A 72,089-nucleotide genomic window follows, 5' to 3' on the forward strand; every position below is an offset into this window, starting at 1 on the left:
TCAATTGCAAAACACACAAAGCTCTTCATGCCAACTTTAAATTGCAATAAACAAATCATAGTGTTTGTTCAATACTATATAATATCTAATTAACTACCATATATTTTGTGAACTAGAAGGAAGAAGTTATAATTCGATTCACACTAACTTTTTCATAAAAGTGTATGATATATAAAACAATTGTCACAATTTTATTTAAAACAAAAATATAAAATTGATAATTAGATGAACTTTGTGAAAACAAAATACATGATATTGAACATATCATATGTCCGTCAAAAGAAAGATCTCATATGACCTTCAAATCTAATACACATGTGATCTAGCTCTTGAATTTTACATCAGTGTATGTTTGGTTATGTGTTAAAAATAATTTATTTTGTAAAATTTATTCCGACTAAAGGTAATTTGTGATTGAATACATTCATTTAAAAGTGAGTTAAATTATAAATTTGTGCGTAAAATCAATTATAAATCTAAGGCTATAAATTATATCCTAAAGAAGAATCAATTTTGAAGTCAAAATCAATTCTATTTAAAAGCAACTGAACATGTTATAATCAATTCCACAGCTTCATAATCTCTAAAAATAAAACTAAACATACACAAAGTTACAATCATGTCAAGGAATTCCTAAGCTAAAGTATACATTCAATTGTTAAATTTTTCATATTAGAATTAAGCAGCTCAATATGTGATTTAACCATATAATAATTGAACTCATTGGTTCATTTCCAATTTCAAATGATTTATTACTTTCATTCTTTCACTTAATTTTTCATTTTTGTTTCCTTATCTCATGAAATAAAAATGCATTTGTCTTGTAGATACTTCGCATATACAACAGTTAAAAAAATATAACATTAAAAAGAAAATTTACTGACTAATTATGTTTATTCAACAAAATGAAGACAAAGTGTACACACTTCAACTCTCCTTTCCCATACTAAACCTCACCCACTTCTCTATCTATTACAATCAAAACTGTTTGAATATTGGGAACGCCAAATCCACTTGCATTCAAAAAGATAAGTTCACGATTTCGTTATCATTTGCTAACATACTCCTTATAAAAAACGAATGGATGCATCGTTACAAACGCCTATAGAAGCTTCAAATATACACCCATTTTTTTTAAAGAAGTATGTTAACAAACTACACCTTCAAGTATATCTGACCATTTTTTTTAGCTATAACTTCCTAAAATAATCATTCTAAAAAATAAATGAGTGTATGTTAGCAAGTCTCAAATACTAATATTGACAAGAATATATTTATTTATATATTATATATTAAATGTCATTGAAGCATTAGTAGTGAGAAGATGGGCACCTTCATTGTTTGTCATTGTCATAAATACTTGTTTAAATATTAAGAGCTCAAACATCAACTTGCATTGGAAGCCAAAAAATGAGCTCATAAAAACCACCATGCAGTGGTACTAAAAACTATACACACATTTTGGCAGTTTGTCAGCAGCAATATTCTTTGTATTTTTTTTATAAAAATTGAAAAATATTATCCGATTTAACGGTCATTTTGGTCATTAAATGTATCAAGCAAAATCAAATTAATGATTATGCTCAAATATACCTCTCATTAGTCAGTTTGGTAATCAAATATGTGTCAATCAATGATGTTTTATAATTTTAATACACTCGAGTATAAAGATATCGTCCTTTAGATTTAAAGATTAAAATGACTATTTACTCCGAGCGATTTGAACCCCATCTCTTGAGATTACAAGATCAGTGTTGACAGCTTATGGAGAGCCGCAATCCTCTTAAAACAAATTACTTGTTTGAAAAATTTCACCTTCTCCAAGATAAGAGTTTATTATATATATTTTCAATCAGAACAACATTCAACAACTACTTTATGTTATCAATATAATATTATTAACATATAATTTATGCAGCCAAAGTTTCAACTTCAACAGGGTTAGCACATGACAGATTACTCTTACCACCTCATTACCCTTTTAATCAATTAGTAGAGTAGTTAAAAAGTTTAAACAATATGTTGATGCTTAAAAAACTCATTCAAACTGCATGAGTATAAAACCAATACTTGTTTGCATATGACTCACTAGCACAAACATGAATATCAGACACTACATTGACACGTGACAACGGTAATAATTTAAAAAAATGGGCGCAGTTAATGTAACTAAATGCGCCGGTTTCATTTCAATGTACGAAATTAACATGTGTCAGACACCAAACACAACGTATCTGAAGTGTCAATGCTGCATAAGTTTGCAATATTTTTAACCAAGATAAGGGTGAATGCTTTGAAGCAAGAATGAAAGAAGAATCTTATATCATCAATAATGAATAATGCAAAGTTGATAGGAGCTTAATTTGCATTGGTGAAGCTAATGTCTAATGTTCAATCTTCTACAAAGTCACTTTTACCACTTCTATATCCAATTGCTTGCAACTCCTATGTAACTAAAAAGATTATAGACTCATTACATAAACACACCGACATAAGGAATTTAACTGATTGTGAATTAAGGTCTTGAAAGTGAATCAAGCAAAGTTCAGATGCAAAACAACTAGGAGTGTACTAAAGAAAGGAAAAAATGACATTTATCATAAGGGACCTGGTTTTGTGACAGTAGAAAAATGGTCCAAGAATTGTCCATGAAGCACCGAAACAAACACTAAAACAAACACCGATAATTATATAATATGGATATAATTAAACATAACCAGTGGTGAAGCACGGATACGGACACTGACACACCGACATCGCTGATAATTTGAGAAAATCACACAATTCAGTGTAATTATATGTGTCGGTGTCGGACGCGACACCGGGACACGCTAATACGAGAAGTGTCCGTGCTTCATAAGTAACCACATATGTCGATTTTGCATTAGAAGCCAAATATCAAAGATGTCTTTTAATTTGAAGTGTCGGTGCTACATAGAAAATCAGAGTCATTAGATAAATTAGATGACTGATATTTTGAGTGTGTTTTGAATCTAATTTGTTGAGATCAGAACGGGAGACATCTGATTTTTGCTGTCCAACATGCAAAAGCTTTAATTTCTTGATTTAAGTGACTGCATTATTTTTTAATGGCAGCAGATTCAGCCGAGCTGTAGAGTTGTAAATACTTATATTGAACAACTTTAGCTTCTTTAGAAGCGATGAAACACTGACACAGACATCAGACACGACATAACACATTGACACCAATAATAATTTGAGAAAATAGAATAATTGAATGTAACCATATGTGTCGAACACACCCTCTAAAGTGTTGGTGCTAAATAGGTTAGATGTACTGCCATTGAAAGATGGTGAAAAACTTGATCCTCCAAAGTGAAGAATTTTGAACGGAAGGTGCATAGTTTTCTGCTATGAGATAGTAAATCACACAAACGATAACAAATTAACGACAAAACAGCTTACCTGCTAAGAGACTCAATGCATGTTTGGAATCATGGTGAGATTGAACGGTGATTTTGTTGAAGTTTTAAAGTCTAGTTTCTGCCAAAATTATGGTGGTACGACGTGGTTATCTCAAACTCACTATCAATCCAAACATGAATCGAGAGCGTGTTCAAATTGACCAATTCATACCTTAGATTAAAATTTCTTAGATGATAAAGTACTAATAATACCAGATAGATCCAATAAGAACTTTGACACATATATGATCATGAAACATTGAAACTATATCATCAATTTTCACACACAAACTGATCATCACTCCATCCTGATCTATATAAGAACAAAAAATAATCAACACACCTCTGAATTCAACAATAAGTTTTAAGGCCAAACCAAATCAACAAAGCTATATCTGGCCATCCAATTCCACCTGCAACAAGTTATTAACATCATAATCATAAACATAAACAACTAAACATAACAATAATCATAACAAATAAATCAAAAACCAAAAAACATGTAGAATCCTCACTTGTATCTGAAGACTTGAGTACTGTGGACCAAACCAAGCCAAATCCATTTTCTATTGAATTTCACTATTTCCTCAAACTCTACCAAATATACAACAAATAAAACACTTTTTTTTTTTTTATAAAACCTCAAACCCTGCACAAATTCATGAAAAATTCTACTGTTCTGAACTGTGAGAATCATCCTTAGTAGTATTATTATTCTGCTGATTCTGGTGCTGAACCCTAGTTTGATTTTGACCAATCTGCTGATAAATCTGAGTTAAAGCTTGTTGATTCAACACACCAATATGTCCATCTTGTGACAACCCTAATTCCAAACCAGGCATCTGCTGATTTGCACCCCCCAAAATTGAAGTAAAACTCATCCCTCCCACTCCCAAATTTGTTCCTGTTGGCATATCAAATCCAGAAAACCCAATTTTCTGAAAATAATTTCCACTATTATTTTCACCAACAGTAGTAGCTACTAAACCACCAGATGATGATGATTGATGAAATCCAAATCCACCAACATGATGATGTGGCCATAAACTTGTAGAACTAACATGATGGCCCTGATGGGCCTGATGGGCTTGATGGGTCTGAGCCCAAGTATTCCTATCATTCAACTGTAAACCAGAAGACAAAGATGAACCTTGTGGTGTCAAAGTATTACCAGAAGAAGCTAAAGCTGAAGCTGGTATTGTTCCTGTTCCTGTTGCAGCTATGATTGATGGTTCAGATTGTTGTAAAAGCCATTGAATTGTTTCACCATCTGATTTATGACCTAACTCTCTTGTTAGCTGAAAGATTCTTGCTGCACATAAAGCTGGCATCCTTATTCTTCTTCCTCTTCCTTCAACTTTTGTGTGTCTGTCTTTGTTTGATGTTCTTTTTGGTGCTAGTTGTTTCTTTGTTTCATCTTTTGTTGTTGTTTCAGATAACACAATTTGAAGATTTTTTGTCTCTGATTCTTTGTTCTCTCCCATGTTTGAGAGTTGTGATTGTTGCTTTGAGTTTTTGGGATCCATGAATAGAAAAAAGATTAAATATATAAAAAAAAATTAAAAATTGGATTTTTTTTTTTTTTTATGGGTTTTGTTGTATGATTGAAGGTGTGAACTGAAAAGTCTTAAACAACTTTCATGAGTTTTCACTGTTTCTGGCAAGATTTGAGGGACAAAGCTTTTGATGATAATAATAATATATAATTGAAAAATATTAAAATCCCAATGTGCTGTTTCTATGTGAAAAAATTTAGTATATGTGTTTTTTTAATGAAAAAATTGTGTCTTTTTTTTTCTGTCTGTTGTCTTTTCTTACCTCTTTCTTTGTGTAAGTGGGTTTTGAGTTTGACCAGCCAGATATGAATGAATTTTTTGAAAGTAACTTTAACTGCTAGTTTCACTTACCTTGGATACTACAACAACATCACTGTGTTATGTCATGTTTCTCTATGCTATATACAAAAGTACAATACAAGCATCAAACAAAATCTATCTTACACATATGGATCTCCTTGCTTATTTCTGAAAATAGATTGTTTTTAGTAAAAGAATGGAGTGGATTATCTCAATTGAGAAAAATCAATTGAGGGTCTGTTTGGTAATATCTAAAAAAGAGTTTATAGCTTATAAGTTCGTTTGACAAAAAAAACTCTCTTTGATAACACTTTTTCACCATGAGCTTATAGCTTATTTCACGAGCTTATAAGCTATTTTTCAAAAGCTATTTCAAGTATCATTTGAGCTTATAGCTTATAGGTTCTCATTTTTAATTCCAGTTTCCCTTATTATTCTAACTAAATTTCATTTTTTTACCCTTAATCATTTATTATATTATAAATTAAAATACATATGTTTTAAATATGAATGCTATTTTTTTTTATGAATGAAAGATCCTTTTCTTTTTCTCAATAGAAAAAGATATTTTTTTCACCGTTACGTTTAAGTTTTTTTTCGTTACAATTGTTACGTTTTTTTTTTGTGGGACTATTTCAATATTTAATGTCACCTTTTTTTTGCGAAATGACACATTATTTTTGTGTGATATATCAGAATTGTAGAGAATAAGAACAAGGACGATAATTATCTCGGAAAAAAAATGAGAACGTTACTTCTACCTTCACTATATATATATATATATATATACTATATTTTATTTATTGTTACGTTTAAATTTTTTTACACTTTCTATCTAATTTTTTTAGGCAAATGAAAATAAATATAAATTAACATTTATGAATTAAAAATTAATTTAATAATAATATTAAATTAACAATTTTTAATTTTTAAATACTTTAAACATTAATTGATATAAATTTTATTATGAATTAAAAATGTCCTTTTATGTAATTTTATATCTATCAGTTAATTGCACCGTTAATTTTACCAAACACTTCAAGTAGCTTATCAGCTACTAGTCATCAACTATAAGCTATCAACTATCAGCCATCAGCTATAAGCTATAAGTTATCAACTAGCTTATCAGTCATCCACTATTTTTACCAAACAGAGCCTGAGAGAACATTAGGAAGATTGTGACTATTACCCTTCACATTATTCTTTCAATACTCCATTCTATAATTTTTCACTTTTTTGGTTCTTTCGATAAATGACGTATGTGGTCCTTATTAGAACATCCATAATGGAGACTCTTAATTTTGAGATCTTAAACGGGTCTCACATGTGCACATCAATCTTTTACATTTTTTTAATAACAGTACCTAATAAGTACTCAATCACTGCAATAAAGACCCTATAACAAAATGTCTAAATGAGCTACACCAATAACTCTTTATCATTTACATTTTAACAAAAACATCAATACAATGATTATTTTAATAATAAGTTTTGTGAGGTCAACTTACGAATGAGGGTCTTAAGTGAGACCCTCGGTCTTAGAAGACCTCCAAAATTTGTTTCCCCAATGGAGGTACCTATTAGATACCGGTCTTAAATGATGAAGACTTCACAATTGATGATAGTCATATAGACCATATACATCATTTATTGAATAAACTTAAGAAGTGAAAAATTGCTTACATTTAAAATCGGAGGGAATATATCTTTTTCTACTTATTTATTTGTCATCCAATTCAATGATTTATTTGTCATGTCGGTCAATTTTCAAAACATTAATTATGAATAATAATTTGTTAAATGTATGATACAAGTAATCTAATCGTAATGATTTGTTAAACTCGGTGATTGAAATAAATGGTGACCGTGGGCAATACATTTAGCTTGATACTAAAGATGAAGTTACTAACGGTCGGTTTGGTTAACTCCAAAAAAGAGCTTTTAGCTTTTAGCTTATAGCTTATAAGCTCGTCTGACAAAAAAAGTTCTGTTTGGTAACACTTTTTTACTATGAGCTTATAGCTTATTTCACGAGCTTATAAGCTATTTTTCAGAAGCTATTCCAAGTAGCGTTTGAGCTTATAGCTTATAGCTTTTCACTTTTTCTTTCAATTTTACCCTTATTATTTCATTTAAATTGTATTTTTATCCATTATAATTTTTATAATAAGCTACGTAATAAAGACTACTATCCTTTTATTCCAATTTTTGTATATATATCAGCTGGCCTTTGTTTTTTTTTTTTTGAAAAAATATATACCTTCGTTTTTTTTTACGAAACAAAATACTATTATTCTATTAGTGTTACTTTTTTTTTTTTTTTTTTTTGAGGTAAGTGTTATTTTCTTTATTCTCTGTTATTAGTATTACTCTATTAGTGCTACCTTTTTTTTTATTTTTGAGGTAAATGTTATTTTTTTTATAAAGTGGAAACACTTAAATTATAATAAATATAAGATAAAATTTAATTTAATTTATAATACATAGGATATATTAAATTAATAAATTTAAAGTATTTTTTTAAAGAAAAATTAGTTTACAAAATTACAAATACTTAAATTAATGATATAATTTTTATTATGAATTAAGAATAGCCTTTATGTCATTTTACATTTATCAGCTAGTTGAACCGCTATTTTTACCAAACACTTCAATTAGCTTATCAGCTAAAAGTTATCAGCTAGCTTATCAGCTAAAAGCTATCAGCTATCCGCTATTTTTACCAAACAGAGCCTAAATTATACTCTCATATGTCCCAAATTATATATTGTTCCAGAAAAAAATTGTTTGAAATAATATGTTGTTTTACGGTGTCAATGAAGTATTAGTGTTACTTTTTATGTTATAATTTAACTATTTATTATTTTGTTTTCTTTCAATTTTTTCATTTATCTTTCCGATATTATTTCTTAAAGACAATTTAGTAAAACTTATAATATCTTTTCCCACAAAAAATTAATTACTTTTTAAAATACGTATTAAATTCTCAAACGTCATATAATTTCAGACAGAGAAATGAGTATGACATTGAGAGAGATGAGTGAAATATGTCTCGTTTGAGTGTATTCTATATGTAATGTATTAACCATAGCATGCATTTGCTTGTTGTGGCTAAAAAAGGTTATGCAAACTCCAAAATTTTTATGGTGTCATGTCAAGAAGAGGGAAAATGTCATCACCAGTGTTGTTGTTAATCGTGAAAGGATTGAAAGTGTGAATAATGTGAGAGAAACCATGTTCAATCATTTTGGTTGATGAAATATTTGGGTGCCATAATTTTTTGGTGTTATTGATGACATAAGTTCATTTTAGATGAGAGGAGAATGATGAATGAATGATTAAAATAAATTATTTAGAGAATAGGGAATGAGTTGTTAAGAGAGAGATATACACAAAGGTATCAATGGCACCAAAAGCCAATGGCACCCAAGTGCTATCCGGTTGGCAGACACTTCAACTTGATTCTTTGTTGAGACCTTGTTATGAAACATGGCATCCATGGAATTGGAAGGAAAGAGAGAAAAGCTATGAAACTATTGTTATCACTTATTGATCCAAAGAGAGCATCCTACTCATGCTCCTTTATCTGATATTGTTTGGAACAAAGTTGGGCGTCATAAAACTTCATTATTTGTGTGGAGATTGTTGAATAAGATAATTTCGACCAAATATAACTTGATTTGTGGTAGAGTTGGTCCCTTGGAATCAATGGCGTGTTTATGAGAGGAGGTGGAATCTCTTAATCATCATTTCTTGTATTGTGATTTTTTTTTTGTAGCATTTAGTCTCGTGTTTTGCAATGGTTAGGAATATGTATTATGTCACCGTCTAATGTTTGTATCCATGCTTTTCAATTTTTTTGTTTTCATTTATTTTGGAAGGACATCCGACAGTTTTCTTTTCAAGTAATCTAGTTGACATGTATTTGAGATATTTGGAAGGAGTGCAATTCTCTAATTTTTTGCAACAAGCAAATCTATCCGGATCATATACTTGATCGTGTTAAACTTTTTCTTAGTGGTGGCTGAAGGCTCAGAAACCTAATTTATTTTTATTTTAATTCTTGATGATTTAATTCATATATCTGTAGTGGTTTTACCACCTTGTAATGTCATTCTTACGACTTTTGTTTTCAACTCTTCTTTGTAATTTCAGACCATTTTTGTAGCCCCTTTTAAGCACACCTTGTGGTTGATTGGATCTTATTTTTAATATAATTCCATTTGATTTTTTAAAATAAATATTTTTCTTTTAATTTTTTTTAAGTAGTTTAGTGGTCAGAGTTCGCACAATTTTATTATAGAGAAGTGTGGTGTCCGAGTTCGAACTTCGACCGCTGTATATAATATGTAATATCTCTATCAACTGAGCTAAACTCATAAAGATTTTTTTAATGTTTTATTTAATTGCAACATTATAATATATATAACATTATTATAGTTATTTTTATTATAGTTATTTTGTAAAAATATTGCCATATCTGGCAGGGGAAAAGAATGTCATGCCAGTATGGTTTTCATGTGGTTTTTCAAAGATGTAGTTATCAAAACAGAATCAAATAACAAAATTAAATAATGGGATCAACCATAATAACCATAAGTAATGGTCTCACTAAAGAGAGGTATGTCCCAGTTTAGAAACAAATAGGAGTCAAAGATATGTTGTGTTCAGTAAGTGACATAATTCACAATCCATTCAATAGTGGGTCCTTGTTTCTTTAAATACACTATAGTTTGTGGCAGTTATAATGCACCATGTATATAGTAAGACATATCACTTCTCTTACACTTCTTTTCAGTTCTGCACATTTTGTATGATAAACTGAAAGTGAATCATTAATTTAATTCTTCATATTGTTAGATTGGAAGATTTAATCTTACAAATTACAATTTTAATAATCACTTAAATTGAAAATTCTTGATTAAAAATTAAATTAACCGGTCAAAAGGACTTATAACATGATCAAGAAATTATGTTAAAATTTCGATAATCTTTTTAGAGCAAATTATGCAATTGATTTACAATTGGATCCTAGTTAAAAAAAGGATTAAAAATGATAAAATAATGATCGCAGTAAAATAATGAAATTTGTTGAGAAAATAGTGGCATGATTTTTCTCTTGGAAAGTGACAAGAACATATTTTTAGATTCAATCGCATCATATATACCAGTATTTTTTGACAGCTGTGAAAGCTTGTTTATATAATCTTGTATTGGATTTTGTCTATTCGAAGAAACTAAAATGGGATTATATTAATACAATCAACGGGCCTTCCTAACATTAGGTGTGCTAAGGAAGAAACATCAAAGTTCAAACAATATCTATACAATAATTACAAACCACCAAAGCAATAACTATTAACCAATGCCTAATATTGCAAACGGGCTAAGCCATCAACAATGGTAGTTGGAGGGAAGACTAACATATTTCCCTTTCAACCACATAAATGTCAACGACTTTATTTTGTCCCCCACTTGCAATATAGAGGAGTTTTTGTTCTTGAAAATCCTGTTATTTCTTTCTTTCCAAATTTTCCACAGTGTTGCAAACCAAATAACCTGAAGGATGAACCGTCTTGACTTGCCAGCAACCCCAATGAAGTTAAACTGATCAAAAAGACTTGATGCATCACAAGACATAACAGTAGAAACAACAATCTACCTGTGAATATGGTTCCAAAGAGACCAAAAAACATTACAATGTAAAAAACATCAATTGATATCAAAAGGAAAAATATCAAATTCACCGACATATTTTTTTTTTTGAGTAAATAGCCAATTACCCCATGAAATTGTAAGTTTTGTTAATTACCCCCTTGAAATTAACAAAACTTCAATTACCCTCCTGAAATTGCACAACATTAATCAATTTACCCCCTCCGTCAAATTCTTCTGTTAGTCAAAATGACATTTGACAAAGAAAATACCAAAAATACCCCATCGGTAGTTAACTGCCGAGGAAATACGAAACCGGCTGCAGTTAACTACCGAGGATTTCCTCGACAGTTAACTACCGAGGATTTCCTCGGCAGTAAACTGCTGAAGCGTCCTGAAGCCAATGCAGAGGCAGTAGCTTCATTTCCTAAACCTGTAATGTGTTTCAAACACAAAACACAACATATGTACCTGTTTTTATTTTTTTACGCATAATGGTTCAAATGGCAAAACAAAATTGGCTCAATTTAACAAACACTGATTAAACTAACAAACTAATGAACCAATGTCATCAAAATACAAACAACATAATGTCATCAAAATACAAACATAATGTCATCAAAATCTGAAAAGGAAAAACAAGTCCTAATCCTACTGCTGGTCATGGTCCTGCTGGTGCTGGTGGTGCCTCCTCCTCGGCCTTTGGCCTCGCCTCCTGGTAATGATCGGCGCGATCTGCTGCCTAACATCATGCAAGGCCGCATACAACTTGCCTCGTACCGCTCCCACTGCTCTGCAATGATCTGCTCCTCATTTGGAGGCCTTGGAATATCTCCTAGAAGAAGTGGCAAAATCTGCCATCTGCTATACGCCATGTCTCCTCTCCTACATGCTCACCCCAATTGGTCGCCTTAAGCGTGTGAGTGCGGAAGTCGACGAAAGCCTGCACAATCTCAGCCGGTGACAGCTCTACAACATCCGACGGATGTCTAGGGATGGTCTGGGTGTATCCGTACTGCCTTAAAACCCTCTCGGGAAAGTGACGGTACACTCTACGATCACCACACATAATCAAACCTGAATGCTAGAATACCTTCTCGAAAGCCCGAAAGTCGTTGTGCTCTTCGTACGGCCTCCAACATCCGTCATCAAAGGTAATACGATCAAGCAATGGCCGATACATGACCCCCTCTCCATGAAACTTTTGAAGCTTCCACCTCGCCACAACCGGTAAGTTTTCAACATACTTGGTGTTTGGATCAACAACATAAAACTTAGGAAAGTGCGCCAAAAACCATGCATGCACAAACCAAACAAATCACATTTATAAATTATTACGCACGGAAAATATAACAAAAAAAATAAAAGTTAAAAATAAAATAAAATATAAGTTTTCTTATAGTGAGCAGTGCCACGCTTCCCCCAATTTGCATGTCTCCAGGAAAACAGAGCTCAGCTAACTCGCTGTATAGGTATGCAAGTGTCATTTCTCCCCACGAATAGTTACGCATCTCCGCGTAGCCATCCTCCATGGTCGTCAGATAGACCAAATCGATGCGTTTGTTGCTTCTATCTCCAAACAACAAGCATCCAACCAAGTAGAGAAGGTAACACCTCACACAATAAGTCCTAATCCTCTCCAACTCCTCCAGCTCCTCTGTATCCGCCAAAATGTTAGCCCTACCAAGGCTAGTCGTATATAATTCCCTCAACTTTGGATAACTAATGTACGCACCATACTCTTTATTACAAATTTTCTCTGCCTCACTCTTCGACGCACCCAAGTGCCTCACCAGTAGTGCCTCTCCCTTATGTCTCAACATCTTCTTTTGGTGGCCCAACATCCGCCCTTCCATCTGAAGATGCATAAGACATACGACATCCTCCAAAGTCACGGTCATCTCCCTCATGGGCATGTGAAAAGTGCTGGTCTCGGGATGCCACCTCTCGCATAGAGTCATCAGCAAAGCATGAGGCACAGTGGGGTAGCCCAAGAAAACCAAATCATGTAACCCGCTCTCCCTAAGCGGATCCCAAAACCATCTCTGATTGCCGTTTGGACGTCCGAGATTCAAAATCTTAGCACCATGATTAATCGGTTTTACATAACGGAACTTACGACACTGAAATAATAGAAAAATAAACATAGTTTAAACAATGTAAATATTTAACTAATAAAAATAAAACATAACAAATGCAAAAATAAAAATCACAAATTTAATTTGCCGCACATATTTTTAATTTAAGACATAACACATGTAAAACTTAAAAAAACACATGACAAAAACAATTTAAATCATAATTAAACAAAATAATAAAAGTTGAAAGAAAGAAAATATAAAGAAAATAATTAAACATAAAGAAAGAATTAAAAAAAAAAAACACATATAAAAGTTGATATAATAATTAAACAAACACACATATAAAGAAAATAATTAAACATAAAGAAAAACATTTAAAAAAAAATTACACTTACGTTCTCTGAATTATACCAAAGCGGCAATGCCACATGCTTGGCATAAGAGTGCAGCAGAGATAGGTTTTCCGGTCCTCCAGGAAAGGGAGGGTCCACAGGTAACCCCTCCGGGGCAGCCGCTGCTGCAATGTCATCATCGTCTAGTTCATGCTGCTACTGCTCTGGTATATGATCCTGGTCATATCCACCATCAGTCACATTGTGCTGTACCTGATCCTGATAATTCAGGTACTCCACCTCAGACTAGTCAACAAGCTGTGACGGGTCAATGACCTGTGACTCTTCAGGCTGTTTAGTCTGAGAACTCCCTGAACCATCTCCCCATCGACCTCTTCCCCTCTTTGGGATGTGCCCGCTTTGCCTCTCCTTCCGGTGGCTTTGGGTCATCGCACGCCTACCACCAATCATCTTAGATGGATCAATGGGGTCCTGATCGGCCATATCTACACAAAAAATTAACATCATTTCCATAACCTAATCAAACACATTAAATCTAAACTAAACATAAACATAATCAAACACATTAAAAGTACAACAATGAACATCATTTCCATAACCTAAAATCATTCAATATAATCATCATTACAATAAAATTTATGTCCATCATTTCCATAATAACCTAAACATCATTCAATAATTAACATACACTTAATCATTTCTATACACTTAATCATTTGTGTCCATCATAATTCTCATAACCTAAACTAACTAAAAAATCAATATACACTTAATCAAACTATAATTAACATCATTTCTATCATTCCATAACCTAAACTAACTAAATAATCAATATAATTTTCATTGACGCATTTGATCAAACACTTTGTGTGCAAAGTATAAAACATATTCAAATTGTGTTCATTTGCCACCATTCAAAGCCACATTATGATTTAAACAACATAGGCAACAACTACATTCATTTATCAATTCATAAATTACACATGCAACCATCAAATTTTCAATTTTAAAATCAACCCAAACCACATGCAAACTACTCTAATTTTTTTATTTTATTTTTTTAAAAATAAACCTAAACAAACTAACATTATCATTAAAATGATTGATACAACTTACTTGTGATAATGTGCAGTTGATTTGCTTGGAATTCGTGAAAATGGCTTTGGTGAAGATTGAAAAGAATTTGAGAAGTTTGGAGAAGTTTTGAAACTGATATGTTTCTGTTTCTACTTCTGTTTATGTTCAGTACGCCTCGACAGTTAACTCCCGAGGTTTTCCTCGGCAGTTAACTGCAGCCGGTTTTTTAATTCCTCGGCAGTTAACTGCCGAGGGGGCATATACCTATTTTACTTGTGTGCCTCAGCCTTATGAAATGTGTCAACAACAATTTTCTTTGACAAATACCCCCTGAAGTTTTGCACTTATGTGCAAAATGCACCCCGAACTTGAAATTTTTTTTTTTTTTTTCTTATACTTTACTCAAAAGATATTAAAGGCAAACAATTAACAATTAGCTTTAATATTTAAATTATTTAAGACGCATTCTCTGAGTTATCATGATTTAAACTGATATCAAACATAAAAATATAACATAAATAACTTACTTTTATTGATGATACAATAAGAATAACATGAATAGCTTTTATGAGTATTTTGAACTGCTTCTTTTTCTATCAAAACAATGCTGAATTGAAATTCTTTTTGGAATTCTAGCTTATGACTCCTAACATAGGTGTCAAACACATCAATATTGCCAAATAGTGTTAGGCTCCATAGGGTAATGCTTATGTTGATTGTCACGTGCTCATTGTATTCACAAACGAAGTATTATTGAGTTTGGATTTCTATATCTGATAAAGTATTACAAAGTGGTTATGAACTAGTATATTATTTTGCTTTTTGTTATCTAAAATATTGAATTGTAATAAAAGATCCAAATGTTAATTGTAATATTGGATTGTAATATTGTAGAGTTTAAAGTATTAAAATTAATTGTTAATTGTTTTCTTTAATATCTTGAGTCAAGGATAAGATAAAAAACATAAATTTTCAAGTTCGGTGGCATTTTACACATAAGTGCAAAACTTCAGGGTATTTGGAAAACGTCATCTTCTAACAGAAGAATTTGATGGATTGAGTAAATTGATTAACGTTGTGCAATTTCAGGAGGTAATTGAAGTTTTGTTAATTTCAAGGGGAGTAATTGATGAAACTTACAATTTCAATGGGGTAATTTCCTCAATACTTACTACGATTTTTTGACATAAATGTAGACAATATATACCGTATAAAAGAAATTTGACGATCATCAATTTACAAGTGGTTGAATATGGGCTCCGACGAAAAAAAGGGAACAATTCATATATTTACAGAGTTTTCTCTCCTATAGGGTTTATGTCTCCATTTTTAAGGATCTATGGTGGTTATCCTAGAATTACCAATGTGAACAACTCCCTTTATTGATTGGTTCAAGTACGGTTCAAATTTAACAATTTTCTTTTTTAAGGTGCTTTGGCTTGATGTTAACAACCTCTATAGAAAATAGGATTACTTCCTTTAGGATTGAAAAAATGAGTGTCATTGGTTAGAACTGCTTCGGGTTCGGTAACTCGATCGAGCGCAGTTCCTAATATAAAATACCTCGTCCGACACTTTAATATGAATCTTCTCTTCTTAAGCAAAACATTAGTTCAAATGAATAAGATTGAAGATTTACATTATGTGCTCGACTTTGATTCTTATTTTTCTGTTGACCGTACCGATAGAGGGGACAATCTTGCTTTGTTTTTGCGTACTACTTTTAATTGTCAAATTGTCAATTTCTCTAATAATCATGGTAATGTTGATATTGTTGATACTACTTCTGTTTGTGGAAACTTACCAGCTACTACGGTTACCCTAATGGGGGACATAGGCGAGCTACGTGGGATTTCCTTCTTCGATTGTATAGTCAAATTAATGCCCCTTGGTGTATTTTTGGTGATTTCAATGATATTTTGGATGCAAATTGGTAATTAATGGTTTTAGACAAGCTGTCCTTGATTTTGGATTATCTGATGTACCAGTTGATGGCTATCATTTTACATACTTTAAAAGTCTAGGCACACCACATGCAGTTGAGGAAAGATTAGATATAGCTTAGCAAATAATTCATGGTTTAATAATTTTTCAGAAGTGAGGCTCAAAAATCTTGTAGCTCCCGCATCGGATCATTACTCCATCTTGTTGGATAGAACTCAAGAGGTGCATTCCCTCCCATTTATCTCGTCGAAGTTGTTTGTCGTTATGAGAATGCATGGAATCATGAACTTCGCTTCAGAGGCATGGTAACTGATTGCTGGCACATGCTTACTGAGCATTCTATTTTACCTAAACTGAGGTGTTGTGCAGATGATATCTCGATGTGGAGCTACTTTGCATTCTACTACAAAAGAAACCCCCATTCAGACTCACTTATATATGGCTCTAAGTAGTGATCCTAATCAAGAAATGGAAGCTGAGCTAGAGAGCCACACCACACATCCCTTTCAAGACATCGAAAACATCTCAAAAGAACTCGACTTAATTCCTAGAAGCGACCAAATGCTTCACCACTCTCGTAAATGCCATGATAAAGCAAATTGTAGCTGCGAAGTATAACAAAAAGGCGCCTTAGAAAATTCTTGGTCCTCCGAAGAGTCAACGTCGGAGGGGAAAATTAGCTCGAAATTAGGAGGTTTTGTACAAAGTAAAGATGAATTTGGGCAACAGAGTCTACACTTTTGAAACCCTCCTCGATTTATTGTTTTAGTTAAGATTCTAGTAGTTAGTTAATACTAAGGATATTCATACCATTACCACATGAACTTCATATGCATACTTTGGTTGCAGTTCTGCATTGTTTGATTTATAATGAGTGTATTTTTTCTATTTAGGTGAAGAAGTTTCCAAAGTGGGAAAAACTAGGGAGTAGACATTAGTTGTTTCTGTCAATCTCAATCAGTTTTTTTATATTAGTTGGTGAAGGCAGAGTTTTTCAATTGAGGATATTTCTCATTCGTGGAAGTGCATCATGATCTAGAAGGCGGAGAAAGAGTTTGTTTGAGGAATATTTCATGTTAGTTAAGAAGATTCTGATGTCCCTGTGAGATTAGCTCAGTTGGTTGGTAGGGATATTGCATAATTTATATAGGGGTTGGGGTTCGAATTTCAGACACTCTATTTCTCCATATTTAATTGTGTGAGCTTGATTTTGATGTTTTTGTTGACTATATTGTAACTTCTTACAAATAATCAATCATTTTTAACTTCTTAGAGATAATGATCATACATTTGTAACTTCTCACATCTATAAGAATTGCATACATTTTATAATAATAAAAAAAAATTCCATTTAGATTAATTATGGGATGAATAACAATATCAATTATATCCCCGCGAGTTTAGCTCAATTGGTAGGGATATTGCATATTATATGTAGGGGTCGGGGTTCGAACCCCGGACACCCCACTTCTCCACAATTAAATTATGTGAACTATAGCCACTAGACTACTTGATAAAATAAAATAAAAAAACAATATCAATTATTACTTGCCAAAAAAGAAATATATACTTCGCAATGGTATACTATTAAATATTATATTTAAACTATTTAGGATTTAATATAAAACAAAAACAACGGCTTCTGTACCGATTTTTGAAAAAAAAAGAAAATAGAAACCATTGATATGCATTTTGAACTTCAATCCTTACGAGATATGAGTTGAATCCTCATCAACCAGATCAACCTTCACTAACCACTTTAAAACCTTAATCTCAAATATCCTTAAACTTTCGGGGAGAAAACAATCAATTCATAAAATTATAACTGAATTTTGATCTATAGACTAGCTATATCATAGTGATTACTCCTGTCATTCAAATTTGCATTCTCTTTCCTTATACACCTTTCTTGTAATTACTTTATGTATCTTGATCAGTAAGTTATTTTATAGAAATACAGTGCACTCGTGAGCCAAAATAAAGATGAAAGCAAATAACAAATGAATATGATTTTTTTAACTTCTCGTTCTTAGGAAAAGGGGCATAGTAATTCGTAATTCGATTGAAAGGTAATTAAATGAATTAAGATGAAATGATAGTTTTATTTATATTTGCAATTTAAACAACAAAAATTTACAATTACAAAGACAAATTTGTGATTCACTCCAAAAAAAGAAGAAGCTAGGCTTTATCTTTATTTTAAATCTTTGCTTTAAGACCTATTCTTCTGTTTTGCGTAATAATCATAATAATGATAATGATATGTTCGACTTCATGTGTGTTGCTGGTTGAATTAGGAATCACATGTGCTTCCCACCATGCAGACATGGGAGGCCCCTCTTTAAAGCTAGGTGTTGAAATTTTATACCCAATTTTCACAAGAGTTCAAAGCTTGAATAGGACATTATCTTCTTTTTCTCACTAGATTTCTTTCTTTTTAATCTCTAAACCTCCTTTTGTTGTTTTTTAAAAATATAAATAAAAATCTTAAAAGATTCATTCCCGTATAAGATAAGTTTAGTTGTCTTATTTTGGACAATGAAATTAATTTTGTCTTACTCACTTTAATTTTAAATAAAAATACTCACGCATATTATTGGAACAACTTTTGTTTAGATAAACTAGGGAATGGATCCTTTCATTCTCTCTCTCTCTCTCTCTCATCTCATGTTTTCCAACTGTATGATCAATCACACCATTATATGAAAAATGTGAGATTAATATTTTTTTTTTTATTATAAATTAACAGCATAATGAGATCAAAGAGGCTAGAAGATATCTTAACTATGTTTGCATCCATTGTAGCCTCTAATCCTATATGAGATTTGCTAATATACACCATTTGTGACCATTTAGTTGGATAGTACATCTTTATCGATTTCTCGACCTCTTATAATTACCGATATTTTTTTGGCGGATATTTCTGGTGGGCCTCAAAGTTGTATGTTCAGCTTACTTAGCCCATTCAAAAGTCGTGATTCAATCCAAGGTAAGGTCAGAGTTAGCTAGTAACTCTCTAAATCTGGTTTGGCATTGTTGGGCTCCTTATAAAGTTCAGGTGTTTCCTAGGAAACTTATCATTTATAGGGGCCCTATCGCGCCCAAATCTCTTTAAACTTAAGGTGATATCTGACTCAGTAAACACTTCGTGCTAGCTTTGTGATGGGAGTGTGGAATCGGTGGATCATATGTTTGTCACATGTGGAGTTGCCTTTAGGTTTGGTACCGAGTATATAGGTTGTTAGGGTGAGAGTGGGTTTTGCCGTGTAATATGCTAGATTTGTTCCAAGGGTTAGTGTCTTCAGGAAGTAGGAGTAGGGCTCGACTAAGTTTTACTTTAGTTTGGCATGTCACTATGTGGGCAATCTATAAAACTTGGAATGACCTTATTTTCTCTAGTATTGCTTGAGAGGTTGAGAAACTGGTTGATAAGATTCAATTCCAATCTCAGAATTGGTTATGTGTTAAACACCCTTCGTACACATGTGGCGTCCACGTGTGCGTTGACCAAGTCAAAATTGGCCTTGGGGGCCAAAACTACCACAAGGTCAAAACTTAGGGGGCGGTTTTGTAGTTTTTTTTTCTTAGGGGACCAAAATCGCAACTTCTTGAAACTTAGGGGGCTAAAACTGCTATTAATCTTTTTATTTATGAGTGGAAGGTGGAGCCAATTCTTTGTTAGTGCCAGTGGTGTTCAATTATTAAGGCTGAGATGGATCTGGTGTGTGCTTCGAGAGTTTAGGTGAGGCCTAGATCTATGTTGTCTTTCTGGTTTGAGTGGACCTTCGCTCTCCACTGCTTCGTTGGTTGTGGTATTGTCTGTGTCTGTTTGGGTGTCTTGGGGACTTGTTTGTTGATGATCGAATTAGGCAAGTGTACAAAATCATTTACCAAGTAATAATGTGATCATTAGAGTATCGTATCCACAAGGATTGTTGTTTCGTCTAAACAATTCGCATTACTTATTTAGGAACAATAAAATAAATAAAGAGATAAGGGTTTAGAGTTTTTCAATTTAATCTATTTGCAACAGAGCAAAGTTACATGTTTGATTGCAAAATGTTACCGACGGTTAGGATTATTTGAATCTCCTCTATTCATTTGTTGGAATTAATTAATAGTCAAGTCAAGTTGCATCTCCTGGTCGCACGGTGATCCTTGCGTGCGAGGTCTTACTCTCTCAGAAATTTTGGTATATCCCTCCGCCTGTTAAGTTGCACTTGCTGGTCACACGGTGATCCTTACATATGGGGTCTTACGCCTTCAAGGGTAATTGAAACATAAACTTAAATTAGAAGTACATAACAAACTCTCCCTCTCGGTAGTTCTACAAACGGCCACCCTATCAACGTCTACCTTACCAAGGTGCGAGGAGAATGGAGTTATTGGGATGGTTTAAGTCGTGAAGTCACTTGTTTCATTAATTACTAACTAGTTATAACCTGATTTCAGCAGATGTTCATCAATATTAGGTATGTCACCTCCCTAAATATTTATTATCAAGGTACGCTCGCTTTCTTGTTTCGCTAGTTACTAACTAATTACTTCCTGGTCAGACAAATATAAATATCAAGATATGAATATCAGTATTAGGCCATGTCACTACCTAAGGGCCTAAATTAAGGTTATGCTTCAGAGGAGACAAATCTTACGTACTACAGTAAAACTAAATAGTGAACAAAAAATAACTGAATAAAAGACTTTAAATCAAATAATTATCCAACAAACAGAGTAGAGGTTCATCTTAGAACCCTAGCCTAAAAAGATTTAATTACCCATGGTAACTAAAAATAAATCACAAAAGAAATCAAACATACCCTAGAAAAACCTTGAGTGAGAAGAGAGAATCCTCCCTTGAAGCTCCCAGTGATTTCCTTCCTCTTGAACCGCTTCGTTTTGAATGAGAAATTGTGAATGAGGAATGCAGTATTTATAGGAAGAGTTTCCACCTGATCTTAGGCTAAAATCGAGGGTTTTTTGCACCAAAAAGTCACAAAATAGTACCTTGGGCCGCAAGGCACAGGCGCCATGCGCCAGACGCATGTGAGTATCAGAACAGACACCAGACACCTATATTCATGCGTCAGGTGCCCCATTGTAAATTCTTGGGTACTAGGCACCCCCGTCTGTGCGCTTGGGCGCATGTGAATGTGACGGGTGCTGAAAACGTCTATTTATTCACCTTTTTAGGTGTTTGCTTCTATGTAAGATGTCTTGGCACTTGGAAACATAATTCCTCCCTCTGTAACATATTTTGAGGCCTCTTGAATCTTCATTCTTTATCTTCCCAAGGACTTCACAAATCTTCAGATGTCTTGCTTAGCCGATAAGCATGATTTCTTCGTGCATTTACAACAAAACATCCTAAAATTGCTATGTTTCGGGAAGATTAGAATTACAGCCTCAAATTAGCCGATATGAATCCTCACACCAAAGAACATATGAGCATTTTAGAACAACTAATTCAACATTTTTTTTATTAATTTTCCAATACTTATGAAAAAAGGGGTCCTAGTAATTTAATGTTTGGCTTGGAGATAAATTCTTTTTTTTTAAACGACAAATTTATGCACGACGAAAATATGCAAGAAGCAACAAAACTCGCAGGCAAAAAGGAAAAAAGATACAGAGAGATGCCGTAAATATAAAGAACACCCAAAAACATAAAAAACCCAGAACCAAGTATTAAACAATTAGTGAGGCTGAAGTATACAAACAACAGACTGAACGCATACCCCTGCCTCACACCCAAAACACCCAAACATCCACCCCAACAAGAGCAGAACCTCAAAATTGTTGCTGGACCACTTTCCTCTCAAGGCACGCATGAGGATTCCAACACCATTCGTAAAATAGACATGCCAGCACGTGCATCCTACTCAAGAACCACCTCCAAGACAACATTTTAATCTCCTCCACCAAGTCTTCAACAATATAATTTTGCCCTTTAAAAATCTTGTCGTTTCTGACTCTCCACAACACCCAAATGGTTGTATGCCAAATCAACCATAATCCTTTTTTTACCTCCTTTCTTTCTCCCCCACTCCAACACTCCCAATGCACAAAGAGATTTGGAAGGGTTAGAAAAACTACTTCCATAAATTTTTAGACACTCCTTTTTCATCCTCCCCCCACACCTCTGCGCAATGAACCAACCCCTCCAACCTAGAGTAAGCCAACTTCATCGAAAAAAAATTCCACTATCTTCTAGCTTCCACCTCCACACATCCTCAAGTTGAGACCACCTCATGCCATCTAAATCCTCCCTAAGACTTAAAAGCACCTCCTCTTCCCACATAAAAAGATGTCTTCGTCAATTAAACCTCAAATATGTACCCCCACCTCCATCACAACCCCCACTTCCCCCACCTACACCTCCTTTTGGTTTGAAATCGAATAAAGCCGAGGATATTTATCCCGTAAACATCTATCCCCTCTCCACTTATCATTCCAAAAACTTGTCGTAAAACCATTTCCCACCTTTCGCTCCACTTTCGAATTAAACCAACTCCTTCAACCAATAATTAAATTTGTGTTCTCCCAAACCATTGAAATCGTTAATCCAATTTTAGTTTCTTTTGCAATATAAACCTCCATGTGGTGCGAACTGGTTCTGCTATAGGGTTCGAGTTCAACCATTTTGGTTTGAGATGTTTTTGTCTTGCTGTGATGAATATCGTTGGAACTTGAATGAGCAAGATCCGTGACTTGGAGAACTTTTGAATGGTTGAGATGGTAGGTTTCTGTGTTTTACCACATAATAGTCTAAATGTCAGTTGGAAATTCACATTTTGTTTGGAAACTTTTTAAGTGTATGTTTGGTATCACAGTGGGTGTGCCAGAATCACAACGATCCATCGTGATTTTAAAGCATCAAAGGTGAGTTGTCGTTATTCTGACGTACATACCATGATACCAAACATAAGCTATGTAATTTCGTTGGTCAAACTACTTTTAGCCTCAAACGTCTCTTTATGTGATGTTATTCAAATGCAGTCGGTAAGATTTTAGTAGTCTGATGAAAATTGAAGGAGAAAATTTTACGTTGATTATATTTAAGAATAATTAAAATTTTAACTTAAAAACTCAAATTTATGATCTTGATCGATGGTCTAGATCTGATCAACTGCATGCAGTCAACTACACTCAATCCAAATCCACCTTATAAAAAATATTTCCGTTTGCAATTTTTTTGTCTTTCGTACAAGTGTGTTTTTAAGTTTGCACTATTTTTGAATAAAAAAAAGCTTTTATTAATTTTGTAAATCTTTGAACAATGAGGTCCGAATGGGATTATGGAAACAAATAAACTACTCACTCAGTTGCCAATTATAAGTAAATTTTACTTTTTAGGTTCATTCAGTAACAATTAATGATGTATGTAGTTCATATTATATACCACATACATCATTAATTAAATGAATCTAAAAAGTTAAATTTGCTTATAATTAGAAACGAAGGGAATGAGTTTCGTATTGAAAATAATACTCTATTTTTTACATTTTTAAATGCTTTATTACACAATTTTTCAAAGAAAAATGTTTGATTGCACAAGTTTCAAGATTTTTTTTTACAAATACACGAGTTTCAAGATATTTTTACGATATTTTGTCAAATATATATATATATATATATATATATATATATATATATATATATTTACTAAATTTGTTTTCTTAACTAATGTTCCATAGACATTCATTTAAATTTCTTTTTATAGACAAATACTTGTAGCTAGTAATTAGTTGGATAGTATATTATATTTTCTCTGTTAGATTCATATTCAGACACTCTCTAGGGGTTTGCATGGCTATGAGGAAGGGGATACTTTATTGTTACAACTTACAACGCTTAGTATATTGAGTGCTACTGATCTGAAACCATTTTAGGGTTGATCTGAAACCATTCTAGGGTTTCTCTATCTTTTTCCCAAATTAGGATAGTTCCTTCGTCATTAACATTTAACTAAGTAAGAAGTTCCAACTTCACATATCATTTACATTTAGATCAATCATCATTCATTCATATAATATTTATCGTTTAATATACATCATATAGGAAGGCATCAAATATAAAAGTATACATACAATACAAAACATAATTTTCTCCAAAATCATTTGTCGATAAAGCCATTAAAGATATATACAATGAAGTCATACATCTTGTAAAATTTACTAAAGATATTCAATTCGCATACAAAGACAATATAGTTGGTCCCATATCAAAATTTAAAGTAAGCAATTTAGAAAGAAAAAAAAACATTTCATTTAAACGTATCAACACAACACTTATGTAGTATCAACACAACACTTATGTAGAATTGCAGTTAATTAAACTAAGAATGGATAGTCATATGAAATATGAAAATTTTGAATATTTTGTTGCAGGTAATCAGCTTACATATCAATGAACATGATGCAAACGATCCCATCTAAAAAGTTTAATCCAAGAAATTATTAAAAAAAAAATGTATTGAACATATTGTAAGTAGTAGTTTTTAGTAAATTTTAGTTCATCTTGTAAATTTCCTTTTCATATGTGATGATACCTCATCATATGTGGTTTTTATATGTGTTTTGGAGTTTTTTCTAAGCATTTGAAGACAATATATAAAAGGTTTAGAGTGAGTTGCTCAGCGTTTTGAGAATGTTGTGTAATGTTTTGGTTTGAGTCGCTGCAATTCTATTTCTTCCTTAATCAGAAAACTACATAGGTGTTTTGAGTCTTTTATGGTTTAAATTAGGTTTGTCAAGTCTTTTTATTGCATTAATGCATATAGATTATGAACAATTGTGTTTTTATGAAATTTTGTTTTTCCTCTTAAAAAAATAAAATTTGGATTTTGATTAAAATTATTATCATTTTAATTAAAAGTATAAGTGTATATATTTTGCATTTTGTATTGTAACAAACTATACTTATCTTTTTCAATGACACCAACAACATAGCAAATATATCCTTAAAAAAATAATATAGAAAATATAAGCTCTTTTTTATCATATACAACACTGTTCTTTTTTAATTAATAATTTAAATATAATTTTAAAAGGATGAAGTAGTAAATAAAATAGTTTAAATGAAGGGTAAAATAGGAAATAAAAAATACATCTCAAACTCATGTATTTTATTTGTATATAGTATATGATATGTCCAGTGACGATCATGGATCTTGAACGGTCGTTCACGATGCTCTGGTTTGACGGAGGTTGAGTCTTCACGGTGGAGGAGAAAGGTGCATCCGGGCACGTTAGCACTTCAATACTGAGGCCGATATCTGAGAGAGGTAATTATGTGTATAATATGGTAAAAGTGAATTGTACATTGAGGGTGACGCTGAGTCACCCACATATATGTGCGAAGAATGCTAACGACTTTCGCGAAATGTGGCGTCATCTTATAAGGCCGTTGGTGATGACGTGGATGATGGAGATGGAATCCAGGCATGTCCATGTGCGGTAATCCGCACAATGCTTTCTGTGCACCTCCATTGTATTTGGCCTTGCATGTCTTGGGCTTTGGCTTATTCGGCCTTCTATTATATGGTGACCCGACCTGCAACAATATAGATATAATCATTGTTACAACCTAATAACTTCGCGCGTGAGGACATTTTATTGGGTCTGATATTCAAACTTGGGTCACCATATTTTATCTCGCCGTATATGGCGAGTTAATTAATAAAAATAAAAATATTTGAAAAAACACTTTTTTTAAGAAAAACTCCAAAAAACAATTATCTTTATGAGTAAAAATAATGTCCTTATGAGAGATTATTTGAACTTATTCGTCTCATATATAATTGTGTTTATGAGGGAGAGACAAAAATGTGTTTTGCACTCATTTTCTCTTCACCATGGTATTATTTCCATTTTTTCCATTTTTCTGGTATTATTTTGAATGAGACATATTATGATACAAAAGGATGTTGTACTCTTTTACCTTCACTAGATTTTTTCCATTGGGGTTTTATATGGTAAGATTTTAACGAGGCATATCCTCCATAGACATCCAAAGGGGATGTTATGAATATCATAAGTGGGTGTACACAAACACTTTATACTTATCTCTTAAGTAACACTATTTTACTTATCTCCTAAGTGACACATTCTTGTACTTATCCTTTAAATATTTAACTCTTAAGTTATATCACTGTACTTCTCTATAAATAGAGATCACATGTAACATATTTGTAACGCCACAAGAAAATAATAAAATCTTCTAATTTCTTTCACTTTCTCTCTCCATCTCTTTTTTTGTTTTTTTGGTAGATAGAAGAGATGGTAAGGCCATCATAAACTCACACACACAAAGTGGAGGTACCGGAGTTCGAACCTCGGTCATGATGTCCGGCCTAACAATTTTGATATTTTTGTCAGTTAAGCTAGGACTTATGAGACCTCTCCTTCTCTATTTCTCTTTAATCTTGTTATTATTCAAAAAGTTTCATATTAATTTTAAACTTTTTAAAATAGTTCCTTCAGTGTTTTTTTTATTAAAAAAACTGCCATTAAAGACCATTGACAACCATAAATTAGCACCTTTAACAAAAAACTTTTTTTGACCAAAATCTTTAAAAAAAACAATGTAAATCAGAAGTTAATTAAATTTAATGTTCTAATTTTTTTAAGGGTAATGCTTTAATTTTTTTTTTATTCAAGCATAGTTATATTTTCATTTAGATTTATAGACGGTCCTTTAAATATTTCCATCATTTCATTAAATATTTTAAACTTTTTATTTATGAATCACTCATTAATTTTATTTAAAAATATATTTTTGTTAACAAATAAGATTTCATAAAAATGAGACTAAATATAAAATTGAAAGAGTGGTCATCTTTTTATTATTTTTGAAGGGAGAATAGTCATGTTACACAATGCTCAAAACATACCAGCAGAAAATAATTAAAAAAATATACATTTTCTTAACAACAACCACTAAACGTGCATGTATGAGAACTTTACAATGACAAAAAAGTGTGAATTCGTTGGGAATAAAAAAAAACTTCATCATTTTGTAGGGACGAAAAACATATTTAAATCTTTATAACTGGATTTTTTTTTTTTTTGTTAAAAAAAATAAAAAATTGGATAGCTTTAAAAATTTAAAATATATATTTTATTTATAAATAGTCAAGTTAAATGTTTCGTATAGAAAGAAAAACAAAAAAAATTAAAAAATTTGAAGAAGGAAAATATATATATAAATTAACTTTGGTGATGGAGTGAATGTATCTTTTACCAATTTAAGATAGTACGTCAGAGAGAGAAGTAATTTATTTAAAAAATATTTATTATTTTAATATTGAATCATAATAGTTTATAATATAATTTAATAATTTTTTTACTTCTGCTTGAAGTTTGTGTAAAAGTTAGTACTTCCTAAAGTTGTGATTATTAGTTGGCATTATAATGTCATATAGAATATCTAATTCATATAACTATTTATGAAATAAAATGATAAATACTTTATAATAATTGTGTCTCTGACAATCAATCAATGTTTGTATCCGGCAAGTCTATTCTGGATAACGCAATGGTAGCGTTCAAGGTTGTTCATTATATAAAAGTTGATATATGCAAACAGAACAACAATGTGGCACTTAAATTGGATATTAGTAAGGTTTATGATTATTGGGTGTACCTAAAGAAGGTGATGTTGAAGTTGGGAATATTTTTATGTGTGTTGAGTTTGTGGAATATTCTGTGATTGTTAACAATAATTTTGCTGGCCAAATTATTCCGGGGAGAGGTCTGCACCAAGGCAATCATCTTTCTCCATATATTTTTATCCTTTTTGCGGACGGTTTGTCAATGTAACACCCTGTTTTCCCAACTTATAAATTTCATAAAATAATCAGAGTAAAACATCACATAAACGAGATATCACACTTCTCAAAAATCTTAAATAGATAAATAATAATAATTTATCCTTCATCAACAAAATAGCAGCGGAATTAATTCAACATCATAAAAAGTCTTGGCACGCAGGCCTCATCAAAATATCTCACAAATTCAATTAAGCAACTTATTCATAAATCAATACGTAAAGGAACAAGAAATAGCCACAAAAGATCACATCCTGTTACGTATCAGAGCACCTAAAGGACACAGTGAGGGATAACCACTCACGACAGCAACTCCAGCTACTTAAACTTGATCACCTGCAAGTTACTCATACGAAGAGCAACATTTCCAAGTAGAAGGGGTGAGATTCACAGAACAATAATATTAAGTATATAATTCAACAATTATATTTAACAACATAATAACATCTTGTCATTCATCATTGATAATAATATATCATAAATCACTTCGTTCATAATAATCACAACTTCACAACTTATCATGTTCGACTCAACAATGCAACTATGCAACTTAGACCTCTTATATGCATGTGGTACCAATACAAGGCATCATGCCCCCATCGCTATTTGAGTATTAATATACTTCCAGGGCATCAAACCCCCATCGCTATTTTGAGCTAAAGCTCCAACGTGTTGAGTACAAAGCTCCAGGGCATCAAGCCCCCAACAATGAAATGCTAATGCATGGACTCGACCTCTTAAACATCTTAATTCGACAACCTCTTATATAATCCAATAATTTGGAACATCATCATCTTCATCAACTTAGACCGACTCATGCAGCTTAGTTAAATAACAACAGTAACATAGGCAGTATACAATAACAGCATGACATAATAATATCAATTGCAATTCATCAACATCTTAAATATTCAAATATTCTTCAAGTAATGCACATAACACTATATCACATCATAATCAACATCAACACATCTTAAACAGCTTCACAGATTATAATTAACATCCTCATTAAGTCTTAATGCTATCCCAAGGTTCAACTCTCGACAACTCTTGCAACAAAGGTCGCAAAATCTAACAAGGCACTCTGTTTCTGGGTCACTCGCGAGGCGAGAGCCTCTCCTCGCCGTGGCGAGTTCAGGTCAGAATCCCACAAGTTTCATTCTACAATCTTTCCAGGTTCAATCTCATCCTACATTCTTTCCTAATCATTATTAGACATGTTCAGGCACTCAAAAGCATCTAAGGATCAACTCAAAAGTCAAAATCATGAAATCTTGCATGCTCTCTGGTCAAGCTCGCTAGGCGAGTTCATCTGCTCGCTATGGCAAGCTGCGACGTGCAACTCGCGAGGCGGGGAAAGGTTGCTCGCGAGGCGAGCGATGAAGTTCATCACTCGCCGTGGCGAGGATTGTAACGCCCACTTTCGTTTAATCGTTATTTGATCGAGTTTAGGCAATTATATTATAATTATATAATATATGCATGATTTTGATATGTTTTGATGATTTGTGGTGATTTTGATGATTTGATTGATGACGTGATAAGTTATGAGTTTTGGAGGATTTGATAAGATTAGAGAATTTATTTTATTGTTAAATAAAATAAAGATTTGAAAATAATATAAAATATTTAGTTGAGGGCTGTTTTGATATTTTAGATAGTTTTGGGGGTGAAAGTGAGATAAGATAAGTAATTTGGAAGAGATATAAATAGGATAGGACCTAATATTTTCGAAACTCATTGTACGTGAAAACTTTTGGAAAAGGGAGAAAAGCTTAGAAGGGAGAAGAGCATAGAGAGGGCTGCGATTTCTTCATAACCAGGTAAGGGTGAGACTAATAATTCAATAATGTTAATTACTGTAATTCTGATGATTAGTTGACAAAGTTAGGATTGATTTAGAGAAGTTTTGGAATTAGGTTAAAACCCTAAAAAATTGATGATCAAACGGTAAAACTTGTTAGATTGATGAAAGAACCGTCCTTTAACCTTAGAATATGTTTAGGATGAATTATGGAATCAAAATTAGGCTTTGAACCATGTTGTGTGATGGATTTTTGAGAAAAACCCTAGTCTGCCCGTGCTTCTGTTCATCGCTCGCCACGGCGAGTGATGATCCTCGCCTCGCGAGTGATGAACTTCATCGCTCGCCACGCGAGCCCCCTTTCCTTCGCCTCGCGAGTTGTTTGGTGCAACTCGCCATGGCGAGCAAACTTTCCTCGCCTCGCGAGCTTAGGCAGAGTGCATGTCATATTTCGTGTTTCGACCTTTTTAGTTGAATCTTGTATGCCTTTGAGTACCTGAACATACCTAGTATTGATTAGGAATGAATGTAGGATCAGAGGGAACCCAGAACAACCTTAGTTTGGGAGTTGAGTGGTACTCGCCATGGCGAGTAAGTACTCTCGCCTCGCGAGTACAACCAGGATGAGCTTGTTTATGTGTTTATGCGATCTGTGTCGCACTTGTTGATCAAGAGTGAACCCCTAACTGGTAATGAGACCTAGTGATGTCGTTTAATGCAGACTGTAGAGTTGTTTAAGTTATATTAATATTAATTGAATATGAACTATTGTATTGTATATTCATGCAAGATAAGAAGATGTGATAATGATACAAATTATGTGCTTTGATATAATGATATCATCTTGTTATGTGACCTGTTTATGCTGCTTCCGTTATTTAACTAAGTGCATAATTATATGATGAAGTTTAGCTCCAAATTATTGGATGCATGTTGATAAGTGATTACGATGTTTTGTTCATATGTGTCCATGCATAGCATATCATTGAGCTTAGTCCTCACCACGAATATTAGGAGCTTTGTCCTCCGCACGTTTTATAGGAGCTTTGTCCTCCGCACGATTAAAGTATATTAATACTTATGATGACGATTGGTACCACATGCATATAAGGAGTCTAGGAGCATTGTCACATTGTCATGATTAAGATGCCTTGTTGATGATGAATGAATATGTGATTACGTGATAAGTGTTCATTGATTATGTTATGTTGTTTATAATGATTGGATATATGATTACGTGATAACTGTTTAGCATTTATGCAAAGTTAATAATGGAATGATTATGATGTTAATTTATGATTCGCAATTACATTGATTAATGTTATTTTATTATGAAATCTCACCCCTTCTGCTTGAAAATGTTGCCCTTCGTATGGGTAACTTGCAGGTGATCGTGCTTAGTGTGCAGTTGCTTCTGTGAGTAGCCTTGCCTCACTGTGTCGTCTAGGTCGCTCTGATACGTAACGGGATGGGGTTAATGCTATAACATGCTTCATTCTTTTACGTGAACTGCCATGATAATTTATGCTTTGATAAACTCTTTTGAGATACTTGTTGGGCCTGCGTGCCAAAACGTTTATGATTTATGTTTATGATTTTCCGCTGCAAATGTTTAAGATATTGGTTAAATTATTATTTAACTGTTGGATTACGTTATATGTGATATCCCGTTGCTTGATGCTTACTCTGATAAATGTTATGCTTTTAAAGAAATTTTAAATATTGGGAAAACGGGGTGTTACAAGGATCATAGCTCGGGAGGCGAGCGATGAATGTCGCTACGGGCAGAAGTGTAGTTTTTATGAAAAATCATCAACTCTCATGGTTTTAAGCCTAATCTTGATTTCATAATTCATCATAATCATTATCTAAGGTCTCGGGACAGTTTCTACATCATTCTAACAATTTTTCACCGTTTAATCATCAATTCTACCAATTTGACCTAAATTCCGATTCCTCTTAAACTCATCCTAATTCATGTTAAATGTAACCGTTGATTCACAGACTTAATAGAATTGCAAAGTTAGTCTCACCCTTACCTTATAGATGAAAATCGCAGCCTCTAGGTCTTCTCCCTCTTCTCTTGGCTTTTTCTCCCTTTTCTCCAAAATTGATCGTACGTACGTTATGTTTTTCTAAACTAGGTTTCCCTATTTATATCTCCTCCAATTATCTTATCTTATTTCTCTTTCTCCCCCAAAACTCTCTAAAATCTCAAAACAACCCCTAAACTCAATATTTATTTTATTTTCAAATCTTATTTTATTAAACAATAAAATAAGTCACAACTCCTCATAAAATCACATACCATCACCTCAATCACATAAACCTCTTAAATCATACATATATCATATAAATATAATATAACTCGTCTAAATAACTTCTAGACTCAATTAAATAATTAAATAATTCGAAACGGGCGTTACAGTCAACATTAATTCATGGTGCCTAGAGGAGGGGAGATTTACATGGTATGTGTCTTTGTGATAATACACCAGTGGTGTCTCATTTGTTATTCACAGATGACTGTTTTTTGTTTTTTAGGGCAATTGAAAATGAGGTTCAAGTGAGGAAAGTAGCGCCAGGCCAGGCTATAAGCCTTCCCAAGTCTGAGATTTATTATAGTTCGGCAGTTGAGCAACACATGCATGCTCTGTCATGCAAATCCTTGGCGTCCGAACGGTATTGGCCACTGACAAGTACTTGGGCTTGCCTTCTATGATAGGTTGAAATAAAAGCAACATTTGGTTATATGAATGATAGAATATGGCACAAAATTAATTCGTGGAGCAACAAATGGTTGTCTAAAGAAGGACGTGAGGTAATGATAAAATTTGTGTTACAAGATATACCTTCTTATGTCATGAGTATTTTTCTTCTACCTAAAATGTTGATTGATGAAATAGAATAAAAATATTATGAATGGTTTCTGGTGGGGTAACGGTGGAGCAGCTACAGGAGCATTTGATGGATGTCCTGGGATAAACTATCTATTCACAAAATTCATAGAGGAATGAGTTTTAAGGACTTAGCATCTTTCAATGCTACCGTGTTAAGTAAACAGGGGTAGAAAATTCAAACAGATGTTGATAGCCTTGTGACAAGACTATTTAAGGCCAAATATTTCGCACATACTGATTTTTTTGGATCAAATATTGGTACAAATACGAGCTACGTTTGGGGTAGCATTTTTAGTGCAAAGAATGTTGTTAATCATGGAGCAAGGTGGTGTATTGGTACAAGCGCAAGGATTCCTTTGATGGGGCACCCGTGGCTACTAAATGGGGAGTGTATCACAACTTCTTAGACATGGCATGTTCAATTCCATTCAATTTGTGTTAATGAGTTGATTGATCAAACAACTAAGACTTGGAAAGAGCAACTAGTTCATTACCTTTTTGATCAGCATACCGCATGTTCAATTCTCAATACTCCTATTTTTCCTCAAGTCACAAAAAATGCATAAGTTTGGAAAGGTGAGAAGAATGGAAAGTATTCTGTTTGTAGCTCTTATCGAATTTGCACTGAAAATACCAGAGACACATCTTACTTACGATGTCTGGGTCATTGAAACTCGCTATGGAACATCAAATCTCCCCCGAAGGTTAAGAATCTTGTTTAGATGGTGTGCGGTGGTTGTTTTCCTACACGTGTGTGCCTTGTTAGTAGAGGAGTTACTTGTCCCACTGAGTGTGTTGTTTGTAGTGCAGATGGTGAAGATTATGTGTATGCATTGTTTATGTGCTCCTAGGCAACTCAGGTGTGTGGTTTATGGAATGTGATAGAGCACACTTTGAGTTTGTATGATGAGCCCGCTGTTGTGGTTTATTGTATACAAAATCTCCAACCAACACAATGCTCCCTTTTTAGAACGATCCTTTAGATTCTTTGGAAGCGTAGAAATTTAAAATTGTGGTAGAGAATCCATGAAACAAATACCCAAGTAGTTGAACGTGATGTGCATATTCTAGAAGATTGGAAGCTTGTGCAGGAGATGAGACAAAGTGATAGGACAACCGTAGCGCAGCCTCAACCAAGACGAAACCGTACACACACTCATACATGGAAGAGACACGCACCTGGTAGATATAAATGCAATGTTTATGCTTCTTTTTCATCTAATCATAATAAAGCTGGTTTAGGAATGTGCATCCATGATTCTGATGGTAGATTTGTTCTTGTGAGAACAACATGGTTCTCTTCATTATGTTAGGTTGAGGTAGGCGAAGCATTGGGTCTTTCTCAAGCATTGTCGTGGGTAGCTGAGTTGGGCTTTGATGGTATGGATTTCTTTCTTGATTCTAAAATAGTTGTAGACGCTTCCGATGGTGGAAATAAACACAATACTAAGCTTGACATTATTATTCAGCATTGTAGGCAAGTTGTTAGCAATTATTTTCACAATCATGTGGTTGAGTTTAGCCGGAGGCAAGTAAATGGGGTTGCTTATGAATTAGCCCAGGAAGCCCCATTAAATGGTAGCTCCAACTGTTTATTGATGTCCCGCTATGTATCTATGATTTATTATCTAATGAAATGCTATGAATGGTTTTCCTTCAAAAAAAAAAAACTTAATAATATTAATAATTTAATAGAGTAATAAAATAAATTGGTGAAAAGTCAATGAATAATAATAATTTACAAATAAAATAATTTTTTTTAATATTAAAAATTCAGATTTCTTTGTGTACATAGGGATTAACATGTGATAATTTTATATTCAAACTACGATACAATTATATATATATATATATATATATATATATATATATATATATATATTACATCATCACTTAGATAGATAAAACCTCCCCTAGCAAAAAATGGACAGATAAAACCCAAAAATTAAACTGATAAAATTGAATGCTTATCCTGTAATATCACCTACTCAATATACGACAAACTTTTCTCCTCAATTGATCTCAATGAAGAACATTGCGTCGTTTGTAAGTCCTATAGGTGCTTCTATCAAATCTAGCACCACTACACAAAGCATGTCATCCATGGAACGCCTTGTTATTGAACTCAGCAATCCTGATCTCAGGGAAAATGCTCTTCGTGTTCTCTCCAAGGTTTTTACCAATCTATTTTTCTTTGTGCATTTTTAATATCTTTCATGGAAATCTCAAGAAATCCAAATCTTTGGAGAAGTTGTGATACTCTGAAACTGTTATTTAAATTGTTTGTTCGCTTCTTTGTCAACATTGATTCAAATTTTGATACACTGCACTGTCACACTAGTTCTGGTAGACTTATTAATATTTTATTTTGTCATTTTTGGGTATTTTTGGGGTCTAAAGATGAGATTCAAGTCATAATTGAGTTAAAAGTGTTCATTTTTATTGTATCATGGCTGAAATTTTTTTATTCTTTTTAAACTAAATAAATAATTTTTCTATATATTTGAAAATTTGTTTCAATTTTAACGTATGTTAATCATTGTGAATTAGATGAATTGATCTCTTTTAATTTGTTACAAAATTGCACTAGTTGGTGTCATAATTGACAAAAAAAAATTGATATTGTTATTGTGTAATTCTTTATTTCGTGGGTAATGTTTATGTTAGACTCTGTGAATCTGTGAAGCATAAAAAGGTGTAAGAAAGAGATGATTAGAAAGGAAATATAGAGAGTGAAAGTAAGAATATGATAGTTAACAGGATGAAATGAAATAGGACAAAAGAAACAATAGACATTTTTGAACAAAAAAGAAACAATAGACATAAAATGTTATATGATATATAAGAAGAAAAAAAATTAACTTGACTAATTGGACTCGAATTCACACAACTTAGCCAATCTGACTTTCATGATAGAAATCAAAAGTGATTTATGTTGTAACTTCAAAAATATAAAGAACTTGATGGTATGATTTTTTTTTAACAATTGAGGTCATTGATTGCAATGAACAATGTTGACAACATCAATTTCATTTGTCATAATATCTAGATTACCATCTCACATGCATATCACAATATTTTAGGATAAAGAATCTTGATCTTCGATAAAACGTTTTACATGTTCTCTTAAAGGTTTCTACAATTATTCTTTAAATTTTTTATTCTATTTTTCACGTCTTTCCCTTAACACACACATGTAATCCAACTCTTCGAGGAATTGTCTAGCACTGAACTAAATGTGCTCATTTCTCAACATATATTTGACCTATGATATGTTTTATTGTGAGACTATGCCCTTTTAGTAGACTTAGTCACATTTGATTGTGATTTTAATTTCTTTATATGATATTTTGGATAACTATTATTTTTTGGATAACCAGAATGAGATTCTAGTCATATACTTGAATAAATAATCTTCATCATTTAGAATAATAGTGAGAATATGAACATTTTCATTTGGTTTTTGTCTAAAAAAAAATGATATATTTATATAACTTGAAGTATTCTTCCCATTTCAATATATGTTAATCATTATTAGTTGGTTGAGAATAATATCTTATTAGGTGTTATGGAATTGCACTACTTGATATCTAAAATTTAGAACTTTTATTCTATTTTTGAACTTTTATATTACAGTTTGCTTAGTTTTCGATAATGTTGCTCAAACTCATGCAATTAATACTTTATTTTTCATTTTTTAAGTTTCAAAGGATCAGGTTATTTCCAGAACTTGCTCCTTTATTATGGAATTCTTATGGTACTATTGCAATACTTGTACAGGTATGTAATATGTGACTGACATTATATTCCATCAGCTAGTTGATGTTCTTTGCTTTAGTACCTCTGGCAAACTATTTCACTTGTTTGTAATACTTTTAGAGATTGATCATTTGTTACTAAGGAAGATTTTTTTTAAAATAATATTGTGCATGTGTCTTAACTTGGATAGAAAAAAGTTATTATGCATTTGGCGAAAAACACAACAGTAGTGGTTGAAAATAATATATGTTGTTCTTTGTCGTATTTACAAACATAATTTCCTTGTTTTTTTAGCTTATGAATTTGTCTATTTCTGACTATTTGCTTGTATTCTACCGTTTAATTCTTTCACCAATTTATGTTTATGTTTTCAACTTTTACTATTGAACGTGAAAAAACATTATTTATTTTCACAATTCAAACAAAAGAGACATGATTATAAGAGAGAGTTGGAAATTAAATGGTGATGTTATAATTCAATTAAGAAGTTTTTTTAAAATTTTCCAAGAGGTTGTAGCTCACTAGTAATAGTTTAATATTGTGACATCAATGGAATAAGTTCAAATCTTCTCAAACGGTTGTTAAATGACAATAGGTGTGGCTCTTATCAATACTTTTCTTCTTGATTGTTTAAGTTTAATAGTACTTTACAAATGTGCTTATTGATTTCCATACACTTATCAGATAGTGATAATTTTTCCAGGAAATAACTTCAATATATCCTACTATCCAACTGTTGAATCTTACTCAGACACAATCAACTCGAGTGTGCAATGTTCTGGCACTACTTCAGGTGCGATAAGTTTGTCATAATGAGTGTTGAATATTGTGTTTAACATATGGAAACTTTCATTATACCCATAAAATACTTGAAAATCAATCATGTTAAAACAACTACATCCACAAATAATATACCTTCTTTTCATGTAAAAAAAAAAATATGAAACTAATTCCTCTAGCACTTTTCTCTCATGTTTTCTTTACAGTGTGTGGCATCTCACCCTGATACAAAAATGTCATTTCTCAATGGTAATGTCAAGTTTCTTCTACTTCTTAATTGTTCTAGATTTCTATTTACTCTATTACTTAGCAAGTTAACAACATTCGATAATGATATACTAAATTTTATATTTAGAATAGTTGTTTTTATTTTGAGTGTGCTATGGACGTATACAAAATTAATAATTGAACTTTCTTTCATGTCATATGAGTAATACTAATGTGAAAGAGTGCTCTGAATAAGAGTGATCAATTTGAATTCTCTACGGCTAGTTAGATGTAGTCAATTGTAGGAAATTAGACTAAAATTCAAAAAATTATACAAGAAAAAATTATTCTTTTATTTATATGAACTTACCTTTTTTTAATTATTTGCAGCTAGCATGCCTTTATATTTTTATCCATTCCTTCAAACAACAAGCGAGTTAGCCCAATTTGAGCATTTAAGACTTGCTAGTCTTGGAGTCATCGGTGCGTTGGTGAAGGTATTACATTCTTGTTGATCATGTATTTTGATACACTTGACTTGATGTTAATAATTTTTATGGTGATACCCATAACAAACATAAAAAAGATTATAGATATTAAATATAATGTGCAAAAAATCTTGTGATGTGAAACTATATTTGGTAGTGTCTTATATATGTTATTAAATAAGAGTTTCATAATTAAATATTGATTACATTGACACAAAAACCAATTTATTGGTAACTTATGGCAAACATTTAGTTGTTTTAAAAACTATCTACTTTTTGTGAAAATTGAACATGTTTTTACAAATACTTCTTATAATTATTTTTATAATGTGTTTAGGGTCACTTGTATTGCCTTTAAAAGTAGTTTTTTGCTGCAGTGAATATTTAGTTTACTTGCAATCTTATCGTGCTCTTGGTATGTTTTCAACTATATCTATTAAGTTTTACATTCATTTCCTTGAAAATACATATCAGGAATTTGGGACATACAAATCTAATTTGTTAAGATCAGTTTATCTATATTGTGAGGGATTTAAAATTCCTAACAATTTTCTTTTTTTTAAAAACCTTATAAATTGACTTTATGTTTTATTTTTTATTACATACCATATTTATTTTTCCTTTGTTAATTATAATAATTTCCTTCTGTCGTACATGATAGTCACAGGTTAACACCAAAGAAAGCATAGATTTTCTTCTTAGAAGTGAGATAATTCCACTATGCCTATGCAATATGGAAATCGGCAAAGAATTATCCAAAACTGTTAGTTTCTCTATTCTTATTGTTTTACCAATTTATTTTTACAAAGTCTTTTGTTTATATGAATTTGACTTGGTTGTTATTTTCTTCTTAATTTTTTTGTCATTCACTTATGTTACTAATATCACCTAATCAAAGTTATCATCTCTGCAGGTTGCAACATTTATAATTCAAAAAATTATGTCAAATGATGATGGTTTGATTTATATTTGTGGAACAGCAGAACGTTTTTTTGCAGTAGTTCAAGTTTTTAACATGGTATTGGAAAGTGTTGGCAATCAACCTTCACATCGATTGATGAAACTTCTGATTCCATGTTATTCTCTTTTGTCTCAACATCATAGGTTGGTTAAGTTTCATAATCTTAAGTTCTCTTGAATAATCATTTTTTCTTCTTACAAGGATTTAGAAAAAAAATTCTTTCATATTAACACAGGGCTTGCAATGCATTAAAAAGGCGACTTCCAAATATGCTGAAAACTGTCAATACCGTCAATTGCCTTCGCGTAAGTACTTCTTGTGATATAACTAAATAAAAAATTGATTTAGAACTTTTTTTTATACACGTGATATGATACATATTAATATTACATACCTATTGAATGTGTATCATACACAAATGTGAAAATAACTATTAGTTTGTTACTCAACATTTTAATGGCATATATTTAAGATGAGATACCTCTTTAGCAAGTTTGGTGTCACACTTCTGGTTTTAGCAAAGTGAGTGTCCAACAAAAAGGAATCATATTTATGCATCAATTACAAGTTAAAAATATCATACCAAAAAATTACATCAACAACAACAATCATAATAGTTTGAATAATAATAATAATAATAATAATTCAAAATATAAAAAATTTATTAAATTAAAAATTGAATGAAACTTTTAATTATTCTTCAAATATATTTGTTATTGTCGAAATAGACCCACAAGCAAAAAGTTGTATAAATTTTAATATGTCTGATTTCATATATTGTATTTATATTAATTTATGTATAAAATTATTTTGAGTGTGCATGCATGTGTGTGTTATGATTTTAAATGTCTCTCAAAGTTTTGATTAACTAGTTTTCCTATTATTATGAGATATAAGATGGATTTAACAAATAAATTCATATTAAAACAGAATGCACATACTAGATTTTTTTTATACAAGAAACTCATAGTAAATAACTTCTAAGTTTATACTGTATTTTATAACCTTAGGATACTATTGGAAATTAAAGAAGCCTAGTGTAGACAGGAACATGAAACACTACGACTTGTTATTAATGAAAAAAAAATCTATTTTTTTTCTTGAAATTTTTGTTGTTTTAAAGCTAAGGAGATACTAAACTTTTGAAGAAAGAAATTGTGTGTCATTTTTCAAGAGAGATATCTCCATTATTTCAAAAGTCTCACTTATTTTAGTTGACAATTTAAAACAAATACATTATGTAATAAATTAATATAAAATTATTTTCACAAAGTAAATGAGGTTTAAATTGTTTATAAGTAGTGAGGATTTTGAGTCTATTGGTTTAAGCTTTTAGACCACGACCCTTCAAACTTAAGAAAACAAAATTGTTTACAATATTTTCACACTCTAATTAGGTCTATGCAAGAATCTAACATATAGTAATTAGAGAAGTTTAGACTCTTCAAATACTCAATTATAATTTTGGATAAATTTCAATTACCTTTATACGGAGGTAATTTACATTTTTCGTTTTGCATTATTTGACATTAGATATTGTTTTGATACATTCAGGAAGATGAAATAACTTGGAGTTGGGTAATGAAGTTGCATGAAAATATTGGGGTGAACCAGGTTCCCTTAGTACCAGGTGGTGGGAATCAATGATATTGCAAGGTCATGCTTATCTTTTTATTTGAGAACTTGATTTAAGTTAATAATTGCTTATGTATTAAGTTGTAATATTTACTTTGTGTTTAAACATGTTACTAGGTTGTTTTAACAAATTTGAATGTATTATTAATTATGGGATTCTTTTGTTTTAACCTCTTGATGGATGTTCAATATGATGTTACAATGGTGATTACTTGATTGATTTTGAGTCTTTGTTCGAGTCAAATTAGTTATGGTTGTATTTTGATGACATCTCTGAAGTCTCAACTTCACAATCAATTGATTTTTTTTTTTTTTGTGATTTCTTTTCTGAGATTAGTCTCTTAGACACTCTTCCTTTTCAAACAAAAATGCACAAAATTCTAAACCATAAACGAGGTGAGTAATATTGATGGGGATTAACCATTAAAAATAGGTGAGAGACTTAAAAAGTTAAATACCCTTAGCATGCATATACTACCCCGAACTCAAATATAAGTAAAAAAAAAACAAAAAAAGTAGATATATTTAGTAGAAATTTAAATTAGATACATTTACTTTATTTGAGTTTTTGTTTATATTCGAGGTGCGAGGATATAAACCCGTCTCCTCTGCGTTCACTTCCCACGCCGAAACGGTAAAAACTTCGTTTAGTTTAAAATCTGATAATAAACCTTAAACAACTCAATCTCAAAGGCCACCTCTTTTTCATTCCTAAATACCTAAATCTCAAAGACAACTCGCAAATAGCATGTAACCTATGCTTCAAGCTGCTGCTTCAATCTCAAAGGTACCATAAACGTTTCCACAATAGTCAAAGAAGGATGCTGATGCAACAATAACTGGCTAGTGTTTTTTTAAGTAGCCAGAGGAACCGATGATGAAAGTGTTTTTACGGTTTGTTGAAACTTCACTGAAATTTTTCAAGTTATATGATTATAGTAAATGTGATCCATGAAAAATTGCAATCTAGCTTTACATTGAAGGAACGTTATTTATGTAACATTATTTATACTATAGTTAGACCTAATGATTTTTTTTTTAAAACTTATACATTTGATGGATCGACTAATCCGAAAGGTTCAATCCTAAAGACCTAATCAATTTAAATGTAATTATGAATCATTAAAATTGATTACAACCAAGCTAATTGAGGAAGTTGATAATATTGGTTAAAAGTCAATGGAAAAGTGCAACTAAAAAATAATAACAAATATATATATATATATATATATATATATATATATATATATATATATATATATATATATGAGCAGTGCTATTTAGCACGACTCAAATGACCCACGACAACACACGAGATTCAAATCGTCGGATGGCATACAATACATGGGAGGAGAGAGAATTAAAGCAGTGCTGCACATCATAATCCAAGGTTTATGCGCGTGTCGTGCGTTCTCGTGCATGTAATTGTGTCGTGTGAAGAAGCAATTTCCTATATATATATATATATATATATATATATATATATATATATGGGTTTTGCTAGAAGCCACCCATGAAGGTGTCTCTTAGCAATCCACACCTCAAGGTGTGATTTCCACTTTTTAGTTATAACTTTGATAAAAGACACCTTAAAAATTAGTTGGTGTCTTTTAGGAAATCCTCGTAGATTAACTTGCTAAAAGACATCTTCATAAAATGTGTCTTCTAGCAAAACCATATATATATATATATATCACCTTAGTCTTCTCCACGATCGTTGTCAGCAAAGAGTGATGCTTCATTTGTAGCTCGTCTCAGGGCGACCTAAAAAGTATCAGCGTGAGTTAACTACCATTGAAAAATGCCGAGCATGACTTAACTTCTACTGGGCCAAGGGAATGAGTAATTTTGAAAGAGAGAAGAGCAATTTTTTAACAAATAATGACAAGTCGTTATTAAAACATTATATTAATTTGATTCCACACCATCCTGCACATTATATTAATGAAAGAGTTTGCAAGAGTCCGCGTGAACTTAGCTCAGTTGGTATGAACAATGCATAATATATGCAAGGTTTGGGGTTCGAACCCCGGCCACCATTAAAAAAAAAAAGAGAGAGTTTGCAAGAGATATATCACCTGACTTGGTCTCTTAAAAATATGATACTTATAAAATCTCATTTTCCAACAAAAAATTGTGTGCTTCATCAATTTAGTCTTGTACAATTTGATTCATGAAATTAATAAAAAATGTATGAAATTGAAGATCTATCATATAAAATATTCAAATTAAATTGGGCATTTATTTAAATCATCAGAGTCATTTCATGCATTGTATCGAATTTGAATGCAATATAAAACTAACCAACATAATGAAGGCACCCTTCCCCTCCCTTGGAGGGTCAAATTAGTTTCCCCTAATATTTACTTAGACATGTGCAAAGAGGTAAATAAATGAAACTAAATAATAGATATTCCCTTTTGATCTTACATCCAGATCCATGCATATTTACAGACATAAACCAACTAACATTAAGGTTTCAAAGACAACATCAAATATGCTTAACTCAGCTGAAGTAACTTTTTCCACACCTAAATTTACTTTGGATGTGCATATCTGAGAAAACACAATTTTTTCGACCCGGAAGTACATTTCAGAAACTGTGTTGGGCGAGGAAAGTTGAGTGCTAACTCTAACTCAGCTGCTTGCGGAAGGCCCGAAGTACATGCAAATTGGTGGATTAATCCTCAAAATAGAGAGAACTGCTGAAGGAATAGTCCATATTCCATCACCACATATCAAACCAGAAGCAACGGCTCCAGCATAGTCTTCTGCATCTTTTCGATTCAATTGTTCCCACACAAACAATATTACAGTTCCGATAAACATATCGACTGCAAAGTAAGCACCAATGTAGAAAGGAACTGCCATTGCCATTGGAATAGGAATGTATTGCGAGTATTTCTTTGGAGTCACGTCCCTTAAAAGATTGATAGCCAATGCTGCAGCGAAGAAACCGCCACACATTTCCATGCAATACTTTGGAAGCTCTGAGAACCCCTCAACACCGAGAATGGCCATTTCCCTGAATATAACGGCGTATGGTGCTTTGTAAGGGCCATCAGGTGATCCTATATCGAAGGCAGTCCAGAACATCCAGAATGTGAGGGGAGCAATTATACAGCCCATAGCTGTTCCTATCAACTGACTCACAAACATGGATTTGGCTGATGAGAGGGTTAGGTAACCGGTCTTGAAATCTTGCATGAGATCGGCTGCGGTAGCAACGATGGACATCATGACAGCACAAGATGCTACACCGGCAATTACACCACCGTTTGTGCCAACTGCTGCCGCAATGATGAAAAGACCGATTTTACCGTACGTGGATGCCAAACTCCAGTCTGTGAGCCCTGTGCCGTATGAGTTGCAAAAGGCTAAGGCAGGGGCAAGGATGTAAGAGCCCAGAACCAAGTACCATTTGAGAGGAGGGAAAATAATTGGTATTACTGTGATGGATATCGCTGCCAAACCCACATATCCAGAGGCTGCAATCCAGGTCGGTATCCCGTCCTTCAAAAATATTTCATTCCTCTTCTTTTCTTCTAAATGCAGTTCAGAATTATCACCATCTGAGATCAGGAATATGGAGAATAAAATCAAATTAACTTTTATGTTCAGAATTTGATTACAATAAAAAAAGTTAAAGAAATCATGGTCATCAAAAGAAATATTTCAAATGTAGTTGATTTTACTCACCAAGAACCTCAGCCACAACGGGAAGGCTGTTCTGTTTGGATCTTGTCCTCCACATCTCCCTAACGGTTATCATTATAATCTTCACAAGATTGTAAATACCGTCCCCTAAAATAAGGGCAATAGATATAAATACCTGCACAAAACATGACAAGGATATTGTGCATATCGATCACATTATGACAGTAATATTTGAAATCTCAGTATTGATGCTGGTCTAACATTATTTATGATTTTTTATTTTTTTACAATTTATGATATGTTATTAGCTATTTTCTTTTTTGGACTATAAAGTTAAAACACAGAAGATAAATATCATATATGTCAATTGATAGTTGGAAGTAATAGGTGGTGGTTTTTCGGATGCCAACATGTCAAAAATTGTCATGTAATGCTTCAGCACTCTAATTTCGTTTTTTTAAAAAAAATTGATAATTGGAAGACTTAATTGCAATTTTGGTTCCCTTGATTTGATTCACTCACAAAATTGGTCCCCCTTATTAAAATCCAGTTTTTTTGTCTCTCACTCGGATTTTTGGACCTAAAAGTGGTGATGTAGCAAGTCTTATTGAGTTTATAAATAAACCCGGATTATTCCACATCAGTAAGTTTTATGCCACGTCAACAAAAATTTACCGCATTAATTTTCGGGTAAAAATCTGACTATTTGAGTGAGGGACCAAAATTCTGGATTTTAAAAAGGGGACCAATTATATGAGCGAGTGAAAGTAAGGAGACCAAACAGCAATTAAGCTTAATTGGAATTAAAACATTATATCATTTTCAAATTTATACTTGCACTTTAGACAAAATAACAAGGCTTTACTCCTTTTATTCTTGGCACAGAGCTATCACACGTAGTGTTGCCATGAAGATAAAAAAATTGATATTCTGCAAGGTAACCTGCTTTGCCATACCTTGTATCCATAAAGACCTTTGAAATCATTGTTACCAAGGTCAGCTGGATACCAGTCCCCGGCATGCTTTGAGACGAAAGGCCACAGGAAACCCCATGATACAATAGCTCCAAGGAGAACTGAGCAATTGACTATATGAGGACAGATAAGACCACATCCAACATAAGTTGGACTGAAGTCAAAGTAGAATCTGCATAAAAAGAATGCGATGTTAGTACCTGGAAATTAATTACACATCAGACACATCACTTGCTACTCAAGAATAAATATCTATTCAGTACAGAAAAATTTGTCAAGGTATTCATGAAGAAATGTTCGTTTTAAGATGCAGCTAAAAGAAATAGAAACCATCACAAAGTAAAACCTAGAGCAACTGTATAGAATTAAGAAAAATGAATAGACTATTACGGGAAGTTGTTGCCACTTGTAATGCATTGCACCCCACCAGCAAAAGTTTAGAGGGTTGTAGAGTCACTACAAATGGACAATAGAGGTTCTTAGAAATTTGGTTTGGTGCTTACTAAACCCTAAAAAACTTGTAAGATGTGAACTGCCTAATTTTTTTAAGTCAATGTGGGGCTTTCAACACAACCTCTCACCTCATGATTCCTCACACATAGGACTCGGCATCTTAAGCATGGACTAAAGCAAGTGCAATAACAGGGATCTCAACACACACCCTCATGCTTGGATATTTGAATAATGAACAAATCCATCTAGAATAACTGAGATATTTTCCCAATAATGGATCTGATTCTCTAGCATCATCGTAGAATTTATGTTTCCGGTCATACTCAACCAGTCAACCCTACAAAACTAATTTATAAGGTCAGGACTGCTCAAACCTTATTAAAACTACCTAGGTTATGCCTTTAGTCGATGTGGCACTGCGAACACAGATGACACCATTAATACTATGATATCGGCATTATGTTATGTATGTCAGTCATTCAATGCTTGTGGTCTCTGTTGCCTTTTCTCAGAGGGTGATTAATAAACTTTAACCAGTTCCAAACAATGTTAGAAAGAGTCAAAAGCAGCAAACCCATTGATTTGGAAATCTACAATGGCATTTGAGTTGGCCTAGGCCAAATTGCAATGTATAATGAAGCTTCACATCACTTAATAACCCCTTTCTGTTATTTTCTCCTAATCTATCTAACTATAGTGTTCATGTAAATGCCCGGCAATTAACTAGTCTGAGACAAGCGCAGGCCATGTTCAAACAATAGATACAATTTTATCGTGCTCATGATATGAAACCCAATTTGGATCTGCCACTCTCCCTCAATTTGTAACAACATGCAACTATTCTAAGACATTCATGTGACCATAGAAATTCAACCCTCATGTCTGTATTATGGTGGTGGCTAAGGGTTGAGTTCTATCACCAATAGAAGAAATTATGACTCTCCTCATCAATTTCTTGAGAAGGTATAAAAATCTATAATCATCATAATTATGTTGTTTCAGTATTTTCAAGTGCATAGAGATTTCACTACAAGCATAAGTAATTGTATTTATTCATTCATTAAGTTTGAGGTTATAGTCAGGCATAAGGACTTTTTGAGACTTATTGGAAGAGCTTATGAAAACAACTTATAGTTTATATGAAAACAGTTTGACTTTATTATATCTTTTGTTATAGATATAGCGTATATATAAGCACTTGTATGATAAGTGTTTATACTATAGGCACTTAATCCAGCTGTTTATCCAAACATAGTCTAAATTGAATTCAGATCAAGAGAAAGCCAAAAGTAGAAGAGTCGTACGTGTTCTTAAATAGTGTCAAACCAAAGCTAGGGAAATTGTCAAATCCACATGAATCTCCAATACCACTGAAAAACCACTTAAAGCAACTCCAGAAGAAACTTATGCTTAAATACTTTCCAAGTTGTCGAACTTGGTTCCTGTAATATTCTCATAACAAAAAAATAATAGTAAATAAACAAAATAGTAACAAAAACAATCTATTCATAAACACTAAGAGGATAAAAAGAGTTCAAGGTGCACGATAGAAAAAGCTTCTGAGTAGTAAAATTAGTATACCCTGCAAGTTCTGCTCCCGTTTTTGTATGGAAACTGTTAATGAGCATTGCTGTGGCTGTTCCACTGGGATATGTAAGCTTATAATCCAAGACCATAACCTGAAATTGAATTCACAGATACTAAATACATTGGTAAAGGAAGTGGTATATCATACATGTAATAGATTGAAGAAAAAGAGGTTATACCTCTATATAAAAAAGTACCAAAGCATTAACCAAATGCACTCCCATCAATTCAACTATTATATTCACATGTGTCATCACTCATCACTCATTAGATACACTACTAAAATGATTCCATTTTTTTTTTGTTGAATAAAAACCTAATAAAAGATTTTTTTAAATTACACGATTCCCCTTAATTCGTATTTTTCCATCTAGTATTTAACACAGAAATGCTCGCATTTTCACGCAGAACAGAAACAATGCATACGACTTGGACCATATATGTCTCCTCACAAGTTGGTACTTTCGTCCCAAGCAAGAAATAAACAGGACGATGGGAGAATTGTGTTTGGCACATTAGACAATCAAACATTCATCAACAAGCTTTTGTATGGTTTTGAATAAAAGATCTAATAAAAGCATTAAAAGCATTCCTATAGAATGTCAAATACTCAGCAATAAAACCTCAGAGAAAGCTGATAAAGATTAGTACTCTCATTTTATCAACAGTTGAAAAATAAACCTAAAGAAAGGAAAAGAAATCTTGCAAATTACCTTACGAAGTGGCACGAGACTAAAAAGGCCAAGGAAACTGACAACAAACATGAAACCGATCATCCATCCCAAGCCTGGATTTTTAACATCTTCAGCTCTATTACCAGGATAATCCGGGCCAATGAGTTCATATGTTCTTTGATCCATTGCAAGCAAGGATGAACCAAACCCCCCTGTCAACAATATCACGATCAGCACATTATGCAAATTGACAGGGGAAAAACAAGTTCACCAACATCAGAGGCACTGAGAGGTACAAAGTTAAACTAGATTGCTTAACTAGAATTCACACAAAAATCGAACAAAATACACGTGCAACACTATAATAAAGTAAGCAGCCACATTTTAGCTTTCACTATGTTTTTCCTTTTTTCATAGAAAGATTTTGAGTGTATTAAAGCGCTCTTAAAACAATAGTTTTCTAAGGAAACCAAACACAAAGATTTTGTCAATGAGGTGTCAGCTCAAAGGCAAGAGCCTTTTAAGCCCAAGGGACAAAGCTCCAACTTCAAATATACTATAGCTCTTCAGATTCAGAACTGGAAGTAGCAAGTACTCACGTCCCTTCAATTTCGCATGCAGATGTGTCAACTTCATTTATTTATTTTTATGAGATAGAAACAAGTAAATGGATATAAACATCAATGACAATGAAAATAATACAGTTAAATTCATAACACATCAAACAAAGTTAAGAGTAAGACTATATTATACAGATGTGAACTAAGTTGCATAAATAGCTAGGTGACAAATAAATGTCTTTTTATGTTTGTTTTTTTAACTATGCCTTTACTTTTAGAACCTCCACCTGGATTCATTTTTGTGAGATAAAATGTCCTTGGCATACCCAAATTCGTAAACAGGTTGCACAACAACAACAGAACTACATACAAATCAAAAGAGTGTAGAGTGTAACTGAGTCCCTAATTTGTAAGCCCAATCCACACATTGAAAAGGCTCTAGTGAGAACAAACATAGCCGAAAAACATATCTTACTAGATAACTGACCTCAGAATCAGAAAACATTTTGTTTTTACTTTTAACCACAAAATTGTCACTTTATTTTCGTTTTGTTCCTGTTTTAATTTGTTTTTGTTTTTTCAGTTTTATATGCAAATCTTTGAAAACAATAAACATAACAAAAACAATGTGGCAATTTTGTAATTAAAAGTGAAATCAACAAATGAAATAAGACAAAGTCTTCACAAAAAACCATACAGATCCTGAATTTAGTTAACAAAATCTACCAGCCTTTCTCATCTTCAGCAACCTAATCACAAGCAAGACACATATCTTTCACAAAAGCATCAAGCTCATGCAGCACACAACAGACAAAAGAAATCAGAAAATCTAAAGTTCAATTCACCATTATAACAGTCAAATCACAGATTTAAAACCTCTACAATAGGATTTATAGCACAGCAGAGCATATGCCGTTCTCTTAATTCAATGGCCAACAGTTAGTTGCACTATAAAGTCAGCTGTAAAGAAACCATTTTGGTTAAATCACATACATCCACAAGAAAACCGTTTTATTTATCTATAACGTATAGGTGGCTCATCAGGGCCAGGGAAAACTCCAAGCTCAGAGAGAGCTAATACATGAATTTACATATTAACGATCAACAATGTATTCTAAGGTACATCGGCAGTTGGATTTGGACTCTAAGTCCTTATGTTATCTCAGTAAAATCCATTCCTTACCAATTGGACCAATCTACTTTAACATCCACACGAAAAAAACCAAGCTAATCAAAATAAATTAGAAAAAATGAAAAACAAGCTAACACCCATTGAGTCTCTCTTAATGCAACGGCCTAATGTCAGATACACTGTAAATCCGGATGTAGAGGAAACATTTTTGTCGAATCAGATACATCCAAAAGATAACTCAAACAAAACTAAACTAATTAAACTCAAATCACTAACTTGAATCATCTATAGTCAGTTTTACAATGCAGCAAGTTGTAAATCATTCTCATAACGGCCTAAATCGGCTGCACTATAAAGTTAACATTAGAATGGTCAAATCTACAAGAAACCCCAGAGGGCCTAGTGGTGCAGGCTTGGGACCTAAGAGTGTAGCCCTCTCTAGGTCTAAGGTTTGAATCCCCTAGATGCCAACAATTTCTGTGTTGGATCAGTTCATACCAAAGTTTGCTCGGGCTTCAACTGGTCCCCCAGAATTAGTCGGTCATTGAGCCAGATACCGAGGTCCCCTAGACCCAGGTACCGAGGTCCCCTGGATTAGTCGGTCATTGAGCCAGATACCAAAGTCTCCAGGAATAGTCAGTCATCAAGCCAGATACCAAGGTCATTAAACCAGATACCGAGTCTCCAGGAATAGTCGGTCATTAAGCCAGATACCGAGGTCCCCCAGGATTAGTTGGTCATTGAGCCCGAGGTCCCCTGGATTAGTTGGTCATTGAGCCAAATACCGAATTTCCGAAAAAACAACATACATCCACATGAAAACTAAAACCAATCTAATCAAACCAAATCACAAAAACAAGAAACACCCTTAAAGTCAAAACTGTAAAATAAAAAAATAAAAACATTACCACTGAAGGAAAGACCATAGCAAGCAACAACACAAGTCTGAATAACAGTATTCTCCTGTCTAGTAAAAGGCTTAGTAACAATCCCCAACTTCATCAACAAACCAGTCCATGTTTTAACAAAGAAGAAACCAAGCAAACCAGCAGCAACGTTAAGAGAAGGAATAATCCCAACAGTGAGATTCAATTTATGTGTTATGATACAAAACAAACACCCCAAAACACCACTCACAACTAACCCTCTAATTGTTATTTGTTCTTTCCATTCAGGAACAGGTTCGGTTAGAAATTCATTCTTCTTTTCGTTGTTGTTTTGTTGTTGTTCTTGTTGTATCAATGGTTCTGTTATGTCCATTGATGTTGTTTCTGTACCCATGATGATGGAAAAATGGTGAATCTGAGATTGTGAATAATAGTGTTGATGAGTAATAAATAATAACGGTGATAACAAGATGAGAAAGTGATGGATTTGGAATTTTTAGGAAGAGATGAAATTATTGGGAATGGGGGAAGGATGTGACGAGCGATGAGGAAATTTTTGTGCTTGAATTTGTTATGAATCTCAATATGGTGGTGTGTTCGGTTAGTTTTACTACTGTACTAATTTGCGTGAGTTTGTTGCGTATATGAAATTTTTTATTTTTTATTTTTTTGTTGTGAAATAAAAGTTAGATAAGTTCTTTAAATAAGGAAAAAATTTAGATGAGTTGAACTTTGTGGTTTTTTTATTAAGAAAATATTGTATTTCAGGTTTAAATATGTAATTCGTCTTTGTAATTTTACGTATTTTTATTTTCGTTTAGGTATCTTTTATTTTTTTAAAACAATCCATGTAAGTTAATAATTTTTTGTTTTTTGTCTCTTCTGTCAAATTCTGTTACGAGGACCAAAACCAAAAACAAAAGGTACAAATGGACGAAATTAAAATAAAAAACTAAATAACAAAGTTGAAATTTAGGTGACCTTCCAGATGGTCCCTGACTATATTACTGGGACAAAAACTAAAAACTAAAAGTTACAGAGAAACGAAATTAAAAATCACGAATTTAAAATTAAAAACCCTTGTTGTTTCCATCTTCTTCCTCTTTGTCATATTTTTCTTCTTCTGCATCCCTAAATCACATGCCCTGTTAACAATATTTTTATCATTCATTAAGTCTTTTTCTCCAATTGAATTCCACAACTTCTACATCATCATACAAAAACGAGAACAAACTTCCTTTCTCACGTATTGATAGATCAAAAACATGATTCTTTTGTACAATCATAATCCATAAAGCTTAACAATATTTATGTGATTTATTTTTTATAATATTCTCGCTTCATTTTTGAAACTCGCATCAAAAGATGGCACCTCTGCTTCATAGATGTGAAGTTTCTTTAAGGCGACAACTTTGTCACATGGTAATTGAGTCTTGTATACACTTCCATATGCTCCTGTCCATATGCAATATCTAATGTCAAAGTGTTGTATTGCTTTAATAATGTCAAAATATGCTATTTCCCATCATAATTTCATATGCAAAACAAATTCTAATTCTTTGTTGTTCTTGTGTTTGCTTTCTTGTTAGGGATCATCTGTCAATCCACATAAACGTGTTTATCCAAGTCAGCATCCACCGCATCACACACCGTTAGCCAGCAAGACGTTTTTGTAACAGAGTTTGATGGGAGGGACGAAAAGCAAAAAGTTATTAATTTACTGGGGTTGTTTTAGGAAGAAAAAATAATAATATATAGGGCCGAAAATCAAAAATACGTCAAATTACAAGGACGACTTACATATTTAAGCCTAAATTTTATGAGTGTTGGTTGCATGCATGACTTGAAATTATAATTTTAAAAATGAGTCAACTTTGTATCAACTGAGTCAATTTGTAGGAGATTATATTACAAAATTATTAATAAAACATAATTAGAGATATTTTTATATAAGTTTAATATATTTGGAGGCTATTTTATAAATAAATAGAGATTATAACGACTCTTTTTTATGAGAACTATGTATCTTTTGCGTGCAGCTGCAAGCATTAATTTTTTAGTTGAATAAAATCACATCAAAAGGAAAAGTTTATTTTTAAGAGATTTAACACTCGTTTTTAAGGTTGAAAAGACTCTTGCAATTTCTTCCTCTTATCCATATATATTCTTGGATATAATATTTTTTTAGTATAGACTATAATGATTTTATTGGATATCTAGGCTCATCTTTTGAAATAGCGCTATCAATAAAATTTATAACATATATCCACATATTAATTTAAAGCATTACTTATAATTTTTGTTCTTATATTTTATCTTTTTTTGAGAGGTTATATTTTATCTGATTGAGGTACATTAATATGAAAATGAAACAATTTAGTGGATTTTTTTTTTATGAAAAACAATTTAGTGGGAATCTAATTAAGAGAGTATGGCTCTTTATAACAAAAAAATATACAACAAAATGACAAAATATGGTAGTTTGTGAGATGTGACAATGAAAGGTAACTGATTGGTTAGGGTTGGTGATAACAAAAAAGAAATTTTGAGGGGTTGGTGATAATGTTGAGATTATGACTTTTTATTATATGGAATTGTACCTCTGTTTTTAAATTGGGAAATGTTAACTAGTGTCTTCGAGGTATTTTTTAAAGACTATAAATAATAAGTATTTATAAAAATGCGTGTAATCAATGCATTGAAAATCAAAATATTTTATTTTTTAAAAAAATAATTGCTTGTTTTGATATGCTTAAAAAATGTTCAAATATACTCGATAACAAGACCCTTTTAAATTTATGGGGAAGAAGTGGCAGCAAGGATAAACAACTTGTGTTGTGTGTATGGAATTTGTGATCACACCAAGTTGCAAACGGCACGACATTTTATATGATCAATTTCATTCGTTACGTTACTGTACCATACTTGTTTTGGAGGTTCTTAACGAGAGTCAAAGATATTTATTTGTTACTGGTCAAAAATACTAAGAGATTTTTCTTTTAAAGAAAAAAATACTAAAAGATAGTTCCTAATTAATATGTTTTATGGAAATGGAATTAATTACCGATAGGCAAAAGGACTACAAGAACTTTTACTAGCAAATTTTTTATGTTAATTTATAAATTCTCATTAACATTTATAAATAAGTTATGCAAAACAATTTATGCAAATAAATAAGTTTTTATGTTAATTTATAAATTCTCATTAACAATCATAAATTATTTTTCATAAACTACATTTACAAATTTATGATTTTTTTTTTTTTTTTTGAAAAAGCCAAAATGAAATTATATAACAATATAGTCCCTAGAGCACAAGGTGTTGAAGTAGATAAAATAGTCACAAGGAAGGGGGGTTTGAATTGTGACCCTTTAAAATTTATCCTGAAACTTAAAAATGATTCTCAAGCTGTCTACTTGGAATAGTTAAGTTAACTTTCTGACTTCAGAACGTTCTGAAGTTCATATGCAAAAACATATTAATAAGGTAAATGTGCAAGTGTGTGTTGTGTGAACTATAATTAACGAGTATAGAGAAGAAGAAAAGAACACACAGAGAATTATAGTGGTTCACCCAACGTGGGCTAGTCCACTCCTCACAATCTTGTGAGAGTTTCCACTATGGTGCTTGAGATAACCTCTCAAGTCCTGCACCTTACAATCTTGTTCACCTGAACAATTACAACTCTGTATTCTCTAAGCCTCAGCAGGCTTGCACCTTGTTGCTAAGTTAACCACTTAGACTTTTACAACCTTTGCTCAAACTAACACTTTAGTACCCCTAAAGCTAGATGAGACTTTGTTACAATTTGTATGGAGGTTGAATGCTTGTTGAATCAAACAGAAGAGAAGAGAAGGAAGAAGTTATCTTTCAGATAACAGGGAGTATTGATTTGCACTAAGTAAACGAAAGCCTTAGAGATTGATCAATTTCAGTTTTGCAAGAGCTTCAAACAATCTTTGTTGTTTTCTTGTATGCTTTGCAATGGTGCAAGTTTTGCTAATGCCTTGATCTCTATTTATAGAGTCTTTGGGCTCATATAGTCGTTGTAGGATGTCCAATGGTGTTATGCCATGTGTCCTGGGTCCCACAAGCTTTAACTTGAAATTCTGGGCAAACATTCTGATCTCTGATGAACATCATAATGTTGTTGTGTTCATGATGATCTTCATCTGGGTTTATCATGTTCTTCATCTGGGTTCATCACGTATGAATGAACACATGAAGTTCTGGGCTATGCATATGTTTTTCATATGAATTTCTGGACAATAACCAATGTATGGACTTTTCTTCATACATCAGAATGTTCCTTTCCCAGATTTTGTCTTGGAAGCGGTGCAGGAGGATTTAGTGGGATTCTGCATCTTCATGCCCATGCTTTGAGAGATTGTGTTGTCCTTGTTCAGTACCAACTCTCAGACGTGTCTATCTCTTGTTGAAGATGACAGATTTGCTTTGCTTTTGCTTTTTGCTTTTCACCTACTATACTGTTCATAAAGTAAGCATGAGCTGAGCTTGAACATTCTGATCATCAGAATGTTCCATCTGTTTCACTTAGGATGATTTGTAAGACTATCATTTGATGTAATCAAATCCTAATAGTGAAACAATGATGAAGAGCAGTGATAATAACATCTAGGATGATATTCCCTTGTGAAATATTCCTAGTACATCAATGTTCATAGTCTTAAATGAACAATGAATGCCTTCTTTGACATAATCCTTGTATATGCCTTTATTGCTTGATTGATCCATGCAAATGTACTTTCCTGGACATATACCCATGTCACATGTGCCTTGCATGACCTTTGATCAAAGTTCTTGAGACTATTGGCTTGTTTAAGAACAACCTTCTGATCTCTGCTTGAACATTCTGATCTTCAAGCAACATTCTGATCTAACTTTCTGACCTCAGTGTTAGATCATGAATTCAAATGTCCTTTGATTTCTTGATTCTTGGTATGATTTAAACATTGTTCCTGTCTTAGTAAAACACTCAAGAGCACAAGTTAAATACCAAAGAATTAATCAAAGTCCATTAATTCTTTAATCATATTGGTTTATTATCTTTAAAATTAATTAGGGATTTTGCCTCAACAATCTCCCCTTTTTTGAAGATGATAAACTTATGATTTAGGATTAAGGATTTTGATTATATATATTAAGAATAACAGAGCTTAAAAATTTATTTTAATGCGCCCCCTCATTTTTATAATCCATTATGCAGAGTTTTTAAGAACTTTAAAAAGCTCCCCCTCAATTTCATAATATATTGCATAATATAAAAATATACAAGATTGAACCAAAATCAATATTCATTCATTGATATAAGACATGAAGTACATTACATGATACATTTGGTTCAAAAACAAAAAAGAAATTCAAAGTGCATGTGATCAAGCAAAAGCAAAAGATGGAGTTTGTAAACCCCAATAACAATTGATCACCTATACCTACTTAGGGCCTATAAGTAAAAAAGAATTAAAAACTTTGAATCTTAAAGCTTCTCCCCCTTTTGTCATCTGCAAAAAGGATAGGGAGGAATCCAGAAAAGATTCATGGAGTGGAGTCTCCAGAATCAGAAGATGGTTCTGCTTCAAAGATGGAGGGGTCATCAAATACTGGAGGTGAAATGGCCAAACCAGGAGCATGAACTTTGACAGTCCAGTCAGCCAGCACACAAGTAATTTTGTGGGTCTTGGTGGAGACCCTAAGTGCCCTTGAGGCTATCTTCTCTGCTCTTGAAGGCTTAGCAGGTTCAGTAGGACCAGAGGCTTCAGCTTTCTCTTTGTTTGCAAACACAAAGGTATTGAGAGAGTCAAATAAAGCAGCCATGTTTGGAAGCTTGCTTGTTGTGGTGGTTTTCATTTGTGGTGGTGGTGGAGTGGATGAAGGAATGAAGTGTGGAGTAGGGAGGTCAGAGACCAAGAAGTTTTTAGCACCTGCAACAGATCCCATGGTGGAGGATGATGGGTTAACATTCTGACCATTTTGGGCCATGAGCTGTACCTCCTCAGAGGACAGAGATCCTGATGCCAAAGGCATTGGATCAACTAACAGCTGGCCATTTGGAGGGAGTTCATTTGAGGCATGCTGATCATCAAGCTCTAGATTGTCTTGATCAGCCATGAATGAACATCTTCATCATTCTGGGCTAACACTTCATCATTGAAGTCATTGTTGACATCTTTAATGTTGAGATCAATTCCTGTTGAGAACTCCACATTTTGAGCTTCTTCTTCAGTGCTCATGTTTGAAGCTAAGAGCTCAGCCACTTCCTGAGTTTCTTCATCAACATTATGAGTATCAAACTCAATATTTTTCTTCAACTCTTTGATCTTGATCAACCGAATTGGGAACAGCATCTTGAGGGATTTCTTCACTTTCCTCAGCTTGATTAACTTTCTCAGCTTCTTCTTGAGGAGATGCATCATCAATCTTTTGAGCATCCTCTTTAGTCATAGATTCTCCAATCAAGGCTTTAAACTGTGAGCTTCCTTGTTTAACAATCTCCTTTGCAAGCTTGGAGACTTCATAAAACAGATTTTCTGCTGGTGGAGAGGGAGTTTTGGTATCTGTAATCTCTTCAACCCTTCTTTTCTTCACAGCTATCTGAACATTCTGATCAGAAATTCTTTTACCAGATCCAGAGGGTCCAGAAGTTTTGGAGACTGGCATGTTGGATGAAGTAATGTGGAGTTGACCTAAGGTCTTGGAAGAAAAGGTCATAAAATCCAGCTTACGTTTCTCTCCTTCAAGAGGCACTTTTGCCTTTTGGAAAATGGAAGTGAGATGCATTCCATAGGGTAGTCCAGCAGATGTTTGTTTTATGGCTAAGCATGAATCAATCATGTGTTGAATGATGATAAAGCAAAAATTTAACTTAATCTTTTTCATGAGATGGTAGATGAAGCAAAGGTCTATATCAGAGACAAGTTCAAAAGATCCACATCTAGGTAAAAGACAATGCCTAATCATGTTGTGAAGGATTTTAGGAGTATCTTCCAAGTTTGTGGAGTTAAAGGTGTGATTTTATTTGGTGTATTTGACTATGAGTTTGTTACGGTTAACTCTAGACTCATCAAACCAAAAACTAGAGTATAACTGATTACCTTCATTAGGAATCTTAAATGCTTCAGAGACAAATTCCTGAGTCATCTTGATCTTTACACCTTTGACTGATGAGATGAGAAACTTCTCATTTCCATTCTTCTTTTCCTGAACTGATAGGTTGGTGTAGAACTCTCTGACCAAGTCTTCATAGGTGTGTTCTTGAAGAGTTATGAAGTTGGTCCATCCTTGAGGTTCAGTGAACTCCTTCATATTCCATGCCTTGGTTTCCAGACTTTCAAGGTTGAAATACTTGGTTCTGCTCATAGGTCTGAGAGCAATTTTCTCAGCCCTAGATGTTTTTAAGGCAGCAATGTCCTTACCTTTTCCATGCTTCTTTGATGAACCTTTTTCCACTTCAGGTTCATCTTCCTCCTCAGACATAGAGAAAGCTTCACTTTCAATCTTCTTTCTCCTTTGATAAATCTTTTCTGCAGCTTTGGCCATCTCCTTTCCATTACCACTTTTCTTTGAAGAAACTTTCTTTTCTTCATTTGGAGAGCTTTCTTCAGATTCACCATTTTCATCACTTTCTTCCTGAGAAGATGAGCTTTCTTTGGAAGGAGAGGGAGTAGCAACATTCTTTCCTTTCTTTGAAGATGCTCTCACTGATTTTATCATTTCAGAGAGAGTTTGCTCAGAGTCTTCTTCTTCATCTTCCTCTGGGTCTTCCTCTGTTACTTCCTCAGAATCTTCATCAACACCTGAATCTTTCTTCTCTTCGTCAGAGACTAGATTCACGTGGGATACCTTTGGTTTCTTCAAAGGTTTCTTCATCCTTGTTGATCGTCTGGTAGGATTGGTTCTAGGTCTAATGAATTTAGAAGATCCAGGTTTTGAGGATTTTTGAGTTTTGGTTGCAGGGATGATTTTGTCCTTAAGAACGGTGCGTAAGGGAGTTTCATTCAAGGGTTGATCAGAGGATTGATCAGCAGCGGTGTTGGATGGTGGTGGTTGAGAATGTTCTTCAGAAAGTTTTGAGGTGGTTTTGGTTCTAGCCATTTTTCAGAAAATGAAGAACAGAGCAGTTTGAATTTTTGCGAAGAGAGAGATGAGAGGTTAGGAAATAAGATGGAAGTGAAATAATCAGAGTTGGTAACTGATTATATAGACAAAACGTGCAAGAGAGGAAAAAGGTAGTAGTGATATGATGACAGTTAGCATTGGGAAAGATGAAAAACTGCCAAAAGCCACGCCTAGGAGAGAGAAAGGAAAAAGTAGCCGTTTGGGAAGATGAAATGCTTAAGATTATGGAGGGATTTTTGGAACAAGTCAAAACGAGATTTCACGCATGAGATTGTTTAACCCAAAATTTAAGTTCTGAACAAAAATGAGTTTCATGAACATCATGAATGGATAAACTCATATGAACATACTTGTGAATGTTCTGATCGTATGAATATTACAATGAACATTCTGATCATTTGAACATTCCGACCTGATGAACATTCTGAACTCAGGAACATTCTGATGAGTGTGAGATTGAGATGGATCTATCTGATTTGTATCAGATGACATCAAGGGGTTTAGTTTAAGGCCCTTAGTGATCAGTAATCAATCTTTATTGGGATTTTTCATGATTAACAATTTTTCTTTAAGAAAATTGAATCTATCCTCAACAAGGGGTTTTGTGAAAATGTCAGCCAATTGATTTTCAGTATCAACAAAGCTTAATGCAATATTCTTTTTCTGAACATGGTCTCTAATGAAATGATGTTTTATTTCAATATGCTTAGACCTAGAATGCTGAATAGGATTCTTAGAAAGATTAATTGCACTTGTATTGTCACAATAAATAGGAACACTTGTGTACCTTAGAGAGTAGTCTTCCAGCTGATTTCTTACCCATAAAATTTGAGAGCAGCAACTGGCTGCAGATACATACTCAGCTTCAGTTGTGGAGAGTGCAATGGTGTTTTGCTTTCTGCAAGACCATCCAATCAATGCTTGTCCCAAGAATTGACAGGATCCACTTGTGCTCTTCCTCTCAACTTTGTCTCCAGCATAATCAGCATCACAATAGGCTACAAGATCAAAACTAGAACCTTTTCTATACCAAAGGCCAAGATCAGTAGTACCTACTAGATATCTAAAGATTCTTTTAACTGCAGTTAAGTGAGATTCTTTTGCACATGTTTGAAATCTAGCACATAAACCTACTGCAAACACTATATCAGGTCTGCTAGCAGTCAAATATAATAATGAACCTATCATGCCTCTATATTCTTTTTCAGAAATAGATTTTCCACTCTCATCTTTATCTAAACTTGAAGATGGATGCATAGGGGTGCTCATGATTTTTGCCTCATTCATTTTATATTTCTTAAGAATGTCTTTGACATACTTTTCTTAACTTATGAAAATTCCATTTGAATGTTGTTTGATTTGTAAACCAAGTTCACCCATCATGCTCATCTCAAATTCACTTTGCGTAAGGTTGGAAAATTCTTCACACATTTTTATTTTAGTAGCACCAAAAATGATGTCATCCACATATACTTGAACAATAAGTAAGTCAGTATTATGTGTTTTTCTAAAAAGTGTGGTATCAATTTTTCCTCTTGAAAATCCATTTTCAATTAAAAATGTGTTAAGTCTGTCATACCAAGCTCTAGGAGCTTGTTTAAGACCATAAAGAGCTTTTGTTAATTTGAAAACATGATTTGGTTTTTCTTTGTCTATGAATCCAGGTGGTTGACTTACATAAACTTCTTCATTTACAAAACCATTTAAAAATGCACTTTTCACATCCATTTGAAAAAGTTTAATGCTTTTATGTGCATCATATGCAAGAAGAATTCTGATGGCTTCTAACCTTGCAACTGGTGCAAAGGTCTCATCATAGTCAATACCTTCTTGTTGGTTGTAGCCTTGAGCAACTAACCTTGCTTTGTTTTTGACAACCTTACCTTCTTCATCAAGTTTGTTTCTGAAAATCCATCTTGTTCCAATGATGGTTTTGTCTTAATTATTTGGAACTAGGTTCCAAACTTTGTTTCTTTCATACTGAGAAAGTTCTTCCTTCATGGCCTCAATCCAAGAGTCATCAATAATAGCTTCATTGATTGACTTGGGTTCCATTTGAGAGATCATTGCCATGTTGTTATCTTGAAAGGACAATCTGGTTCTTATACCATCAGTTGTACTTCCAATGATTTGATCAGCAGGGTGATCTCCTACCATTCTCCAGCTTCTAGGTCGACTTTGAAGAGATAAATCCTGAACATTCTGATCATCTTCTTTCTCTACTGTGTTCTCAGTATTTTGAATGGGATCATTTTGAAGTGTTGGTACTTCGGTGTCTTCATTCTCTTTTGGTTGAGAATGTTCATCATATTCATCAAATATGATATGCATACTAATTTCAACTGTCTGGGTTTTTAGATTGTACACTCTATAACCTTTAGAAGTTGTAGAGTATCCTAAAAAGATAGCTTTATCTGATTTAGAATCAAACTTACCCAATTTTTCTTTATTGTTCAGTATGTAACAATAACAACCAAATATGTGAAAGTAGGATATGCTAGGTTTAATATTTTTCCAGAGTTCATATGGGGTTTTGTTAAGAACATTTCTTATAGAAACTCTATTCAAAATGTAACAAGATGTGTTAATGGCTTCTGCCCAAAAGTAATTTTCAACATTTGATTCATTTAACATTGTTCTTGCCATTTCTTGCAAGGTTCTATTTTTTCTTTCAACAACTCCATTTTGTTGTGGAGTTCTTGCACAAGAAAAATTATGTTTAATACCATTTTCATCAAAGAATGTTTTGAAGGATGCATTTTCAAATTCTCCTCCATGATCACTCCTAACTATGATGATATTATAACCTTTTTCATTTTGAACTCTTTTGCAAAAGTTTTGAAATGCTTCAAAAGATTCATCTTTATGTTTTAAAAATAGAACCCATGTAAATCTGGAGAAATCATCAACAATAACAAATCCATATCTTTTTCCAGTTAGGCTTGCAGTTTGAACTGGACCAAAGAGATCAATATGAAGAAGCTCTAAAGGTTTCTGAGTTGAAATAAACTCAATAGTTTTAAAACTACTTTTTACTTGTTTACCTTTAACACATGCTTCACAGATCTTGTCCTTTTCAAAGCTAATCTTAGCCAAACCTCTAACTAGATCAAGTTGAGAAAGTTTAGCAATGGTTTTCATGCTTATATGACCAGCCCTTTTGTGCCAGATCCATTTGTCTTTTTCAAGAGACATAAAACAAGATTCAGCAAGCATATCATTCAGTTCTAAAACATACAAGTTCTTTCTTCTTGAACCAGAGAAAAACAATTTGTTAGAGAAGGTTTGTCTGACTTCACATATGTTAGGTTTAAAGACAACTTCAAATCCACTATCACACAATTGACTTATGCTAAGTAGATTATGTTTTAAACCTTCCACATACTGAACATTTTCTATTTTAGCAGAGTTAAGATTACCTATAGTACCTTTACCTCTGATTTTTCCTTTGTCATTGTTTCCAAATGTCACTAGTCCTCCATCCTTCTTTTCAAAGGTTAGAAAACACTTCCTGTCACCTGTCATGTGCCTAGAACAACCACTATCCAGGTACCATGGTTTTGTTCTTGCACCCTGAGGCAGGACCTATATTTGACAAGATAAAAATTTTAGGTACCCATGTAATGTTGGGTCCTTGAGGGTTAGTTCTTCTAAGAGATCTTTTCTAAAAGTAACATTCTATCTTTTATGATCAGATTTGTTACAGTAGAAACATGTCTTCTTAGCCTTTCCAGCCTTTTGTGAACTTTCTGATCTATTGAGATGAGAACGTTCTGAACTAAGATTTAAATTATTTTGTTTGATAAATTTTTTCTTAACATGACATATTGATTCATCATGTCCATACTTATCACAGAAGTAACATTTAATTCTCATTTTAGCTTTAGGTACAAAACTTTCAATAATTTTGCCTGGATCCTTAAAGCCTAAGCCAGATTTCTTAGCACTTTCATTTTGAGATCCTACTATGTTTTGAAAAGTTTCTGTAGATTTTATAAACCCTGTCAAATCCTTTTTCAATGTTTCAACTTCCTTTTTCAAAAGTATGTTTTCCTTTTGTACTTGAGAAGGTACAGACATAATGCCTTTTTGTTTTCTGTTTAGCTCTCTTTGTTTTTCTGACATATCAAAATGAGAATCTTGCAGAATTTTTATGGTCTTTCTAGACTCATCATACTTGTTTTGAAGTATTTCTTTTTCTTCTTTTATCTCAGAAAGTTCTTTGATTAAAGAGTGACATCTATTAGTTAAGAAGTTTGAGTCATATAAGAGACTATCAATTTTATTTTCAAGATCTTTATATAAAGAATCAATTTTATAGATAATTACCTCTTCCTCATCATCTGACTGAGCCATCAGTCCCATGTCTGTATCTGCATCTTCTTGAGGTTCTGATTCTTCCATGTCATCCCAAGTGATCATTGCCTTCTTCTTGAATGGAGGTTTTCTTTGAACTTTCTTGATGTCAGGACATTCACTTTTGTAGTGTCCAGTTTTGTTGCATCCAAAGCAGGTAACTTGACTTTTGTCAGCTTCAGTTTTGGTGCTCATATTGGTGTTTGGAAACTTCTTTCTGATCTGATTTCTTCTTAACATCATTCTTTGAATTCTTTTAGAGATTAGTGCAAGTTCATCTTCAGCTTCTTCTTCATAAACTTCTTCTAACTCTTGTGATTCTTGCACATCATCTTCAGCAGCTGATGAGCTTTGCTGAGATGCTTTTAAGGCAAGTGTTTTTACCTTCTTCACTGGTTTGTCTCCTTGAAGTACAACTTCATGAGCTCTCAGTGAACCAATAAGATCTTCCAGGTTCATAGATTTTAAATCTTTGGCCTGGGTGATTGCAGTGACCATAGGTCTCCACATACTTGGAAGACATCTTAGTATTTTTCTAATTCTATCATGAGTAGAATATGCCTTTCCAAGAGATCTCATTTCATTTACTATTGTAGTAAATCTGGCATACATCTCATCAATGGTTTCATTTTCACTCATTTCAAAAACTTCAAATTTTCTGACTCCAATGTCAATTCTAGTTTCTTTGACATGAGATGTACCCTCATGATGTATTTTCAGGGTATCCCATACTTCTTTAGCATTTGTACATTCATCAACTCTTTCACTTTCTTCCATGGTTAGTGCACATGATAGAAAGAGTCTAGCTTTAGAGTTTAGTAATACCTGAGCTTTTTCATCTGTTGACCATGCACTTTTTGCTTTGACAGCTCCTTCTTTGGTTGTTGGAACAAAGTCTCCATCTGTGATGACTGTCCACATATCATTGTCTTGAGATCTGAGAAAGAGTTCCATCTTGCCTTTCCAGAAGTAGTAGTTTGATCCATCAAAAAGTGGTGGTCTATTTGAAGATCCTCCTTCAGCTATGTACTTGACTTTAGACATACTTCCTGAATCTTTTCTCTAACACTTGTTTAAGTGTTCAAACCCTTAGAACCTGGCTCTGATACCAATTGAAGTAGATAAAATAGTCACAAGGAAGGGGGGTTTGAATTGTGACCCTTTAAAATTTATCCTGAAACTTAAAAATGATTCTCAAGCTGTCTACTTGGAATAGTTAAGTTAACTTTCTGACTTCAGAACGTTCTGAAGTTCATATGCAGAAACAGATTAATAAGGTAAATGTGCAAGTGTGTGTTGTGTGAACTATAATTAACGAGTATAGAGAAGAAGAAAAGAACACACAGAGAATTATAGTGGTTCACCCAACGTGGGCTAGTCTACTCCTCACAATCTTGTGAGAGTTTCCACTATGGTGCTTGAGATAACCTCTCAAGTCCTGCACCTTACAATCTTGTTCACCTGAACAATTACAACTCTGTATTCTCTAAGCCTCAGCAGGCTTGCACCTTGTTGCTAAGTTAACCACTTAGACTTTTACAACCTTTGCTCAAACTAACACTTTAGTACCCCTAAAGCTAGATGAGACTTTGTTACAATTTGTATGAAGGTTGAATGCTTGTTGAATCAAACAGAAGAGAAGAGAAGGAAGAAGTTATCTTTCAGATAACAGGGAGTATTGATTTGCACTAAGTAAACGAAAGCCTTAGAGATTGATCAATTTCAGTTTTGCAAGAGCTTCAAACAATCGTTGTTGTTTTCTTGTATGCTTTGCAATGGTGCAAGTTTTGCTAATGCCTTGATCTCTATTTATAGAGTCTTTGGGCTCATATAGTCGTTGTAGGATGTCCAATGGTGTTATGCCATGTGTCCTGGGTCCCACAAGCTTTAACTTGAAATTCTGGGCAAACATTCTGATCTCTGATGAACATCATAATGTTGTTGTGTTCATGATGATCTTCATCTGGGTTTATCATGTTCTTCATCTGGGTTCATCACGTATGAATGAACACATGAAGTTCTGGGCTATGCATATGTTTTTCATATGAATTTCTGGACAATAACCAATGTATGGACTTTTCTTCATACATCAGAATGTTCCTTTCCCAGATTTTGTCTTGGAAGCGGTGCAGGAGGATTTAGTGGGATTCTGCATCTTCATGCCCATGCTTTGAGAGATTGTGTTGTCCTTGTTCAGTACCAACTCTCAGACGTGTCTATCTCTTGTTGAAGATGACAGATTTGCTTTGCTTTTGCTTTTTGCTTTTCACCTACTATACTGTTCATAAAGTAAGCATGAGCTGAGCTTGAACATTCTGATCATCAGAATGTTCCATCTGTTTCACTTAGGATGATTTGTAAGACTATCATTTGATGTAATCAAATCCTAATAGTGAAACAATGATGAAGAGCAGTGATAATAACATCTAGGATGATATTCCCTTGTGAAATATTCCTAGTACATCAATGTTCATAGTCTTAAATGAACAATGAATGCCTTCTTTGACATAATCCTTGTATATGCCTTTATTTCTTGATTGATCCATGCAAATGTACTTTCCTGGACATATACCCATGTCACATGTGCCTTGCATGACCTTTGATCAAAGTTCTTGAGACTCTTGGCTTGTTTAAGAACAACCTTCTGATCTCTGCTTGAACATTCTGATCTTCAAGCAACATTCTGATCTAACTTTCTGACCTCAGTGTTAGATCATGAATTCAAATGTCCTTTGATTTCTTGATTCTTGGTATGATTTAAACCTTGTTCCTGTCTTAGTAAAACACTCAAGAGCACAAGTTAAATACCAAGGAATTAATCAAAGTCCATTAATTCTTTAATCATATTGGTTTATTATCTTTAAAATTAATTAGGGATTTTGCCTCAACAGGTGTACCATAGAGACTACAAACAGGAACCAAGAGTTACAACAAAACAAACAACCCAACAGAGCTACATCAGCCTATACCCAAACACATAAGAGGGCAAGACCACCACTGCTGAGTACCAAACACAAAAGTAGCTTTTTTAGCTTTCAACCAAGCTAAGGACAACATCTTTACAAATTTATGAATAATACATAAAACTTTATTTATTTGCATAAATTATTTTACATAACCTCGAAATAAGTCTAATACATACAGACCATAAGTGTGTAAAATAAATGTAGCACTATGACCTAGAGAAGCAATAAGTTTGCGTCCCGATTGATAAACTAGGCAATTAGTTTCCAATTTAAAAGTATGATTAATAGGTCTTTACCTCTTGTAATATAAGATAAGATAAGAAGTTGCATACCCTCCTCAAAAATTAATACATTGAGGGGAGGAGGAGGGAGCAATCCCTCTTTGAGCAAAATTATGCATCGTCGAAAATAAAAGTCTTTCATCTTATCTGCAAAACAGAGAAAGGGAAGGAATCGTCAGATCTGAGAAATAACAGACAAAGAAGCGAAATGGTTTAACAAAGAAAGGAAAAAATAAACTACCAAGGCAATCTCCAAAATTTTCGGACGTCAACAAGTAATGGGTGTTGATGAGGCGGGGCTCTGTTACTAGGGTCCCATCCGCACTCATCAACGGGTTTCCCCGTTTGTCAGTTTTAATCCTCCGCGGAAGAGATTGAACAAACGCCCAAAGTTGTTGGCGTATATCTATCTCCTCGTCCGAGAGGTTGGTAACTGTCCGGCCAGAAATGGTCCTGAGATCAACACAAGGGAAAGAAAGGACGGCGTTCCCGAACACCACCCTTCGCAGCCTCAAACAGAGTATCCAAAGCAGCTGCGCTCTTTGGTAGAACCAAGAAGAAGCGTTCCTTGAAACTCTGCACCTTCCCAGCAAAAACCTCAAACATTTTCTGGGTTTGACGGAAGGAAACCCAATCCGTACCTCTTTGTACAGTAAAGATGGGAAAGAAGATATTTTTGGAAATAGGGAGACCGAGATAGTCACACAACAACTTAAAAGCCCTCCTAAAGGTGTAAGAGTTCAGATGGATCTAAGAAGGGGACAGCTTGGTCCAGCAAAGCATCTCTCACTGAAACTCAGAGCAGGGGAGCCGAAAGCCCATATCTTTGAAAACCACTTCATTCATGGGAAAGGCATGGTTTTCGTACTCCGAGCAAACCCGATCGGAAGTGCTCGGAAGCATCAACTCCCAATCTTCCACATCACCGATGGACCCAAAGGGAATCTCTCCCACACCATCGTTTGCAAAAACCGACTCCGTTTCTAGTTTGCCATGGAAGACTTGAAAAAGTAAAGGAAAAACTTAATTTGACAGTCAGATCCAGCCCTCATTCACCTATCAAGTCAACCGCGGCGAGGAAGGGGTCAAACACCACCGCTAAAGTACAAAAACGTAACGACGGATCCACCCTACACGTCGGGGAAACCGTTCGAAGGTGAGCAGAACTAAAAGCTTATGGATTAAACTAAAGCATGTCGCCAACTTTTCTAACAGAAAACAGATAGCAAAACATCTAGAACTCTTAACGCACGGTGGAAACCACCGTAACAAACGACAGAAACCACCGAGTCGGGGTAACTGCCACCCTAAGAAGCATGCATTTCTACGGTTTCTTAAAACTGAAAACTAACAAGAATCAAGCATGAAGAAACGGGAAAGAAGGATCACCAGAATCTTACCTGTTGTAATGAATGATTTTGACTGGAAATGAGAAAGTTGAGGGATCGGAAACGCTTCGCCTTTGAATTTTTTTTGGAAGATCTCTAAGTCTCTGAGAAAATGAAATGCAGTAAGGTTCCAAACAAGCGTTTGAACTATTTATACTCGTTTCGTAAATCCTCCCAAAGGTCGCATGGCGCCATCCGATACAACCCTTCACATACAACTCTTCCTTCAAGTGGCACCTCCACGGTCCAGATCTAATCAAATCATTCATCCAATGGCTCTGATCTCTCAAAGCAGTTCTCTAAACGTCAGTATTAAATCAACGGTGATGATAACACCTTGGAAACACAAGCCAAGAACACCATGCAGGCTATATGTACTCAAGAATCGTAATAGCCTTTACACGTGTCACTTAGAAACCAAAGTTCATGTCTCCTCAACCTTTCCCTCAAAGACGTGGGCGTTAATTGTGGAATGACAATCGACCAAACTTCTAGACAAGAGAATCTTTCCTCCGGCTTAAGTCAACCGAGCACTCACACACCGGACACGACCTTTCTACTAGAGAATTGATTTGGTTAAAGAACAAGATAATACCAAGGGATAGCGAGCACATCTGTTCATGTGCTCGCACAATCCTTATGACACTCTTACTTATTTGGCCTTAAGAGTTCCTTGAAACAGAAGAGGCATTTCGTCCGCCAAACGAGATCGGTAACTTTCAAGCATAGGACTCATAAAGTGAACTTCCTTATGCGGCCAAGCACGAATGATCAAACATGCCCGCACTTAAGTTATCACTCGTCATCAAGAGCAACGACTTGGGGGGCTACTGTTCTGGACCGGCCAAAAGGATGTTTGGCCCATTTACGTAGTCCCAATACAATCCAAAGCCCAAACGCCACGTTTGGTATAGTTACTTGCGACACACCCCTTTACCCACAAGGGGGGGGGGGGGGGCATGGAGCAAGCGAGACTGGTTCAAACGAAACACAACGTCTCTCTGCACGTTCCCGCAATAAACTCTCTGGCGGTTACACTTCCCACGATTTCGTAACCGCTAGAGCCAGGTGTGCCTCTACAACGGCTCTGCAGCCCTCCACCTTTATAAAAAGGGGACTCAAAGTAGTCCCCAAGGTAAAATCTATCTCTTCCTCTAAACCCTCACTCTCTCTGATCTCTACTTACTTGAGCGTCGGAGTGCCTATAGGTACACACCCCCCATCCGCTCCAAGAAGCATATTGACACATTCCACCACCACTTAAACCACCGCATTCAAAGCATCGGCAGTCACCTTCTGATCAGGTACGATCACCTATATTATTTTCCTATCCTCTCATTTTTTCTAGAAATATGGACCAATAACATTAACACACATAATTACTTATTTTTTTCCCCACTCAAATTAAAACATTATCCTCAAAATACTCATACTAAAATACTAGCATTTTAGACAACAATTAAAATATTGGCTATGACTTCTCACTAGATTCTCAACCAACACCTTCCAGCCCAAATCCAAATCTGTCCTTCATAATGTAGCCTCTGATGATGGCAACGGTCTACCCAGCCCTTGTGGCAACACCTCCATCAAACCCCATTTGGGCTTGGTCAAAATGAGCACTGAATGAAATAGGATTTTTATTTTATTCTTACTTGTTTTAGTTTTAAACTCTTACTTTTTGCATCATCTGATGGATAAAATGTTGGTGATTTGATTTGTTGTTGTTTTTAGTTTTTGCCTAACTTGTCATAATGGTTTGCGGATCATTTTATCGCCGATCAATAACATCTGTGAACCTCTTTGACTTTGCAGAGGTTTTCTTGGTTAGCGAATGTTTAGTGATTTTTGGGGTTTGAGCAGACAGATCTTTGGCTGGAGTGTTTATTGTTTGTTGGGTTCTAATTGTTTATTCGGATTTGGTTCTAGATTCGCAACGACGGTGACTCACACCATCGTTGCTGTTGTTTAAGTCATTGTTCTACAAAATGTTAGACAAAGGACTGTTAGGCTAGAAATATCCACGAATACTTGTTTTTTTTTTTTTGTTACAATGGGTTGTCGGTGAGTGAGCCTGTTTACTGTATTGACGTTTGGGTTCACTCGTCCCTCTCAAGATCTTGGTTCAGTGCTGGTAAACGGTCATAAACCTATTTTTATTTCAATTTGGTTTCATGCCTGTACACGATAGGTTCACTAAATTGTGCATTGGTGTGCAATAGTTTTCCTGCTTCAAACTTAGATTACTAATTACTTGACCTTTAGGGCTGTTTAGTATCACCTATTTGGGTTGTTATTATTTGTTTTAATTTAATCTACGTTAGATATTGCAGATCCATCATCACCTATTTGTCTTTAAAAAAAATAGACAAATGTAATATCGATGCATTAAATTAAACACTAAATCAAATTGAAAGCATGTGGAAACACAACATGATCAGTACACATACAAAGTAAGTAAATAAGAAATAATATCATGAAATAAATAGCACACATATATCCAGAAAATCGCTTGAAATAATAACTAACGATTATAGGGTGAACATAGATATATGAAAAAAGTGTTTTTGGAACATCAGAGGTGTTGCATGATTGACTCGAGGATGTGTGGTTTCTCATGTGCGGTGTTTTAGTTGAAAATTTTACTTACTTTCGTCCCATATTTCTAAAGTTTCTAGATTCATAGTCCATATATGTTTTCCTCGTAATATATTTAAATGTTTTTCCTTTAAGAGTATTTAGATTTTTTTTTATTGGCTGGAACACGCCTTATACTCATTATATATATATATATATATATATATATATATATATGTATGTATGTATGTATGTATGTATGTATTTGTGTCTGTTAAAAATATTTAGCATACATTTAAGGCTATCAAAGAAATTGAAAATTCAGAAATATATATGAATATGTAAGAGAAATTATAATAGTAACACCATTAGTGTGAGCAAATAAAGCGAAATTTAAACGTAATAGAGAAATTTCATTACCTTAACAACTTTGAGGTGTTTACAATAACCTTTCACGCACCTCATAACAATATCCTTTAACGCACTTGTATAACCTTTCAGGAGCAAACATAAATGTTGTATAACAATCGCTAGTACTTTAACATCGCACTGTAATGTTGGACAAAGATAAAGAAATATTAAAAAAAAAAAAAGGGTAAAATATTATATATAAAATCAACAAAAAATGAGAATGAAGACATGACATAACCCAAAACTGATATGCCGTCAACAACAACAAGACATAGGAAACCCAAAAGGATCACAATATAAACAATTTTGAGAGTTTCAGCCATTTATTTTCACCTGTTCATGTAACATATTTAAAATGGTTTGATCACATTATATACTAAAATCCCTCTATTTACTTTTACATGAATTGAATAGTTTTTAATAAATATGTTGTTGGAAGAAACTTGTCTTTAAAATTAGAAAAAAAAATATTAAATGTCTCTAAATTATATTGTTTAATCATATTTGACCCTTTAACTCATTTAATATGTACCCTAATTTTTCAAATAATTACGGTTCATTTTTATTCACCAACCTTTTATTATTATTATTATTATTATTATTATTATTATTATTATTATTATTATTATTATTATTATTATTATCTATTCTTTCATAATAGGGAGAAAAAAATCAACTTTATATTATGTTGTACGTGATAACTGCAATTTCTAGCATCAAAGTATTGAGTTTATTGATCCACAAAGACATGGAAAACGAACCATTCATCTATTTTGATAATCAAAATTGATCCTAGCATTCCTTTTATCTTGCAATTTCAAAATGGGAACTTTGAGTTTATAGATCCACCAAGACATGAAAAATTCATCTATTTTCGTAAAAACGACATCATTAAATAACAATGGAAACACATACATGTCCGCCAACAATGGCTAATTTTGTGGCAATTGCAATCGGTGAGAAGTAACCATATAAAATATTGATTGTACGACAACCATTGAATTTAGCAATAACAAAAAGGGAAATAATCAATTAATGAATAAAAAGTATAGACGAAAAGGTAACACATCAACTGATGAATAAAAAGGCAAAGAATCAAATTTAATACATTGGATATTCTATATTATGGCTTCTATTTTTATTTTATAAAATGAATTGATTTTTACATGATTATGTTGCATTATGCCAATGTGGCACGTCCATGTAACAATGTCACCCTTTGTTTAAAACCTCTTCTTAGGTTGGCATCCTTTCTACATGACAAAAGTCTCGATGTAAGCTCAATATTAATTACATTA

At 33.3% G+C, this 72,089-nt stretch overlaps 4 protein-coding genes and 1 long non-coding RNA gene across 7 annotated transcripts; 1 reads left to right on the top strand and 4 right to left on the bottom strand.

Moving 5' to 3' along the window:
* Positions 1-3,609: 3,609 nt before the first annotated feature.
* LOC11439813 (transcription factor TCP20) lies at positions 3,610-5,151 on the bottom strand. The gene is made up of 2 exons (XM_003622091.4): positions 3,941-5,151; positions 3,610-3,838 (listed from the first exon to the last, which is right to left on the bottom strand). The coding sequence occupies exon 1, from the start codon at positions 4,949-4,951 to the stop codon at positions 4,097-4,099; it is 855 nt and encodes a 284-aa protein (XP_003622139.1). The 5' UTR covers positions 4,952-5,151; the 3' UTR covers positions 3,610-3,838; positions 3,941-4,096.
* Positions 5,152-34,851: 29,700 nt separating this feature from the next.
* Positions 34,852-40,960, top strand: LOC112416797 (CCR4-NOT transcription complex subunit 9). Of its 3 annotated transcripts, none has more exons than XM_039827228.1 (9): positions 34,852-35,094; positions 36,625-36,702; positions 37,385-37,474; positions 37,668-37,710; positions 38,059-38,165; positions 38,824-38,919; positions 39,070-39,260; positions 39,353-39,422; positions 40,672-40,922. In XM_039827228.1, the coding sequence occupies exons 1-9, from the start codon at positions 34,948-34,950 to the stop codon at positions 40,762-40,764; spliced, it is 915 nt and encodes a 304-aa protein (XP_039683162.1). In that variant the 5' UTR covers positions 34,852-34,947; the 3' UTR covers positions 40,765-40,922. The 3 variants fall into 3 exon arrangements, with proteins under 3 accessions (XP_039683162.1, XP_024627301.1, XP_024627300.1); XM_024771532.2 differs by having other exon boundaries at positions 34,854-35,094; positions 38,818-38,919; XM_024771533.2 differs by lacking the exon at positions 39,353-39,422 and having other exon boundaries at positions 34,853-35,094; positions 38,818-38,919; positions 40,672-40,960.
* A 2,174-nt stretch (positions 40,961-43,134) lies between these two features.
* Positions 43,135-51,284, bottom strand: LOC11438343 (probable metal-nicotianamine transporter YSL6). The gene is made up of 7 exons (XM_003622098.4): positions 50,698-51,284; positions 48,137-48,309; positions 47,418-47,515; positions 47,141-47,278; positions 45,366-45,555; positions 44,452-44,584; positions 43,135-44,324 (listed from the first exon to the last, which is right to left on the bottom strand). The coding sequence occupies exons 1-7, from the start codon at positions 51,068-51,070 to the stop codon at positions 43,390-43,392; spliced, it is 2,040 nt and encodes a 679-aa protein (XP_003622146.1). The 5' UTR covers positions 51,071-51,284; the 3' UTR covers positions 43,135-43,389.
* A 5,704-nt stretch (positions 51,285-56,988) lies between these two features.
* On the bottom strand, positions 56,989-58,788 carry LOC112416566 (nucleolin-like). Its single transcript, XM_024770803.1, has 2 exons — positions 57,789-58,788; positions 56,989-57,509 (listed from the first exon to the last, which is right to left on the bottom strand). The coding sequence occupies exons 1-2, from the start codon at positions 58,786-58,788 to the stop codon at positions 56,989-56,991; spliced, it is 1,521 nt and encodes a 506-aa protein (XP_024626571.1).
* A 7,213-nt stretch (positions 58,789-66,001) lies between these two features.
* LOC11440857 (uncharacterized) lies at positions 66,002-71,131 on the bottom strand. Its single transcript, XR_003006699.2, has 3 exons — positions 71,030-71,131; positions 70,801-70,929; positions 66,002-66,562 (listed from the first exon to the last, which is right to left on the bottom strand). It is a non-coding gene; the product is annotated as an uncharacterized lncRNA (long non-coding RNA).
* Positions 71,132-72,089: the final 958 nt, after the last annotated feature.

The sequence above is a fragment of the Medicago truncatula genome, chromosome 7 (assembly GCF_003473485.1).
Source record: "Medicago truncatula cultivar Jemalong A17 chromosome 7, MtrunA17r5.0-ANR, whole genome shotgun sequence".
NCBI lineage: Eukaryota > Viridiplantae > Streptophyta > Magnoliopsida > Fabales > Fabaceae > Medicago > Medicago truncatula.

What these genes read in the sequence shown, in the direction of transcription:
- LOC11439813 (XM_003622091.4), bottom strand. Translation starts at nt 4,951, where the DNA reads ATGGATCCCAAAAACTCAAAGCAACAATCACAACTCTCAAACATGGGA.
- LOC112416797 (XM_024771532.2), top strand. Translation starts at nt 34,948, where the DNA reads ATGAAGAACATTGCGTCGTTTGTAAGTCCTATAGGTGCTTCTATCAAA. An exon ending in ATGTTCTGGCACTACTTCAG is followed by an intron (nt 37,475 to 37,667) that starts GTGCGATAAGTT and finishes TTTTCTTTACAG; the next exon opens with TGTGTGGCATCTCACCCTGA. An exon ending in ATACCGTCAATTGCCTTCGC is followed by an intron (nt 39,423 to 40,671) that starts GTAAGTACTTCT and finishes TGATACATTCAG; the next exon opens with GAAGATGAAATAACTTGGAG.
- LOC11438343 (XM_003622098.4), bottom strand. Translation starts at nt 51,070, where the DNA reads ATGGGTACAGAAACAACATCAATGGACATAACAGAACCATTGATACAA. An exon ending in TTGACACTATTTAAGAACAC is followed by an intron (nt 45,556 to 47,140) that starts GTACGACTCTTC and finishes CTTTTTATGCAG; the next exon opens with ATTCTACTTTGACTTCAGTC. An exon ending in CGTTGTGGCTGAGGTTCTTG is followed by an intron (nt 44,325 to 44,451) that starts GTGAGTAAAATC and finishes TCCTGATCTCAG; the next exon opens with ATGGTGATAATTCTGAACTG.
- LOC112416566 (XM_024770803.1), bottom strand. Translation starts at nt 58,788, where the DNA reads ATGGCTAGAACCAAAACCACCTCAAAACTTTCTGAAGAACATTCTCAA. An exon ending in ATTTAAGATTCCTAATGAAG is followed by an intron (nt 57,510 to 57,788) that starts GTAATCAGTTAT and finishes ATTCATGCTTAG; the next exon opens with CCATAAAACAAACATCTGCT.